Below are 72,089 nucleotides of genomic sequence, written 5' to 3' on the forward strand. Positions count from 1 at the left end.
TATGACAATGGTGTGCTAGGGAGTGTGCTAATCTTGACTCCCCACAACTTCCCTTGAACTGAAGGCATGGTATGTGGGTTCATACAGGAAGCTTTGAGGCTCACTCTTTTTGTTGAAGCTTTTCTAAAGTATTGCTTTAACTCTAGCAAATATATATATATATATGTATATGTATATATATATATGTATATGCATGTGAGACTTTATATATGTAAATCTGATCATTGCTCTGTGTGATCAAATGGATACAAGATTTGCTGCCACTGCACATATTCAATTTTATTGATTTAGCCTTCAAAACCCTTAAGAGACTTCATTTCCTAATCTAGGAGAGGGTTGTTGTTGGGTATTACAGTATCATTGATACAAGGGAGTGAAGAGATGGAGCTTGCATGTCAGCACTGTAAGAGAGAGCTGTCTTGAGCATGGACACCTGGGATAATTTCACTAAATCCTAAGGTATTACTGTTACCATCACTGTATTTTCCCTGACCTCTAATCTCAGGCTTTTGATCCATACTACAAATGCCTTTATACCTACCTTCCTAGCCTTTGGTTTTGTTCACTCCTTAAACCCTCAATTTCCTCTCAGACCACAACTTTGACCTCTTAAATCATGACTAGGAACATACACTCTCCCAGTGTTCCCGCCCCCCTTCCGTTAATTGCCTCCTCACCATCCCTGATGTGGCAGCCAGCTCCATGAAGGCACATAGGTAATATGTCTAAATCTTTTTTTTGTATCTTCCGTGGTTGGGGTATTTGCAGTGTTAAGGGAAGATTAGCACTTCCGGTGTGAGGGCTTCCCAAGTCCTTTTCAGGGCTGCTCATCCAACTTTGGTATCTACCTTTCACCCACCTCTCACTTGTGGCTCCAAGAAGCCATAGCATATGCCAGAAGAGTTAGGGTAACTGATAGGCCTCAAACCTGTTGGCGAATTAGGGGTATGTCTACCCTAAGCATGTGAAGACTTCCCTCAGTGAAATGGGCAGATAGAACAATTTATTCCATTGTCCAAGAAAGCAACTGAAGCAGTGCTCTGAAGCTGAAGTGCTCTGTGGAGCACTTAGAGCTTGGCCAGACATCAAAGATGCCAAAAACATCCACTGTATCCTGGGCCATCACTAATCATCCTGACTTTTGTCTTGCCACTGGATTTTGATGACTCTGGAAGAGAAAGGAAGGCTGATGACTTTATGAAACTGTCTCACTTAAATCACAAGCAAGTTAAGATATCACCTCATGATGTCATTGGTCCTCTTTGAAAATGAAGGACAAACAACAATCTCCCATGATTACACATAGTATGTGCTCAATAAATTTGTTGAATGAATGAATGAATGTGTGCCACTAGGTTATAGGAAGATCAGTTAAGTGAATTGGAGATGTTTAACCTTGAGAAGACAGAGGCACCTGATTGCACTTCAAGTATACAAAGAACTATCATGTGAAAGTGGGATTACCATGGCTCCAGAGGGTGGAATTAGGACCAATTAGTTTAGGTTTAATTACCTTTTAAAAGAAACATCTAAATAGCACCAATAAATGCTGATAAGCAGCTGACAGATGCTAACAAAGCCTCTTATCTCCATAGATTGAAATACAGAAGTTAATTACTGGCCTAGTCTAGAATAGATTCCTCAAGCTTTCTTAAACAACCCAACAAATTTTCAGTACCCCCCCAAATGAGGAATTATTCTTTGATCATACAAGATTTATTGAAGGTCTCCATATCCTATAAGGATAATTTCCTATTTCTAAGAGGGGTAGAAATTCCCAGAGATCTAGCTATGAAAAAGAAAAGAGCCAGGTATTCCTCTTTACCTTTTGGTACATTATGCAACGACATGGTCAATGGAGAGCTGGCCTCAAAGTCAATAAGTCTTGGATTCAAGTCTTGCCTCTGATATATACTGGCTTTGACCCTGGGCAAGTCACCTCTCTGTGCTGAGTCCAAGTTCTACAGAACAAATTCTTTTATTAAGGGGATTTGTTCTGTGAGGTTTGAATTCAGTCAAAAGGCTGCACTTGATGACCTAGAGGGCCACATGTGGCCTCGAGGCCATAGGTTCCCTACCCCTGGAGTCCCTCTCTCTATCTTTATAGCAAAAATATAAAGCAAAATGATTGCTTCTACCCAAAAACAAAAACTTCCCTCATTCTTTTAGAGTTATACCTCATATCTATATCATGGGATCATAGGTTTAGAATAAAGGTATTTTGAAGAGCTGTTCCATATCTATTCCATATCCCTGTGGCATAATCTAGTTAGACTGCACCCCTTCTCAAAATGGGAGACAGAGACAGAAATAGCTAGAATAACTGATGGATCCATGGATGGATGCCCTTAGCCCCAGAAGAATTCTATTAACTCCTATAACTAACTTTATCTGACCAATCTGTGATTGGCATATTTAAAGTTGCTTACATCTCCTCATCCTAGATTGCTACATTTGTTAAAGGTGCTATCCTTCCTTGGTCTATCTCAGTTATAAAAACCTGTCTACCTCACTCTGGCCACTCCATCCAGCCTCTAGTTCTGGGCAGGGCTGGTCTCTCTTGGAAATGTGCTGAAATCCCTGCCAAGACCAGCGTCAAACAACTGGGCCCCAGAATGCAGGAAATGAGCTGAGCTAATGATTCCTTGTCTACCACATTAATTTGTGTACTACCAACAAACCTCATAGTTAGAACAGCTGGATGTGAGGCTGTTTCTTGAGATCTCGGAGCACAATGGCACACCATTTTACAAATGAGGAAAGAGTCATTAAGTGATTTGCCAATTTCACACAGGTAATAAGCACAAGCACCGGGATTTGAACTGAGGTCTACTGAGACCAAATCCAATACCCTTCCCACTATATCATATTTCCAGATTTGGTCCTGCTCCGCACATAGATCTTTCTCTTCCCTTTTTCTAGAACTTTAGGGATTAACTCAGGAATCAGACAAATCTGGTTCATAAGCACTAAATAAATAACAATTCAAAGAAGTAGACATTTATCTACAGCTTTTAAATTTATGACTCCAGGCTGCCAAAAGATGGCTGAATTTGCAGCAACTGGAATGGGAAACTTGGGATGTGGGTTGGTAATAACATGCAGAAATAAAATTTTCATCAGTTTCCAGGGAGACCAGCCATGTAGATACGATAAACTAGAGTTATCAGTTGTCTCGCATAAACGCCATGTGCAGAATTTTACTGTGATGACATTTATCAATAAAGGTAGCCCTCATTTTATGTGAAGGCATATCTCCTTTTATGGCCTGTGTGTACTATATGGGATCATAATCTATAGCTGGAATGGGACCTCAGAGGTCCTCTAGTCCAATTGCCTCATTTTACAGATGATAAACTGATGCTCATAGAAGTTGTTCGACATCACACAGGTATTCTAAATGGCAGAGGTTTGATTCAAACCTAGGTCTTTGTATTCCAAATTCAAGGCTCTTTTCACTGTACCACAAGCTATTTTAAGGCAAGATATGAGCCCAGATCCTCTGATTCCAAAGCCATTACTGTATGTTCCACATACCATGATATTTCTGTACATTATATATAAGACATATAAATTCTCTACTAAGGAATCTATAAAGTCTTGGAGCCAGAGGAACAAATGTCAGATCTAACACATTTTTAATATGTACCCAAAAGAGTAACATGGCATAGTGAATACAGGATTGGACTTCTAGTCAATAAAAGATAAATTAAAATGTTGCTTCTGATATATATCGGATATGTGACCAAAGGAAAATCACTTAAAGAGTTGTAGATCTACAGTGCTGCAGGGAGTTTCCACACCAGGATATCCCAACCCTGATGAAATTACAGATGTGAACAATAAAAACTCCCACCATCAAAATTATTTTTTATGCACACCTTCCACATTTGTTGCTGTTCAGTGGTTTCAATTGTATCTAACTCTTATTGACCCCATTTAGGGTTTTCTTGGCAAAGATACTAGAGTGATCTGCCATTTCCTTCTCCACTTCATGTTACAAAGGAGGAACTAAGGCAAGCAGGGTTAAGTGACTTGCCCAGGGTGACCCAGCCAGTATGTGTCTAAGGCCGAATTTGAACTCGGGAAGATGAGTCTTCTTGACTACAGGTCTTTCCACTGTGCCAGAATGAAGTGAGGCTGGTGACTTTGCACAGCCCTCCCTCACTTAAATCCAATTCATTTGCATGTCATGGCATTACTTCCATGATGTCAAGGTCTTCCTCAAGAAGGAAGGACAAACAACCACCCTATCCACTGCAAAACCTAGCTGCCACATTCTATATTAGTAGATGTTTATTGGATTATAAATTCATCAAGCTTGGATAATTTTATCCATTTCTACCAAGTAGGTCTTTAATAATTTCCAACCTATTACTGAATTTTTCTTAGAAAAGCTCTCTGACCTAAATCTTTTGTCAGCTTCCCCTGAAAAAAGTTTAACAGACACATTTACTTTTCCCTGAATGTTTTCTACTGATGTAAAATTTGGTAACTGACTTTGTCAAAATAGGGTCTTATGTGCTCTGTTAATGAAAATACTAATTTATTGGAACTGAAGATAAAATGATGATCACAACAAATCCTCATCTTCTCTGTTGAACCAGCTCCTCCTTCAACTTTTCATTCTCTAGTCTCCCAATGGAATAACTCCCCCCAATCACCACGGCTCAACCTTGAAGTTATGGTTTACTCCCCTTCTCCTTCCTTCACCTGCTTCAGTCATTAAGTCTTGTTAATTATCCCTTCAACACATGTCTTGTATTCATCTCTTTCTGTTTTATTGCCCCCAACTTAAACCAAGGCCTTCCTCACATCATGCCTGTATAACTGTCACTTCCCTGATGTCAATTTTTCTCACACCAACCTAAAAACCCAGACTAGTCTTCCTAAAGCACTTGTTTCATCACAATCTTCATTCCCCTTCTGTCTATGCTTCTGACTCTCCAGACTTCACCATAATGCCTCAACTACCTTCCCACCCTGAAACTTTTCACACTAAAACTGCTCCAGCCTTCTTGTCCCATTGGTTAGCTCATTCTGTGACTTTTCATCCTTCGTTCCTCTCAACACTGTGCCTCTGTCCCAATAGATTTTACTATTGTGATCCTGTGTGAACATTTTCCTCTCCCACCCACCCCAAACTTTCAACTCTCTTGATGTATTGTCTTCCTCCATTAGAACATAGGCATCTTGAGGGCAGGGAGCTGCCTTTTTGCTGTATGTAACACAAAGTGAATGCTTGCTCTCTGCTTTTACCTATTTATGATACTCTCCCATTCTTGAATATATGATGGTGCCATACTCCCTACCATAATTCCAAACTCTTGGGCCTGACTTTCAATCTAGTGCTATCTACCCATGCTGGTTTTCTTGCTGTCACAAAAACATTTCATGATCACCAACTCTCCCCCTAAATCACCTCTTCTCTAATGCTCCCTGACAGAATACTGGACCTCGAGTCAGGAAGACTTGAGTTCAAATACAGTTTCAGACCTTACTATCAGTGTGACCTTGAGCAAGTCACCTGATCCATCTGCTTCAGATTCCTTATTTGTAAAATGAGGATAATAATAGCACCTAGTTCACAGGGTTGTTGTGAGGATAAAATGAAATATTCTTAAGTGTTTTGCAAACCTTTAAAGTACTAAATGCAAGCTGTTATCATTATCAGCTTAAGTCCTATCCTACTTCCCCATGAATCAATCCTTAACTCTTCTATTTCTATCTCAACCTCACCTCCTCCATCTCTCACCTCAATGTCTTTGCATTTGTTGTCCCCAGTTCCTGGAATGCTCTCCCTCCTCACTTTGAGCCTGGCTTCCTTCAGCTTTCAGTTCACCCTTCTGAAGGAAGCCTTTCCTGTTCCCCCCCCTCCTCACTTACTAGTGACATCTCCTCTGAGCTTACTTTCCACCTATTCTGTATTTATTTTGCACGTACCTAGTTATTTTTGCTAGTCTCTTTCATTAGAACGTGAGCTCCTTAAGGGTCAGAGCTGGTTTTGCCTTTCTTTGTGTTTCTGGTGCTTAGCACAGTGCCTGGAACATGGTAAATGCTGAATAAATGCTTGTTGACTGGCTCACTAGATGAAACCACATGATTTAGAGATAAGAAGCCAAAGGTGAATGCAATTAACAACCACAAGAAAAAAATTGCTAAGAAAAATAGAAGTTAAAATCCTCTCAGGTTCTACCTCACATCTAAAGGACTGGCAAAAATGATAATACAAGAAAATAGCAATTGTTGGAGATGTGGAAGGACAGATACATTACTGCACTGTTGGTGAAACTGTGAAATGGTTCAACCACTCTGGAAAACAATTTGAAACTATACCCAAAAAAGTCACTAAACTCCACTTACTCTTTGACCCACTGATATTTTTATTAGGCATTTTCTCCATGGAGGTCAAGGATAGAGGGAAAAGAATAATTTGTATAATAATTTTATAGCAGGACTATTTAGCATAGCAAAGAACTGGAAACAAAATAGGTATTCTGCATTGGGGGAAGAAATGAACAAACTATTATCTATGAATGCAATGAAATGTTACTGCACTATTAGAAACGAGGAAAGGAATATGACAGATTCAGAGAAATTTGGAGAAGCTTGTATTGAACTGATGCATAGTGAAGTAAAAAGAACCAGGAGAATGTACTCGATGACCATAACAATATGACAGAAAATAATTCTGATAGATCTCTGAATGCTGACCAAAGCAACAACCAATCATGACTTCAAAAAACTGAGGATGAAAAATAACTTGCACCCCATGGCAGACAGGTGATGGATTAGAGGTACAAAAACAGATGTGCATTCTTAGACATGACCAATCTGATTTGTTTTGTTTGACAATGTGTGTGTGTAGATACATGCATATATATACACATACACATATGTAATATACACGCACACACATACAAATATACTTGGTATTTACTTCTGGAGGAAGAAGGAACAAGGAAAAGTAGGTAGTAACAGACATGGCAAAAAGGAAGACAATTTTTATTTTATTAATGGAAATTGACTAACTGTAAATGATTATAAAACAGGTTTTTATTGTGATTGTATTGATGTTCAATAATTTTTTCAAGATAGCATTTAAGAAATATAATTACTCACATTTATATAGTACCTTGTGCTTTTATAAATTGCTTTTCTGGAATCAATTCCTGTAGGGTTGTAAGTATTATTATCCCCATTTTACAGTTGTGGAATGTAAGGCTCCCAGAAGTTGTGAATTCCCCACACCCACGTAGCTATATGATTGACTTTAAAGAGGTGGCAGCTACTGTTTGCCGTTCAGTCTTTTCAGTTGTATCCAACTCTTCACGTCCCCATCTGAGGTTTTCTTGACAAAGATACTGGAGTGGTTTGCCACTTCCTTTTCCAGCTCATTTTATAGATGAGGAAACTGAGGTAAACAGGGTTAAGTTACTTGTCCAAGGTCACATAGCTAATAAGTGTCTAAAGCCAGAATTGAATTCAGAAAGATGAGTCTACCTAACTCTAGACCCAACACTGTGTCACCTAGCTGGCCCTGGCAGATACAAGTTGAGGTAAAGAAGACTTACTCACAACTTCCTGTAGTTGTGGATTACTATCCCCTACCGCCACCTTCATTATGTTCTCACATGTGAGAACATCAGGATATCCCTTCCCTTCATCCCACCCCCATGCTGGTAATGGGCTTGTGTAGTTAGTGTGGAATGTGAAGTAGCATGTGAAGAGAACAGTGTTAATAAAGTTGTTGTTGATACTAGTGTCGGGCTTTGAGTGATTCATGATGTGAGTTAGGGAAGAATAGTTAGTTAACACTAATGTTTAGTTAGTTGAGGGAGCTAGGTGGTGTGGGGGATAAGATGCTGGGCCTAGAGTCACTTAACTTCTCTTTGCCTCAGCTCTCTCAACTCTAAAGTGGGGATAACAATAGAACCTACCTCTTGGGGTTGTTGTAAGGATCAGATGAGATAATATTCATAAGGTATTTAGTAAATGCTTATTTCCTCCCTTTCCCTAATTTAAGTGGAAACTGAGTGCTCAGGAAAGAGTAAATTTGTGAGTAAAGTCACAGTGAGGCCAGAATGAAAGCCAGCAGCTTGGCCTGAATTTGTGGGAGTACGGGAAGGAGAGAGGCCCTGAGGCAGAGAGTGTGAGGCTGTACCTTCTTGTGCTTCTTTCCATGGAACAGTATCACTGTTTTGGGAACTATGACAGAAAGCCAGAGCTGATATAGAAAAGGGAATATCTGTTAGGAGCCGTGGGTAAGACAGAGCAAAGGCCAACACAGGACTTAGAACCTGGGAGTAACTGAACTTGAGAATTTGTGTGAATGGATCTGTATCAGGATGGCTCAAATCCAGGTTTTTTGACTCAGTCTGATATTTTTTCCATTGCAATATGTTGGCTCTTATATAAATATTTTAGATTGTTTTCTAACAGTTTGATTATTCTTTTCTCTCTAGCTAAATTCCAAGATCCATAAGGACAGGGACTTGACTTTATACTTTCGCATCCTAATAATAAACAAATAGTAAGTCAAAAAATACTCGATGGAATCATCCACTGGTCAACAGAAATTTCAGTTGGAAGGAACCTCACTAATAAGGTCAAGCCATACTAGACAAGTAAATACCTCAAGTGAAGAACTAATTTTTTTCTATGGCAGGCCACTTCACTTTTTGATAACTTTGATAATAACTGTAATAGTATTAATAATAACGATAGCTAGCACACATGTAATGACTTAAGGTTTACAAAGTGCTTTATAAATATTATCTCCTTTTATCCTCAAAATAATCCTAGAACTTAAATGCTATTATTATCCTTGTTTTACAGAAAGAAAATTGAGGCAGTCAGTAGTTAAATAGCTTGCCCAGCGTTACACATCCAGGCCTGCTTGTCTCTTTCCAACTTCCACCTATTACTCCCAAGACCAAGAAGTGTAAGTCTAAGCTTTCTTCTATTTGATCAGCCATTCAAATACTTGAAAACATTTATCAAGTTTGCCCTCAGTCTTCTCTCCAAAGTGAACACGCTTAGCTCTTCCAATTGATTCTTGTATGGCATTCACCACTGTAAGTCTTTCACCATTCTTGGCTGCCCTCTTCTGTATGCTCCATCCCCTTTCTGAAATTTGGCACCCAAAAGTGAATACAATATTCTGGCTGTTATCTGGCCAACTGACATCAATCCATTAAAAATTTAAAACCTATGGTTTAAGAGTATTTTTTCTTTGACCTTACCTTAGAGTAAATTACACCATGAAATGCACAAATACATTTAAACATAAAGAAGGCAACTCTAAAGTGATGCAAATGGCTTTATTACATAATAACTGTAGATTTTGGTCATCAAATTAGGTAAATCACTATAATTTGTTGTCTTCACATGATGGCAATAATCATCAGATTCACTTTAAGAATGGGTTTCTAAAACAAAACACCCCCTCCCACCAAAAAAACCCCAAAATACCACACACAAACACACACACAAATTTCATTTCCTACATTTTCAAAATGTATTCCTGAGAAAAATCATAGTTTTTTTCAATATTGTAATGCAATACACTAACATGTTCTAAGGAGTACAAAAACGACTGTCTTCCAAAATACAAGTCTTTTGATTACAAAGTTATAGAAAAATACATTAAACACTTTGATATTTTTTCTTTCAATTCAGAATCCTATTTGTAGTTTACCAAAAACAAAAACAACAATGCCCAAATGATACACAAATTACATCAATTTTGAAGCAATATAATCTCAACGTCATCATGGACACCTTGTAAGAGCAGTTCTCCTTCGTAAGTTACAATCTTCCGACGCTTTGCTGCCTTGAGGGTCCCCACCAGGGCTTCAAAGAGGTTGGCACATCTGTCATCCTGGAAAAGCACCCCAAACTTCACACTTAGCTTTCCATCAGCACCTAATCCGTATAAGATAAAGTTATTAGGGAGTTTCTTGACTCCATCTATGATGAATTGATATAATCTTTAACAAGCATCTTCTAATAAGTTTGTCCATGAAATAATATAAAAGTTAATGCAATCCCCTAAGTTTAATTAATTTCCAAATGAGCTTCAAGGAGAATGAATATATACACTCTCCCCTCATCCTCCCCCCAAAACCAAACAAACAAAAACTTCATACTTGCCATATACCAACCAGGACAAGCACTACATAATGTCTTCCAAGAAGGTATTTAAGAAACACAGTGCTTCATACACAGCAAGCACTTAATAAATGATTGTTACTTTGTTATCTTATTTTTATTATTCTTTCACAAAAGTCCTCCTGTGATGCCTCCACCTGGGTGGCAGCGACTCAGGGTCCTCAAAGTCTATGCCAATGGAGCACCAGCAGGTCCTCCTGAGCTGGAAAGTCATAAAGTCAAGCGCCCCACTATCATCCAAGTATTAGTCTCGTTAACTCAGAGTAACTCATATGTCCAGAGGGGCTGGCCACCAGGTGATAATTATTTTTTTGGCCATAATAGTTGATTAAACTAACCAAGAAAAAAAAAAGAGGGGAGTTTCAATGTAGCAGAAGTAACACATTGAAGTAATAAAGTAAAAAGTTATTATCTATAATCATATAATTTGTTTTCATGCCATCTGACTCAAGAATAGAACAAAACATTTAGACACAATTTGACACATTATTAAAAAGTCAAGCCTACAAAGTCGATAAATGTTTTATTAAGTGCCTACTATGTGCCAGACACTGTGCTAAGTACCAGGGTTACAAAGAAAGGCAAAAATAGTTACTGTTCTCAGGGGCTCACAATCTAATGAGGAAGGCAACAGCAAAAAAAACCAAAACAAAACATGCAAACAAGGCATAGACAAAACACACTGGAGATGAAGACACTAATATTAAAGCGATCTGGGAAAGGTTTCTTGCAAAGGGTGTGATTTTGGCTGAAACTTGAGGGAAGATGGATAGAGGTGAGAAAAGAGATAATTCCAGGCATGGCTGATAGCCAGTGAAAAGGCCCATAATGAGTTGATGGGAATATCTCGTATGACAAACAGCAATGAGGCCGAAGTCATTGGATCATAGAGTACGTGGAAGATAGCAAGGTGTAAGAAGGCTGGAGAGAGACGAAAAGGGCCAGATTATGAAGAAGGGCTTTAGAAGTCAGAGGATTTTACATTTTATCCTGGAGTCAATGGGAAGCCACTGGAGTTTATTAAATAAGGTAGTGACATGGTCAGACCCGCATTTTAGGATGATCAGTTTGATAGCCAAGTGGAGGAAGGACTGGAGTGGGGAGATACTTGAGGCAGGGAGGCCAACCAGAATGCTGTTGCAATAGTCCAAACCCAACTACCTAGTTAAGTTAGTTCTGAATCTCATTTCTTCACAAAAACAAAAACCAATTCTCAATTACTCTTCTGTGTGGCACAGAAATGCCAATGATCTTCTAACAAGTATTAGTATAAAGCCTGTGATGAAGACAATACTTGACAGATGTTGTCAAATGCCAGGCTGATGTCGACTGTGCCAAAAACCAGTGAGACACCTTTATATCTTAAAACGTAAGCTCAGCTATGAAATGATGATGTCCATAGTGAAATAAAATATCTTCGGTAAAGTTTTGCCAATAAAACAGACTTTTACCTTTGAGATTTCAGTTAAGATCCTTTGACATAGTTCAGATATCATCTTTATTGGAATGTTCATCTGTTCAAATTACCCTGTGTTCTAACACCGATGGACTACTGCCTTCTCCTCTGCAATGCTCCCTGCAATGCTTCGTTGGTTTACTTGAAAGATGGTCTGAGTTCAAATCCTGCTTTAGACACTAACTAGCTATGTAACTCTGGACAAGTCACTTAACTTCTCAGCCTGTTTCTTCATCTGTATATCACAGGGTTATGGTGAGAATCTAATGAGAAAACATGTACATAGAGCTCTATATAAATTCTAACTATATTGTTAGCTATAGCAGGCAATCTGGTTAAACTTGGCCCATCATTTGCCTGAAGGACTTTTGCCTTAAGTTTATTCCCTCTCCTCAAGCCCCAGAACATCTCCAGTGATGTCAGCTCTCCTGCCATCATCTTCAAATGACCTAGCTTTGTTAAGCACAGCATGGATTTTAAGAAATGCTCCAATTTAAATTGTAACCAATAACAGGTCAGTAGCTTTTCAGTAGCAGAAAAATATTTCATGCTTTAAACATTTTGAGGGCTATTTCAAACTATTCTTACAACTAGGCCAAGGGATAACAAAAATAAAAAAGTGTGCATGCCCAGTTTTCCCATGTAGTACAAAAGCAGTACACTATGACATAAATGTAAAGTCAGATTTTTCAACACAAGTGAATGGAGCCAAGAAACATTACCAAGGGCGCCTGTAGACCTTTATCATGAGAAGAAGCTATATCATGGATCATAGTACTTACAGCTGGAAGGAACCTTAGGGATAGCCTAGTCCAACCCTCTCATTTTACAGATAAGAAAACTGAGGCATAAATTTCCCAAATCACCCAAATAATTATCACCAAAAGGAATACTTAAAACCCGAATCTCCAGACTTCTTTTTCCTCTGATCTTTCCACTTCTATACCATTCTGTCTCCCACCTCAGAGTCCCCCCCAAAAAAACCCACAAAACAAAAAAGTACTACCTAAAAAAGTAGGTAGATATATATACTTGCTTCTCTTTTACTGTGAGGGTAATGTGTCCTGACAGAACCTGGGGAAAATGGGGATGTGGGAGGGGACCAAAAGTGAGACTGAAAATAAGACTCTAAAATACCAAATAGGTTGGTTGATTTTTTTTTCAATAAAACTCTTAGTTTGGGGACAAAAAAAGTTCTTTACCATCTTTTAATTGTGTCCCTTTCTCCATACTTGACTCATTATCGAATATTGACTCATGCTATTTGGCTCACATAACAGGCCTTCCTGTCTCCAAACCTTACCCATAATTTAAGACCCAGCTGAAGTCCCATCTGCTTCATAAAATTTCCCTAACTTCTCTAGTTTCCATTAATATTCTCCCTTCTCAGAATTCCCATTGCATACAGTTTCTCCCTTGATTATTCTCTTGATTGTTTCATGTTGTTGTCTCCCCAATTAGACTACGAGTGTATTCTGTATAGCACCTAACATACTTCTGAGCACATCGTAGGCAGTCAATGTTTACTTTTTGATTTGTTGAATGAGAGATCATTTTCACCTGGTTGGTCACATTTTTACAAACTAGTCAAAAAATGTGTCTATTTTTTTAAAAGGGTTATCTCAATGAGGGTGAGAGGAGGGTTGATCTGTGAATTAAGGGCGAAGTAAATCAACAAGGAGAATAGTGATCAGAGAAGACATAATAAGGGACAATGAATTTCTAATCCAAACAAAGACATTTAATTCTAATCCACTCCAACAAACATTTGTTAAATGCCTAATATGGATAAGGGACAAAGATAAGCAAAAAAAAGCTCTGGACCTCAAGGAATCTACATTGCTTACATTCATGCAGGTGAGGGAGGCGGGGAGCAGATATAGCAGTGGGAGTGGTAGGGAGGTATAGCAGTGGAGGTAGTAATAACAACATGAAAATACGTAAGTATATACATGATAATTTGAAACGGAAGGAGCAAGCACTAACAACTAAAGGGATCGGGAAAGGTTTCCAGTACAATGATCTAAGCCTTGAAGTAAGCTAGAAATCTAAAAGGGAGAAAAAAGGAAGAACTGCAATCCAGGCATGGAAGCTAGCCTATGCCAAAACACAGAGGCAGGAGATGGAGGGCCAAGTTCTCAGGAAAAGCACGTAGGCCTGGATGCCTGGAATATAGAGCATGCAAAGGAAAGTCATGTGCAGTAAGCCTGGAAAGAAAGGCTGGAGCCAGATTGCAAAGGCCTTTAAATGCCAAACAAAGTTTGTATTTTATTTTAGGAAGCCACTGAAGTTTCCTGAGCAGGAGTTTCACAGGGAGATATGCTTTAGAAAGATTATTTTGGCAGTTGGGTGAAATATTGATTGGAGAGAGGAGAGAACGTAAACTGGAGGTTATTGGCAAAAGTTTGGTTAAGAGGTGACGAGGACCTGAAGTAATGGGTTAATATGACTGCTAATGTGAGTAGTGCATAGAGGGAAGTGGATAGGTGTAAGAAATTGTGGAGGCAGAAATGGCAAAAACTAGCTACTGATGATGAGTTTTAGCATTTTGGCATTTCAAAAGATTCTTATTCTTAAGCAAAGCAAATGGTAATAAGAAGAGATAAAGCTACAAAAACAAAAACAACTTTCCCAAGATGCTAATGTATGCTATTTGTGGGTTTATCTCATTTTTTTAAACTTTGGGTTGCATTATCCTAGTTGCTAAGTATTTATATTGCTGTTAGAGTTTTCAAAATGCTTTCCAGTTTCTTGTATAGCTAATCTGAACCAACTGAATACCTGAATTTTCACATATAATGGTAGCTTTCATTGTCACTAAAGAAAAAAGTCCTAATGCTACCAATTTTACATGTCATTATCTTCTGATGAGTGTGTAGCTGAAGGAAATGCAGATTAAAAAAAAATAAACCACAAGAATATGAGGGGAAAATAGCTTATTTTGATTCTATGTATATGAATATGCAGTTATGTAAAACTCAAGAATTCTGAGAAAATGAAGACAATTTAGTATAATTTCAATTTAGGTCTCTCATCATTTAAAATATGTAAAACAACAGCTCAGTTTAGGATAAGAAAGAAATTCAAACACTAGAGCTGACTAAGATTTGGGCCTGACTAGAATTTTCTTGATTTAAGTCAAGCCAGGATGAGGTACATTCATGGTTTTGCTCTCCTGAGAGGATAAAATATATTTTGACCACTCTCATCAGAAAGAGGGCACAGGAATAACATGGCCTCCAGAGAACATTCTGAGGGATAAACGCAGGATGAAGGGACAAGCTGGCTACAGAACCACTAGCTTGGTCTCCTCCAGTTCCTGGATGCCTGCTAGTGCCCTTTCTTCAACTGGAGTTCTAGCCTGCTGTGGAGGATAATAAGAAAGAAATATAACTTTATACCTCTTGTACCCAGGCGCTGCATTTCTTCAACCAAGAGGTTAATTTCATGTTCCACATTCATTGTGGCCTTAAAAGAGAAGGGAGAAAGAAAGGTTGTTAACATTATTAATTTCTATCTTATATAAAATGTGTCTTACCAAACCAAAAAGTAGTTTCCCTCTATAACACTTGGCAATTTTTACTTCCCCTTTCAAAACTTTTGCTTACCTTGGGTTACATGAGTGGTCCTGAGGAAGGTTATGTGTGAACTGACACGAACAATTGAGAAATATGTTATATTCCCAGGGGGTAGTTATCCTTCAGACAAGATAGAGTTTCTCCTGAGACTTCTCAAATTTGACAACACCAACCTACAACTGGAAGGGCACAGGTGGCATTTTCATCATGGCTGCCAACCAAAGGGAAGCATTTCAGGAAACAAAGGTGAATATGGGAGATGACTGGCTTAGTCATGAAAACAGCCTTCAGCAACAGGATCTGGATTTCTGGACCAAGGATTAATACATAGCAATGACAGACTCTTTGCCATTGATAAAGTGAATTTAAAGAATAATATTTCAAAAAAAATTTTTGAAGAAAAGGTTTATTACCCTGAAGTTTTATGGATCTGGTCGAAAGGGATGTAAGCTGAAAATAACAGCTAGCATTAACATAGAACTTTAAGGTTTGCAAAATGATTTACAAATATTATCTTACTTTATCTTCACAATTCTAGAAGGCAGGTACTATTATTATCTTTATTTTGCAGAAGAGAAAACTGACACTGATAGAGATTAAATGATCTGTCAAGCTAGTAAGGGCCTGAAGCTGTATTTCAACTTGGGTTTTCCTTTCTTCGGGTCCAGTGTTCTATCCACTGTACCATCTTGCTGCTTAGGTGAAGGAGAGAATGACCAGCATGTATCTCCCAAGCCAGTAACCAAAGTCAATAACAACTGTGACAAAAGAATATCATCACTAGAGGGGCCTGGTAATCTACTGAAGGCAATGTCCAAGAAAAATCACAATGACAATGACTCATAGTCTCAGATGTTTATACACAATTGCTGAGTATGGACTATATAACAAAGTGAATCCGAGTTCTTAATGCAAGGAAGTAAATTTGACCTGACAGGTATTGCTAAGACCTGCTCAGATGTGTGATATATCTGGAATGTGAGGATGAAAGACTGTGTCTTATTCAAAGGAAACAAAACAGATAAAAGGGCTAAGAGAGTAGTGTTGTGTATCAAGAAGTTATACTCAAATGATAAAATGAACAGCAGGGGAAAACGTGGTAAAAAGAATATCCTGAATTCTACACTTCAAATCACTTTCACATCATCCTCTCTCCTCCTTTGATCCAGTCTCAGAGGAAGAGTTGGCCCTTCTCTTTGCTAATGCCACCTCTTGTACTACTAACTTTGATCCAGTCTCTTTCCTTCACTCCTAGGAACTTGTCCCTTCAATCATCCCATTCCTTGTTCTAATTTTCAGTCTCTACTTATCCAGTGATTACTTCCCTTCTGCTAACAAGTATGCCCAGATCTTCCCCATCATTTAAAACTCTTTTCTTGATCCTACCATCCACTTAAGCTATCAGCCTATATCTCTCCTCCACTTTGCAGCAAAATTGTGTATACTCACTTCCTCTAGTCTAATTTTCTACTAATTTCTCTCAACCCTTTGCAAACCTACTTCAGAACTCAATGAAACTGTTCTCTCCAAGGTTATCAGTGATGCCTCTGTAGCATTTGGTAATGCTGACCATCTTAGATATTTCTTCCTGAGTTTTCATTACACTCCCCTTTCCTAGTTCTCCTCCTACCTGTCATGTTCCTCCTCCTCATACTCCTTGGCATAGATAGCTTTGTAGGACTTTGTCCTGGGTCCTCTTATTTTTCTCTCTTATCTTTCTATTGATGACCTCATCAACTCCCAGAGGTTCAAATATCCTCTCTATGCAGAAGTCTTTCAGATCTATATTTATCTAAATGACCATTCCTACTCTCTTTCCTGATTTCCAGTTCTGAATCATCAACATCTCCAACTGGCAGCTCAAACTCATCATATCCCAAACAGTATTCATGACCTTTCCTCCAAAATTCTCTCTTCTTCCTAAATTTACCATTTCTGTTGGAGGTACAATTCTTAAAGTCACTGAGGCTCACAACATCAGAGTCATCCTTATCACTTTTACTCAACCTGCAAATCAGGTTGCTAATTCGTGTTGATTCTTTCTTCAAAACATCTTTTGTGTCTGTCTTGTCCTCCCCCTTAATTAGCTATCACACCAGTTCAGGCTCCCATCACTTCTTTACCAGATTCCTGTATAGTCTTCTAATTGGTCTCTCTCCTGCCAGTCTCTTCTCTCTCCAATCAATCTTCTGTACACTTGCCAAACTGATATTCCTCAAACACACTTCTGACAATGCCACCTCCCTCCTCAAGAAGCTCAGGTGGCTTCCTCTTGCCTCTGGGATAAAATACAAACTTTTTGTTGTTGTTCAGTCATTTCTGACTCTTCATGACCCCATTTGGGGTTTTCCTGGTAATGATATTGGCATGGTTTGCCATCTCCTTCTCCAGCTCCTTTTACAGATAAGGGAAATGAGCCAAACGGGGTTAAGCGATTTGCTCAGGGTCACACAGCTAGTGTCCGAGGCCAGATTTGAACTCAGAAAGATGAGTTTTCCTGACTTCAGGCCCAGTACTCTATCCATAGCACCACTTAGCTGCCCTAAAAATGACCATTTCCTTCTCCAGTGGATCAAGTCAAACAAAGGTTAAGTAACTTGCCTAAAGGCACAGAGCTATTAAATGTCTAAGGCTGGATTTGAATTCAGTTCTTCCTGACTCCAGGTCTTGAATTCTATCCACTGAGCCACCTAGCTGCTACTCTAACTTTTAAAGCCCTTCATAGTCAGACTCCAGCCCAATTGTCCTATACATCAGTCCCTTTGCACATTATATTCTAGCTAAATTGGCCTACTTGCTACTCCCCATACATCTCTGTGCGTTTACACAGGCTGTTGCACATGCCTGGAATGTACTCCTTTCTCACCTGTCTCAAAGAATCTCTAGCTTCCTTTAAAGCTACCTCCTACAAGAAGCTTATCCTTACCGGTCCTGTTTCCTGATGACTTCCTTTAAAAATTACAATGTGATTGTACTCTCCCATCCCCAGCTCTGACTCTGAAACCAACTGATATTAGATGTTTGAGGCAGCATTTTCACTGGTTATCCCTCATGCCTGGAATTCTCTCCCTCCTCCTCTCTACTGGCTTCCCCAGCTTCCTTCAGGTCCTAGACAAATCCCATCATTCACAAGAAGGCTTTACTAATCCCCACTAACACTGGTGCTTTCCCTCAGAGATGACCTCCAGCTTAATCTGTCTCTGTCTTATTTGTACACAGTTGCCTTTAGTCTGTGAGCTTCTTAAAAGCAGAGACTTTTTTTTTACCTTTCTTTGTATCCCTGGCACAATGCTCGCGAGGCACATAGTAACTGCTTAATAAGTGTTTGCTCATTTGTATGTGTACTTTGTGTACAATATATATACTATGTGTACAATAATTTGTATGTGTACTTGTTTAGATAAGTAGCATGTCACAGGAGTTAGAGAACTGGGACCAGGACTTGGGGCCAGAAACACCTTGGTTCAATTTGATACATACTGACCATGTGACCCTGGGCAAGTCCCTTAACCTCTCAGTACTTTAGGCAACTCTGTAAGACTCTAAATATCAGAGAAAGTACCAGGATGTATTGATAGAGGATGAAGTGAAATTACAGGCCCCATATCTAACTCAATAACCTAAATTGTCTACCTGTTGTACTTACTTTTTAGTGGAAATGTTGTTTTCTGAGTGAAGAATAAGCTTCTTGAGGGTATTAGTATCCTCTAAGTCACCACAGTTTGCAAGATTAGCATCAAAATAAATTCTTCATTCTTACGCCTAATTGTCAAATCTCACATCTCCCTTAACAATTGTCTCCCTTAACAATTCTCCTACATATCCCCTTTTCTCCACTCAGAGATATCAAAATGGTTCAAGCTGAATCATTAGTTATGGTCGTAGTAAAAATCATGGAGAAGAGGTATTATATATGTGGAAAAACGCAAATGTGCCAATTTAAAAAAAAAAAAGTAAAGAAGGTATATTCTTCACACTATAGCCCAGTGAGTTTGACTTGGTTTCCTAAAAAATTCTAGAATGTGCTACTAAAATGATTATTTCAAACATTTTGGAAGGGAAATAGATTATAAGATCTAGAAATGGAAAGGGGATTTGGGTGTTATCTAGCCTAACCTCCACGTTTTAGACATAAAAAACTGAGGCCCAGATAAGGCCCAAGGTTATACAGGTGGTAAATAATGCAGGACCAACATTCAAATACAGGTGTTCTAAAAGAATATATTGAACTCATTTCCTTTTTTGATGGGGCAACCAGACTTATCTATTAGTGGGATAACGCAGATAAAATTTAACCATATTTCAGCAAAGCATTTGAGAAAAGCTCTCATGATATCCAATGAGGGAGAAAAAAAGATAAGATGTAAACAGATACAACAAAGATATAAACAAGTACAAACAAAAAATAAACAGGAAAAATTGGAGATCATCTCAGAGGGAAGGCACTAGCATTGAGGGGAATTGGGAAGTTTCCCTGTAGAAGGTGGCATTTTAACAGGGACCTGAAGGAAGCCAGGAGGCAGAGATGAGGAAGAAGAGCACTCCGGCCATGAGAGACAGCACAGAGTTGGGAGATGTCTTGCTCAAGGAATAGCAAGGAGGCCATTGTCAATTGATTGCAGAGTATAATGTGAGTGGGGGCTAAGGAGAAGGTAAGGTTTAAGAAGACTGGAAAGGAGGGGGCACATTATGAAGCATTTTGAATGTCAAACTGAAGATGTCTTCAACTTTACAATGGATGGAAAGGACTAGCTGTTCTTTCCAGTCTTACTCATATCCGTGGATATCTCTTAGCCTCAGCAAAAAACATGAGTCAGTCAATCAACAAGCATCTATTAAGTGTTTACTACGTGCCAGGAACTGTTCTAAGTGTTAGTGACACAAAATAAAAGCAAAATCAATCCCTGCCCTTAAGAAGCTCACATTCTTAATTTTTTATTTTATTTTTATTTTCAGTTTCAAATTCTCTCCCTCCCCTAACTCCCTCTCCTCCCTCTCCCGAGCACTGAGAAGGCAAGAAATGTGATCCTCATTATATATATGAAGTCATACAAAATATATTTAAGCATTAGCCATGTTTCAGGGGGGAAGGAAAATTAAGAAAGGGGAAGAAAATTTGCTACAATCTGCATTCTGAGACCATCAGTTCCCTGGCTGGAAGTAGATAGCATTTTACATCATTAGTCTTTTGGAGTTGTATATTATTGTATCGATCAGAATTACTGAATTTTCATAGCTGATTATCTTTACAATAATACTGTTATGGTATAGATTGTCCTGGTTCTACTCACTTAATTTATATGAGTTCATGTAAGTCTTCCCAGGTTTTCCTGAAACCATCCCCTTCTCATTTCTTACAAGAACACTAGTATTCTATCACATTCATATGCCATAATTTGTTCAGCCATTCCCCAGTAGATAGCTATCTCCCTCAATTTTCCAGCTCTTTACCATCACAAAAAAGCTGCTATATTTTTGTACATATGGGTACTTTTCTTTTTTTCTTTGATAGCTTACATTCTAATGAGGAAGACAAAATGCATCTTACATAAATAGGTATGTGCAAGAAACATAAAGACTAGATGGAAAGTATGTGAATACCAACAGTGGTTTTGTGGTTTTTCTCGAAATGTCCTTAAATCTATTCTCAGACTGAGGATTTTTTTCCCTACAGGTATCCTTTGTCAAAATACTAAGCTCTAAAAATAAAACAATGAAAATAATCTAAATAAGGGATGTGTACTAGAGGTGCATGAAATGGAACAGTCGGATAATTTATCCTGGAAGGATGGATTTGGAGTCAAAAAATTCAGATTCTGGGAAGACTTAATGAACTCATGCAAATGAAAGTGAGCAGAACCAGGAGAACATTGTACATAGTAACAGCAACATGAAGGATGATCAACTGCGAAAGACATAGCTATTCTGATCAAGATAATGATGCAAGACCATTCCAAAAGACTCATGATGAAAAATGCTGTTCACCTCCAGAGAGAGAACTGATGAACTCTGAATGCAGACTGAAGCATAGTCTTTTTAGCTTTCTTTATTTTTCTCCTTTTATTGTCTGTTTTCTTTTGCAACATGGTTGATATGGAAGTGTTTTACATGACTTGACATGTATAAATGATATTAAATTACTTCCCTTCTCAAGGAGGGGTGGAGAGCGGGAGAGTATTTGGTACTCAAAATTTTTAAAAATGAATGTGAAAAATATTTTTGCATGTAATTGAGAAATAGGTAATGAAAGAAACAAAATACATATATTGAAAAAAACCAGGATCAAATTCTGACTGCCATGCCTTTCCCTGTGTCTGGAATGCATTTCTTCCTCAAAGTCTCTGGTTTTCTTCAAGGCTTGGCTCAAGCACTTTATCTTAAACAAAGCCTTTCCTGATTCCTCTGGTTAGCAGTGCTGTCTACCACTTTCTTTAATTATCTATCATGTATGTGCTTTATCTGTTTGTATTATGCATCCCCTTGGTCAAATGTAAGCTCTCTAAGGGCAAAGATTTTACATTTTATCTTTAGGTACACAGCACAATGCCTGGTATAGGCATAAATGCTTGTTGGATTGGACTGGATTGTAAGTCAATTAAACTTTTACAAGCCCAGTTTTCCTCACATTTAAAATAAGGGGATTGGGAGAGCAAATACATTCTTCCTTCCTCTAGGTAAAAATGCACTATTACATATGCCATCAGGGACATGTCTGTCAGTTTTGTTTAACTGTTTTTCTTTGTTACAAGGGAGGGGGATCTCTGGTGGGGGTGGGGTATTTTGGGGAAGTGATATTGATATAAAAGATGCCCATATCATTTTTAAAGGAAAATAAAATGAGGGAGTTGAACAAGATGCTCTCTAATGCACCTTCCAGCTCTAAATCCTATGATTCTAATATCATAACATGTTTTATCCTTTAATTCAAAGGATAAAAAGGCTTATCACATACAAGTCAGCTTCATTATTTCGAGTCACACCTCCTATTTCCTGTCTCAATACTGGATTTCAACTGTGAAAATAAAGTAAGGCAGCAAGCTGATTGTGTACAATGCCCTCCAACTCCTAACTCTAATCTAAGGTGGCACCCTTTCAGAGTACTTAAAAATTCTGGTTCTCTCCCTCTCCTGCCTCTGCCTCAGACTGCATGAGTCAGCTGACCAACTGATCTAAGGACTTACTTGCCTTGACAGCTCTCGGTAAGCAGCACCAGAACTATTCACTGTCATGGAGAGGCTGAAACAGTAATGGGTACCTTAGTAATATGTATAAATAGGTATATCACAAATATACAGGTTTAAAATACATAAGAAAAAGAGTATAACATTTGAATCATAGAGAGACGGGAGAGGGTGGGGGGTATGTGGGAGGAAAAATCCAAGCACTTTCTTTGTGCTCTGTTCTACTAGCTTAGCACAGTGCCTACCTAGCACATAGTAGGAACTTAATAAATGTTGATTGATTGATACTATGCAGCCAAGGTTCTTCAAATTTTTAGCATCCTAATATTACTGCCACTCTGAGTGTGATATGACTAGCATTTAAGTCACTATGTTTGAATTAAGGCTTTCTTTTTCCACAAGGCCACTGTTAGAATGCAGATGTTACCTGGGAAAGGTTAATATATTATTAATCAATACCATCTTGAGAAATTAATTTACCAGATTAGCTAACCAATTACTTAGCAGCAACCAGAGAAGATGACAGAAGACAGTTAAGTTTTGATAGGACAGAAGGGAGGGGGAAAGATCATAAGCATGATGCTACTGGTTTGGGTGGGTCCAGATGGGCCATCATGAGATGAGGGTGACCTAGAGGCAGCATAAGGGCCCACGACACCACGGCAGAGAGATCTGACCTTTCTTCTGAGTTCCAGACATGAATTTCCAACTGTACTCAGGTCCCCTCTACCTTTCTGTCTCACAGGCACCTCAAGCTTATGTTAGGTGATGCAATGGTTAGAGCTCTAAACCTGGAGTCAGGAAGACCTGAGTTCATATCTAGATTCAGACACTTAATGACTGTGACCCTAGGCAAGTCATTCAACCCTCGTCTCTGTTTCCTCATCTGTAAAATACAGGTTATAATAACACCTACTTCCCAAAGTTATGAGGATAAAATGAGACATTATTTGAAAAATGCTTGGCAAACCTTGAAGCACTATATAAATACTAGCTGTTACCACTGCTGTTGTTATCATGTTCCCAAATGAGCTCTTTACCTTCACTGTAAACCTGTTTCTCCTTCTGACTTCACTACTTCAGTCAGTGGCAACCCCATTCCCTTCAGTCTCCCACATTCAAAAACCTATTGCCTTTCACTCTTCCTTCTCCCTCACCTCTCAGAGTCTATTATTTACCAAGTCTTGTAGAGTCTATCTCCACAATACCTTTTACATTCACTCCCTCCTATTTATATTGCTATTTTGTTATTGTTTAGTTGATTAGTCATGTCTGACTCTTTGTGACCTCATTCGGGGTTTTCTTGACAAAGACACTGGGGCGGTTTGCCATTTTCTTCTCCAACTCATTCTACAGATGAGAAGACCGAGGCAAACATGGTTAAGTGACTTGTCCAGGGTCACACAGCCAGTAAATGTCGGGAGGCCAGGCCACATTTGAACTCAGGTCTCTTGACTCCTGGATCCACACTCTATCCATCCAGCCACCTAGCTGCCCTATTTCCACTGTCACCACCACAATGTAAATCCACAAATCTCCAAACAGACCTTCTCATCTTTATTGTCTCCCTACCCCTCCTAATCCATTCTTCAGACTGCTGCCACATTTATTTTCCCTTGATTTTATCAAGACTTCGCTCAAAAATCTTTAATGTCTACAGAATAAAATGTAAACTCCTTTCTTTGCCTGGCCCCCAAGGCCCTTCACAATCGGATTTCTGCCCTGCTATTCTAGCATTATTTCATGCTACTCCCCTCTAGGCATTCTGAACTCTAGCTTGAATGGAGTATTCTTGGTCCCCTGACCATGCTTTGCACTTACCTATGTTTAATGTCTTTGCACATACAATTCGCTATGTTTGAAATGTCCTCTCTCCCCATCTTTACCTGATGGAGTCCTACCTACCCTTGAAAGCCCAACTCAAAAGCAACCTTCGCCTCTATTAGTGAAAAACTTTTCCTCCTTAGATCATTATAGAGTACTTTGTTTTGCATGCACTGACCACATTGTGTATTAAAATGTTCTCTGTAAACAGGAAGGAAGGAGGGAATAAGCATTTATACAGTGCCTATTATGTGCAAGGCACTGTGCCAAGCACTTTTACAAATATTTCATTTGATCCTCACAACAACCATGAAAGGTAGGTGCTATTATCATCCCCATTTTTACAGGTGAGGATATTGAGGCAATAAGAAATTAATTGACTTCCCCAGGGTCACATAGCCACAAACGTCTAAGGTTGAATTTGAATTCCTGATACCAAACCCAGCACTCTAACCAAGGTACCACCAGTTGCTTCAATGTGTATGTTTTTTATGCTTCTACTAGACTGTAATCTTTATGAGACTGAGGACTTAGCTAAACTTTGCATGTCCCAGGACCTACCACAGTGCTCTGTATACAACAGGCAACAGGGTTTCTTTTTTTAAATCTCATTATTATCAATACTTTTTTTCCTTAATAGTATTTTAATTTTTTTCCAATTACATGTAAAGACAGTTTTCAACATTCAGTTTTGTAAAATTTTGAGTTCCAAATTCTTCTCCCTCCCTCCCTTCCTTCCCCCCTCCCCAAGACAGCAAGCAATCTGATATAGGTTATATACATGCACAATCACGTTAAACATATTTCCACATTAATCATGTTGTGAAAGACGATTCAGAACAAAAGGCGAAAACCACGAGAAAGAAAAGAACAAAAAAAGTGAAAATAGTATCCTCTGATCTGCATTTAGATTCCATAGTTCTTTCTCTGGATGTGGTTAGCATTTTCTATCAGGAGAAGAGCTAAGTCTGTCTTAGTTAATCATCACACAACGTAGCTGTTACTGTGTACAATGTTCTCCTGGTTCTGCTCACTCCACTCAGCATCAATTCATATAAGTCTTTCCAGGTTTTTCAGAAATCTACCACAACAGGCAATTGTTAATGAATGTTTATTATGTGCAACCATCTTTTTAAAAATTCTACCATGTTGTGGAAATGCTTGTTTCATTTCATAAATTAAAATTTTTTTAATTAAATTTAAAAATAAAACAAAAAACCCCAAAATGTTTATTGAATGGAATTCTTTAAAAAGGTAATAAAAAGGAAACAATTTTATAAAGGGCTAGGAATCTTGTACAGATATATAGTCTGGAAGGCCCGTGCTCTATCCCTCCTCATTTTGTGAATTCTTTTAGATCATGGGTTCTTAAACTGGAGTTCCTAAACTTTTTTAAAAACTGGTTTAACTATATTACATTATAGTTTGTTTCCTTTTTAATTTCATATATTTTATCATTATGCATTTAAAAACATTATTCTGAGAAGAAGTATACAGGCTTCACCAGACTGCTGTAGGGGTCTACAACACAAAGGTCGGGTCCATTTCCAACTAAACTCTTAAATAGGAGATAGAGCAAAACTCCACTACAAAGTATTTTAGTACACAAAAAAATGACTTATGCAAAAAAAAAACTGAAAGAAGCACCTCATTATTGCATAGACTGAGAACTAGCCTTGGAGTTAGGAAAATCTGGGTTTTGGGGACCATGGACCTCTTAGAGCCCATGTATGATGGGAATAACCAGGTAACTGGACCAAAAACTTGAACCAACTCAGAGTTTATTTGAGTTTGCCAGTAAGGGTGGCTCTCATGTGTGGGTAGAATTATACCTTTTTGGAAGGGGGCAGTGCTTATATAGGGTTTGGGGTGATGAAGGTGGCTTTTCAGCACATTGTATAAAGGAGCAGGCAAGCAGTGAGTCATCTTCCAGGGTGAGACTAGACTACACAAAGTAAGCCTAACCAGAGGCATGTGAAGGGGTTTGCCAAACAAGAGTTCATTTGGTGAAATACCTGTATGTACCTTGATGTGCAAGGTTGTGAATTTGCATTAGGACAATGGAGAGAGCAGTCGCCCAGGACAGTCCAGTCAGTTCACAGACTTAACTGAAAGAATTTCAATCCAGACCATCTCCAACCCAAGCAAAGGCATTTATTGAGGATTATGCTCTCCCGGTGGGCTAGGCTCTTTAGAGAAGCTAGCAACTAGCAAACCAAGGTAGGGATTTTATAGAGCAAAAGATACAATTACATAACAGAATATATGAATATGCATTAGAGAATATATGAATATTAAGATATAGGAGGGGCTTGATAATATGAGGAAGGGTCCTCACCATGGTGGAGCTGTACATGAGGTTACCCAGAATATATATGGAAAGGCCCATGGGCAGGGGGGGGCGGGCGGTGGCATATTAATGTATAGTGGTGATTTTATGTCAAAAGTTCACCTAAAGGACAGCCTTTGCTATTATTGTGCAGGTACCTACTTAGGGAAAGCCCCTTCTGTGATTTATTGGTTAATGCTTGGCATCCTGTTGGAACAGGTTTCTGATTGGCTGGCTATTATGGTCCTGTCTGAGACTAGATGGATGGGCTGGCTATTGTTGTTGAGATCATGGGCACACCTGCTGTTCTAGCAAGGCATATGAGGAAGTTGGGAGATTGGGGTAGTGGCTAGACTCCATCAATTCTTTTTTCACACTTCTCTGAGGATTTTGGGTGGTATGAGAAGTGGATATTTTGCCTTATGCCTGGTCCCTTTGTTATTAAGGTGATGACCTACACCCCTGTCAGAGTCAATAATGTGGGAGGTTCTAAACCTGGATACTAACTCAGTGAGCAGAGACCTTTTTTTTTCATTTGTTTGGTTCTGGTTTTGTTTTGTTGTGGTGGCATCAGCCTTTCTACAAGAGAAAGCTTCTGTCCTGCCTGAAAAAGAATCCACTATCACAAGAATGTATTCAAAACCTTCTTTAATTGAGAGCTCTATAAAGTCCATCTGAATGTTCATGAAAGGACCTCATGGCAGCTGTTTTATTCCGTTTTGTCTTGACCTGTTTTCCAGGATTACGCTGCATACATCTTTGGCATTGCTGACGTATTGCATGTGCTATTTGGTTTACACCAGGGCCTTCCCAATCTCTGAGTATTTCTGCTACCACCCCCACCCTCACCCCACCCCTGTTTTGTTCATGTGGACAACAGAGTGCACCACATAAAGCTATGCAGGCAGAAAAGCCCAGGGTATCACAGGATACCCAGACTTAGAAGCCCAAAGTCTACTACAGTCAGGGATAATCCTTGAGGTTTTCCAAGAGGCTTCTTTGGTGCACAGAATAGTGTCCAGGAAGGATACTAAGGATTGAGAGTTATGGGCAGGGAGCAGTATGAGTGGAAAGTGGAAAAATGGAAAGGAAAAAGTCTGAGTACCTAGGGCTGTGACCTTTGCTGCAGCATCTATGTGAGCATCCCAGGACAAAGAATGAAGAACATATATCAATTATAGTAAACCAAGTAGATAAAAGGGATACCATGGAAATGATGGAAATGGGATTCAGGACCACTGGGTATAACAAAGTTGCTGATCAAATGGAAGTAATGGACAAACCAATAGATCTGTTTCCCTTCAGGTGTGAATTTCCCAACCTTTGGTAGGGGCTGGATGGGGGGACTGCATGGAGATTGGGTGAGAACAAGGCCCTCTAACTTTACAAAGTCACTGATGAGGGGCTAGATGCTTTCATCAGCTTCCTGGGACAGGGGATACTGTTTTGAAGACAGAAAGACTGACCTTATTCCAAGAATGAGAACAGGGTCCCCCAGGACTCATCTCACATCCATTCCCCCACTCATCTACTGGTCAGGAGGGACAGGGTCAATCCAAGAGAGGTCAGGCATTGTTTCAGGTAGGGCAGGTGTACTAAGAGAGGGAACACTGGCACTGCGAAGTCAGGGATGTGGAACTGAAGACCCTTACCTAAGCACTGAATAATACAACTCCACCGGCAAAGCAAGTCCCAACCCAAGATGCTAATGAGAGAAAGAGAACTCACGAAGAAGGGTGACTGCCTTGAAGGTCTTAGAGTCAAACTGGGAGAAGTTGGGTGACTATAGTCTAAAGTGCAACTCTGAATTCCAACAGCCATGACATTTTGATCAATGAGGGGAACGGGAGGGATGGCTTTATCACTAAGGACAAAATAGGTGGTGATAGTGTCTACCAGGCAAGGGACATCTGTGACTGGACACTTTCAAAGTAATGAAGAGATCCCAGTGGGGGAAGGGAAAGGGAAAGACAAATGAAAGTTGGGCTGTTTCACTGGGGGTCCCTGGAATACCTTGTAGCATAGGTAATCTTTTATGGGAGTTGGGGACATTCATTTTTTCCAAAGTCTATGCTGACAGCAGCAGGTACATGTGCTGAGGGAGGGGCTCTTAACTTGCTGTAGGCAAAGGAGGGTTGGAAAGATCTGCCTGAGAGGACGCTGTTCCTCCTACCCTCCAGGGACTGAATCTGTAACATGACTAACTTCTGCTCTTTTCTTGTTTTTAGACTTCTTTCAAAGTGGCTTCAGTGAGGCTACGCTAATATTTCTGGCAGCTGGAACACAAGGGCTTCCTAAGACCATTTACAAAAATGGGTCTTTAAACTCTTTTGCCTCCTCTGGATTTTGGAGCCCCTAACGTTGTTAAAACAGCATTGTTAACAGGGCAAAATAGTTTCTAGGATGCTCATCCTTTTGCTGGACACAACTAATTTTACCCCAATCTAGCTAATTAAAAAATATTTCCTTCAATTCTTATAGGACCTTCTTGTGTGCCCACCCCGGGTCCCGAAGGGGGTTCTTTAGGCCAGGCTTAATTTTCTTGGACCTCATTGCCAATCAGGACCACCATTAACTGTTTAGTATCTGTCCAGGTTAGTCTGCAGGCCTCAATTAAAACTTTCAATTTCTCAGTATATTCCTTTGGCTTTTCTTGCAATTTGGGGAAATTAGATTGCCAAGTGTAAACCTCAGTGAGGGACCAGGGGGTGTGGACAAGTTGGGAAGGGCCATTAGATTGGGGAAATTCCTGGAGGATCATGAGAGTCTCAAGAGCTTCTCCCTCAGTTTTAGCCTCTTTCTAGTGCTTCCTGTTGATTTTTGTGCACCTATGCTCAGCAACCTCCCAGCAAAGGGAAAGTGGGTCTGTGATGGGGCCTGGGGTAGGGGCATTTTTTTCTGGGAGCAGATGGGCAGACAGAGGGGGTGGAGAGGGCAGCCACAAATCCAAGAAGTCCTCAGGGATTGGAAGGAGCAGTTCCTTTGATAACTGAGGGATTGGTGGATACAAGGGACATGGAAGGTCAGGGTTCTTATTTTTAAGGGCCTTAATGTGCTCCTATAATTTCTTTTCATTCTCATCCTGGGAGCTAACAATGGAATCAATGTTCTTTTTAGTAAGCTCTCACCATAAAAAATGGGAGTCCACCTGACGTGGGTGTTTAGTTTCAATAGCCCCACAGAGGGTAGCTAATTTGGCCAGGTCGAATGGGCCTTCCAAAAGAAACTGCAATATCAAATCATCCCATGTATAAAAAATACAATTTACATAGGTATTTGGTGGCTCTGAGGCCATAAAGTTTAAACATTTTATCTGCAGGCATAACCCAAGTGGGTTTTGAAGTACTGAAGCCCATTATAATGACAAACAACAAAAACAACCATAAACAGGTCTGCTATGTTAGTACACCTGTGGTTGGAACACAGGAGGAGGGATACAACAGACCTCCCAGGCTTGGTTGGCCACTCATAAACTATGGGAGAAATCTGCCCAAGAAAATTCCTCCTGACAGCTCATGGCACATAGAACATGTGGCCCTTGCTTTTTTTCAGTGCTACTTTCATAGTTCCAGCCTCAATGGAGTCCCAGTGTGGCTGCCACAAGTCTTAGTGCCAGAGTCAGGTCCTCAATTCATGGATCTAATCCATCACCAAAGAAGCCTGTCAGCAGACACAAGGGCTCAGGAGGGCTACTTAGTGGCCACAGATATCTCTGTCCAGGGAAATGACTTGTGATTCCAAAATACCAATACAGGCCACAAACATACATGAAATAAGCATAAGTGCTCAATGACAAAGCTGTTACAACTATCTCTGGGGTTGGCTCGGTTACTATTAAGGAAACCAGTCTCCAGGATATGCAAAATAGGCCTTTGGTCAACCTACCCATCACTGAAGGAAAGAAACTACTCACCAAATTCCTACTGCAGGAGAGATTCTGAGTAGGCAGAGCATGTGAGATTTCTGGGTCCCCACTTCCAAATTTAGGATAATGGGAATAACCAGGTAACCAGACCAAAAATTTGAATCAATGTCGGTTTTATTGAGTTCACCAGCAAGGCTAGCTCTCCTGCTCTGGTAGAGTCATACCTTCTTGGGAGAGAGCAGTGCTTATATAGGGTTTGGGTGATGGAAAGAAGCAGGGATGGCGTGTCTAGTGCTGACTGGTAATAGCAATGTTCCCAGGGCTCTGGGACAGATCTTAAAGTATACTTGTTTGTCCACTGAACCCAGGTTACTGGGGTTAAACTAATTCTCAGATTTGGGGTACAAAACAGGACATGTCAACATCTTGTTTTGTGTTGTTTGTTATTATAGGTGGGGAGCCAGCAGGGAGTATAACGAGAGGAGGGCATTGACGTGTGACAGGATGGTGGGGTCAAGTCCTACAGGCCCCAGGCAATTCAATCTGTATCAGTGGAGGGAATTTTCACATGAGGAATAACCTATGCTGATAAAATCATAGGTACAGATAAGACCAAATCAAGACCCATCAAATCATGGCCTCCAGGTACACATCAATATTTAGTGCATCTCTCTCACTATGCCAGGGAAAGCCTACTAAGTGGGTGTTATCTTCTCTCCATCTGAAACACCATAATTCTAACAGGATTCTACTGCATTAGAGTAGTGTCTAATGATAGCTCCATGGGCCCTGCCATCTGCATGACCGCTAATATAAGGTGGGATGCCTAACATGTATAGAATACTTTTTCAACTTTCAAAACGCTTTCGCATGGAAGAGATCCTTTCATGGTGGACATATGGTATATGTACTGACTTACAAGTATAAGAACAGCTGCAGCTGTTTGATTATACACACTTTCAAAGAGAGGAGTTTTTGTCATGCAAATGACTTCTTCATTAGAATCTATTCCTTGCATTGCACAAAGGTCAAAGTCATCCTTTAGAATCTGAACAAGAAGTAACAGTATTTTTTAGCTCCCCAAGACAGTCCAGATGTGCATGGTCATCATTTTTGGAAGCCTTAAAATTCAAGAAATTTATAATTATTTTTTGGACAGCATCTTATATACAAATCATTAAGGGCAAAATCAGACTTTGATGCTAGCAGCTAACAAAAAGAGTGAAGAAGAAAAAGAAACTAATAATTTCTATGGCCTACTATCTGTCTATTCATTCATTCCTTCAATCAATTAACATTTATTAAGGGCCTATGGCATGTAATGCGCTGTACAAGGTATTGGGGAAAATAGTAAAATAAATAATATACAGGCTCTGTGGCCATATCTTATATCTATGAATGTCATCATATGAACACTGCTGGAAAGCAAGGGGTGATGGAGTGAACTGAGTCATCCACACTCTGTTGTTAATTTCCCTTCAGAATCAATAACACCAGTATTGGGATGGTTGCTAGGACATTATGGCCATGGAACAAATCAAACCTAACAAAGCCACATGGAGCTCAAACCCTTAACTGTGGCTTCATTCACTTATTCGATATTCAACAAGCATTTGTTAAGCTTCTAGTACAGTACAAGCACTATGATAGGAACTAAGCAAACCCAAAGATAAATAGGTAGAGCCCTCATTTCCAGGTGCTTATAATATAGTCAAGGAGTTAAAATATATGCACAAATAAATATGATGTAGGAGAATATAGCAAGTGTATAAAAAAGTATAAAGAAAGCCAATCAGTCAACAATCATCTACTAAAGTACTTACTATATGCCAGGTACTATACTGTGAATTAAAGCAACTAGGGAGGAAAAGAGTCAACTGGGAAAAAAAATTTAAATAAAAAATCTCTAAGGGCCTGATAAAGAGACAACAAACATAGAAATACCTAAGATCAAGAGCCATTCCTCAATGGATAAGTAGTCAAAGAATATTAACAAAGAGTTTTCAAAAGAAGAATTTTAAATTATTAACAATCATAGAAAAGGCCGCTCCAAATTACTACTACTAAGGGAAATACAAATCAAAACAACTCTGAAGTTTCACTTTGAACTCTGTTAACTGGCAAAGATGACAAAAGAAGGAAAGAACCAACCTTAGAAGTACTGCACAAAGACATCAAGGCACACTAATACACAATTGGTGGAGCTGTGAGTTGTTCCAGTTGTTCTAGAAAGCACCCTGGAATTACACTTTTAAAAAGAGAATATTCATATCCCAGCGCTATGTAAGAGGTCAAAAATAGAACAGTTTTATATACATCAAAATATTCACAGCAATTTTTTTTTCTGTAGCAGCAAAGAACTGGAAACAAAAAGATGCTAATCAGTTGGTGAATGGCTAAACAGATTGCGGTACATGAATGTAATGTAATATTACAATACCATAAGAAATAATGAACATAAGGATTTCAGTGAACCATGGAAAGATTTATTTGGACTGATGCAAAGTGAAGAAAGCGGAACCAATAAAACAATATATACAATGATTACAATAATGTAAATGTTAAGAATAAAAATCAAAGTTGAATGCTATGCAATTATAAAGACCAAACTTGGTCACAGACAAGAGATGGGAAAATGTACCTCCCTCCTTTCTTTGCAAAGGTAAGTACTTTGGATATGGAACATAACATTTCCTATCAGACTTGGTTAATGTCTTGGTTAGTTTGACAGTACTACTTTTTTCCCTCTTTGTTTTTTAATTCTTTCATGTATTGATGTAAATTGCATTATAATTATTAAATACTACAGGAATTTAAGGAAAGGAGATCTAAACGTGTACTGCAGTAACTGGGGGAGGCTTCATGGAGTAAGAAGGACTTGAGCTGGGCCTTAAGTGACACAGAAGACTTGGACAGTGAAAAAGAAACAGGAAAACCAGGGTAATTAATGGTCATATAAACAAAAGGAAAGAATTAGCCAGTTGTTTATTGTGTCAAATTAATCAAGGAGAAGTACCTAGACCTACAGGCTCTTCTGAGTAGGCTTCAACTACCAATCAGCTTTTATAATATAAATTGAAAGGAAATAATGAAATGGAAATAGACTGGTTTATTTCTGTTATTGCTGTTTTGATTAAGAATGCTTCTTGTTTTTCCTTTTTACAATTTAAAGAAGACAAGTTTCTTCAGGCAGAGCAAAACTAGTTCTTTGATTTTTAAAAATAAGCATACCTTTCCTTTTATTAATAGGCTAGTAAGATAAGAAAACTAGTAGATAAGGAAAATATTGAACAAATTCAACTTAAGATACATGAATTAAAGACCTACAGAGTGTATAGCCCCCTGCTAGGTTCTGAGAGTGATCAATACAAAGTATAGATAAGACCTGTTCCCTGATCTCATGGATGTTTATAATCCCATAGGTTCTGATTCTTAAACAAATGGGACCTGGAAGATCTAGAAAAAAGGAGTTATAGTAATCAAAAATGAAGTGATTGAGGCACAAAATTTTTATCAAAGGAGTTTAACTGGTGATAATTAAGCATAAATAGCACTTAAACCTGTCTTACTCAACAGAATAATCTCATATGTAGCATGACTTACCTATCAACTAGTGATAAATGACCATTAGTACTCAGATCTGTATTACTCAAAAATAGAACAATCATTTATGTAGCATGACTTACCATGAAAACCCACCTTCCATAAACAATTGTTTTATTCCCATATCACGTGCTCTAAGACTGCAATCTCTTCACATGGCATGGAATGGTGACAATTGAGTTACTTTAGCACTTTTGGCCTCAGTTTCTTCATCCATAAAATGAGGAGGTTAGACTAGATCTGGACCTCTGAGGTCCCTTTTATGTCTAAACGTACTTCCTATGACCATATTTTATATAAAATGATGAACAGAATAATTACCATCTCCCATAATACCTATGTGAAAACTGTCACTTTAGAGTTTTACATTCAATACAATGCAAAACTTTAACAGCATCTATTAAAAACCCAATTAATCTATGAAAAAGGACTTACTTGAAATATCAACTCAGATTTATACACTACACTATTACATTTGCAGTTCTCTTCACAACAATCCTATGAAGTAGCTAGTGTATATATTATTCCCATTTTACAGATGAGAAAACAGCCTTGAAAAAATGAAATGACTTGCCCACAGTAAACATAGCTACTATCAGGGTTAATTCAGCTAATTAAAAATCACGGCTCTCATAGTTAATAATTATCACAAATAGGATTTAAACTCAGGTATTCTAACTTCAAGTCCTGTCTCTGATACATATTAACAAAGGCAAGTCATTTAATCTCTCAGAGAGGCACAGCAAGATTATAAATTACAGATAAATTGCTGATTTTCCTAACGAAGGGAGTTTCCAAATCAGAAGTTCCCTACACTGACAAAAATCACAGGCCAAGCCCAAAACCCCCTCAAACAATTTTTTTAAAATGTCATAGTAAAAACCAACCATTACTTGTATTCTTTAAAAATTAGAGATCTATTTTTTTTTTTACTAAAGTCATCCTTTTGCGTATATATATATATATGTTGCAACAATTCAGCTAGCAGCTGCTGTGGGGGTGAAAAACCAACACAAGCCCGACAACAAGAATGCTACAAGCCCAGGTTCTTTTGATCTGCTTTACTAAGGAAAGCAATGTTAAGGCGTTAACAATCTCACTTTAATCAAACATGCAAATATCATTCACTTAGTTCAGGGGGAAAAGCCAGCAGCCTGAACTTCAGAGCAAATACAAACATCAACAGACAGATCTTGTCTGATTCAAATCTCAATACATAGTTACCAGAGTTTAACAAAGTCTGAACATCCCGGTTTACAAGCTGGAGGGCTCTTAACTACAGCTGCCAGAGTCTCCACATCAGCACACCACAAAGAGAGAGAGCCCTAAGCAAATAGCTCTGTTCTCTCTTTTTATGCACTCTTTAGCTGTCATCAAACCATCATCTGAGCGACCAGAACTTAAGCTCTTACTATTGGCTCTGGTATTAGCAACTCCCCTTAGTACACTGGGGGCTTCACGCCCACATGAGCTTAGCACCTAGTAGCTAGGGGTTTTGAACCTACTTGGGAGTGAAGATATAATCAGACATCCCTTCATTGGCCCCACCTTAGTTACCAATACACTATATAGCACCTCAATATAGTTATATTTTAACAGAATTGACTGACTAGAACAGTGATTTCCAAACCATTTTGATGGCATAAAAACTTCCAAGCATATTCTCTGTACATGTATATATGTTTAGAAATATATATACATATATGTATTAGTGTTCTAAAATATTATATAATGAAATGCATAAAAAGAAATTTTAAAAGGACAAGATAAAGATGAAGTAAACATTTTCAATCTGATTACCAATACCAAACTCCTTCTGTTCTCACAAAAATATCATTAACTTTTTAGTGAAAGCAAAGTGATTGAATATGTCTTCTTGTTTTTAAATTTTTCATTCAATGCTTTTTAATAAAGCAGTTCTATGGTCTGGCTCCAAGTTCCAATTTATTTCAACATTTGATTTTAAGGATTCTCATAACTGAAAGATACCTCACAAAGATACATACATTAAAATGGAAGACATATGTGCATCACTGACTATGCTAACTAAATCATGATACTCATTTTTCAATTTCATCCACCAAAATGAAAATGTGTTTGTTCAGCTAGTGAATTCCATCTTTCTTGATGTCAATCATTTGTTCTTACCAACTAACCAGAAGGTGATGCATTTTAATATTTCTAACAAGTGGTTTCAGATCTACTGGAAGTCTTTATTTGGAAGATTCTTAAAGAGGTTAGAAAATTCTGGCTCCGAGGTTTTTAAGTGTGTAGGTCTGAGAATTTTTATGGGTAACATTTAGATCATTTCTTGGCAACAAAAGCTTTGTTGGTTTGCTAATATCTCAAGGTACTACATACACTTAGGGTGAGGTTTATTCTAGCCAATAGTGAATATAAATCTGTATTTCAAATAATATTCTTGGTAATTTCTAAATTGTATTCTTGAACTTGCCAGATCTGATTAGACTGTCATTGTTTTCACCTTGTAAGATGGCTGACAAAAAGCTCATACTAGAAGAAGCATCAGCTCAGTCATTTTCTTATGTTCACATTATTACTATTATCTTGTGCTTACTAGCACAGTGCCTGACATTTAGTAAGTGCTTAATAAATGTTTATTGATTGATGGATCTTCAATCTTTTCTTTTCAGGAACCTTTAAAAGTTACTTGTCCACTTTGTAAAGGATAATCTAATTAAAACTAAAGAGCACAACATGACTAATATGAAAATAAGTTTAATATGAATGTATATGTAGAGCCTATATCAAATTGCACACTGTCTTGGGGAGGGGGGTGAGAAGAGAGGGGGAGAAAATTTAAAACTCAAAAGCTTATGGAAATTAATGTTGAAAACTAAAAATTAATTAATTTTTTAAAAAACTAAATAACACAATTTGTAAATCCATTTAACTGGTACACATAAACTACAATATGGTGAAATGCATTAAAATTAGATAAATGAGTAAGGGTGCAACTGTCAATACCTATGTGTTGTGGAAGTCACACACACCCATCAGATGTGCTCTATGTGACACATGACCAACTGACCTATAGACCAATTAACATATTAAATATTAGTAAAGCCTAATTATTTTTTGCAAAAAAATATATTGAAATATCTTCTTCCTTTAACCCAATGGATCATCTTGAGCAGCTCCTGCAGTATATGAATCCCACTTTGGAAACCACTGCATTATGGAATGGATGCTATACAGTAAGTAGAAAGAGCAACTGATACCTGTGGAATCTGAAGTCCTTAGTTCAATACAACCTGTATGATCTTGGGCAGGTCTTGGCCTCAGTGTATTCAACTATAAAAATAAGGGTTGTAACTGATGGTCTCTAAGGTCCTTACCAGCTCTAGAGCTGTGATCTTGGAATATGACCTCCATTCACAGAATACAATGGCATCTTAAAGCAACACTGTCTAATGGGTTCTCTAAGTATAAGCTATAGCATCATCCCACCAACTCCACATATGTGTGCAAGCACCTCTGTGTCATGGGCTGGTATCAACATTAGATAGTGGTATTAAGGCAATACTCCTGAAAAGAAAGAAATCTTTAAATTCTGCACTTCCTGGGGCTTCGTTCTCCTCCAAGGTATTTCACTTCTAAAAAGAAGCTGAAGTTGGATCTAGTAGACTCCATCCTTTCATTCCTGCACCTCTCTCACACCTATAGTTGTCTGTTCCTCTTCTTATCCCCACCTCTCCCAGTACCTAGTGCCCTAATGCTTCTGGCTACCCAGAGCCCTCACTCTATTCTACCCCTCTCCTGTACACACACACACACACACACACACACACACACACACACACACTTAAGGACTAAAGGGTTCCCCTTCAAGTTTGACCTCAGAAGCTAGAAATGCTCCAAAATTCAATGTAATCTAAATTTATTGAATACCTCCTAAGCTAGGTAATGGGAAGACACAAAATAAAAAATGATAATTTTTACAGGGGGGGGATGTGACATTTACAAACGAATATTACATTTAGAAAAAACTGTGATGAGAAACTAAGTGTTCTTTATTTCCTCAGATACTCTTAGAATATTTTGGGTTTCTCCTTATCACATTTTCTTTTGTGTCATATTAATTTCAGCTTGGGGAATCAGGGAAAATTTCATAGAGAAGGTGACATCTGAGTCAGGACTTAAAAAAAAAAAGAAGAGTTCAGGAATTGGAGGTATAGTGGAAGGACTGTGACCTGTGTTCAAATCTGGCCTCAGATACTGACTAGTTGTGTGAACCTGAGCAAGTCACTTGGCCTCTCCCGGAGGCTCTCTCTGCCTCATCTGTAAGATAGGGAGTAACAATAGCACCTACATCACAGGGTTTTTGTAAGGATCAAATGAGGTAACACATAAGGTGCTTTGCACATCTTAAAGTGCTATCTTTTATAAAGGATTATTACTATTATTATTGTTGTTGTTGTTATGGCCTGTGTGAATCGAGAAGAAGTAGTGTGAAATAAGGCTAGGAAGGTAGTTGGAGCCAGAATATGGAGCACAATAAATCTGAATCCCTCCACTTCCAAACATAACCAGTTACATCTCCTCAATATGGATATCTCAGCTAATAATAAGGAAAATGCTTGGCACACAGTAGGCATTTAATAAATGCTAGCTTAGATGACTTACTGACCAACTGATTAAATCAATTCAAAAGTATAAATTACCATTCCGTAGGTCATTAACATTTTTAAATAGGCCACAACAACCCCTCAAAACAAATCTCAAATAGTAGTATTTTGGGCAACATGATAGGACAATGAAGGCTAGATCTTTGAACAGTAAAGCTTTCCTCCTACCCTTCAAAATCACTCTACCTGCCTACTATAACTACGTGTAAGACCAAATTTGACCCAACACAGGGATATGTCACTTCTACCATACTACTTTTGACACTCAAACAAAAAAGTTAATTATTATTTTATCATCATTATCATTGAATCATCATTACCATGCTGCGAAAGATGAGCCATAGAGTAGTTTTTATTTGATGACAGAGGCAACAAGGAGTCATTAGAATGTATTGAGAAGGGCGATATCATAGTCAGAGCAAACTTTTGGAAAATCACTTTAGCAGATGTATAGAGCTTAGACTGAAGTGAGAAGAGATCTGAGGCTGTAAGACCAACTAGAAGCCCACTGCACTACTCCAGGAGAGCTAAAGAAAGTTTGAACTAGGGTGGTGGCTGTGTGAATAAAAAGGAAGGGACATATGCAAGAGATGCTGTTAAGGTACAAACAAGTTTTGGCAATTAATTTCAGGATATGAGTAGAGTGAGGATTCAAGTAAATTGAGGAGTCAAGAAAAACACCAACACTGAAGAGCTGGGAAAGATGGTGGTGCCCTTGACAGATCCAGGGAAATTTGGAAGAGGGATGAGTCTGGAGGGAAAAATATGTTCTAAGACCCTGGGCTTTGCTTGATGAGCTTTCACCTTATTTTACCTGGTACTGGTCCTACCAAACCACTTCCCAGCTGTGTCCAAGCCATGGTACCATGCTCCAACCTCCCTTTCCCCTACTCTCCAACTCTTGCTTCCTTACAGGTATTATCTTCTTCCATTAGACTGTAAATTCTTTGAAGGCAGGAACTATCTTGCTTATTTGTATCCTTGATGCTTAGCACAGTTCCTAGAATAGAGTAAGTGCTTAATAAATGCTTTTTCATTCATTCAGTATTGTTTTGGAGATAATCAACTGGAGATAAGAATAGACACTAAGGCTGAAATACAGATTTTGAAAGACATTTGCATAGAGCCTATTAATAAACCCCTGGGAACTGATAAGGTCACTTAGTGAGAAAAAGTATAGAAGAGAAGAAGTCTCAGAGCATAGCGTTTTTTTGGGGGGGGGGGAACTTACTCTTATCTGGGTTGAAGAGGAAAAAAAGTATATATCTGAAGAGGTTTAGAAGTTTTCTGAATTTCCAGAAAGGTGAGAAAACTGGGTGATAAGGTTGGGGAAGGACTTTTAAAAGGATGTATAGAATAAGATTAGGAGAGTGGCAGGGAGAAGATGAGGGAAAGAATTTTAGAGAGGTGGGTAAAATAAAGCATAAGAGGATAAGATGAAAAGATAAGGTAACATGGATAGGGTAAAAAGAGAGGCTGGGAAGGAAAATGAATAAAAATAAGATGGAGGGATATTCACAAATAGTAATTATAACTTTGAATGTGAATGGGATGAACTCACCCATAAAATGGAAATGGATAACAGAATGGATTAAAAATAAGAATCTAACAATATGTTGTTTACAAGAAACACATTTAAGAATCAAAGATACACACAGAGTTAAAATAGAGGGTTGGAGTAGAATTTATTATGTGTCAGCTGATACAAAAAAGGCAGGGGTAGCAATTATGATCTCAGACAAAGTTATGGCTAAAAGAGATTAAATTAAAAGAGCTAAACACAGTAACTACATTTTGATAAAAGGGTTAGACAGTGAAGCAATATTAATATTTCAATTACACTAAATTAAAATATAACAAATGTAACCAAGATCAGAAGGAAAGCAGAAAATCAGGAAAAAAAATTTAATCGACACTTTCTTAGATAAAGAGCTCATATCTAAAATACATAAACAACTTTATCAAATCTATAAGAATGAGAGTCATTCCCCAATTTTAAAATGGCCAAAGGATATGAAGAGGCATTTTTTTCCAATGAAGAAATCAAAACAATTTATAGTCATATGAAAAAATGCTCTAAATCATTATTGATTAGAGAAATGCAAATTAAAACCACCCTTAGATATCATTTTACACCTGCTAGATTGGGTAAAATGATAGAATGGAGACTGACAAATTTTGGATGAGATGTAGAAAAATTGGGACACTAATTCATTGTTGGTAGATATGAACTGATCCAACCATTTTGGAGAGCCATCTGGATTTATGCCTAAAGAGTTATTAAACTACCTAGACCCTTTGACTTTGCAATACTACTACTTAGTGTATTTCTGAAGATCATTAGGGAAAAAGGAAAAGAACCTATATGTTCTAAAATGTTTATAGCAACTCTCTTTGTGTTGGCAAAGAACTGAAAATGGCAGGATGCTCATCAGTTGGGGAATGGCTGAACAGATTGTGGTATATGATTGTGATGGAATACTACTGTGCTATAAGAAATAATGAGCTTGATGATTTTTGAAAAAAATGAAAAGACTTGCACAAAATAATGAAGAGCAAAATGAGCAGAACTAAGAGAACACTGTATATAGTAACAGCAATATTGTTTTAAGAATGACTTTGAGTGAATAAGTTATTTTGACTATTATAAATACTCAAATTAACTATAAAGAACATATGGAGAAAGATGCTATCTATATCCAGAGAAAGAACTGATAAATAGAAGTGTATATAGAATAATTTTATATATATGTACCTATTTGTGTCTGATGGCAGCCATCTCTAAGTTGGGGCGGGGGGAGAAAATAAAAAGAAATTTACACAATAATTTTGTTATATATTTGAAAGGAGTAGCAAGTTGTGCATAGTAGATTTGCAGTTTCATGTGCAATCATCTTTTTATTGTACTATGTTATGGAAATGCATGTTTTATTCAATAAATTAAAAAAGAAGATTCACCCACAGGAGACTTGATGAACCAGCAAGAAAGACTGAGTTGGACATTTAGGAGAACCAAGAGAAAGTAGCGTCAAAAATCCAGAGAGGAGAAAGTATACAAGGGCAGAAATTGGCCAAGAAAATTAAATGCTACAGAGAGGTCAAGAAAGATAAAGATTGTGAAAAGGACATCAAATTTGGATAATAGTTAACATTTAATAATTTGTAAGTACTTTTGTAAGCACTTTACATAAAATATCTCATTTGTATCTCAAAAAAAAAAACCCTTTGAGATTCATGATGGAAAATGTTATCCACATGTAGAAAAAGAATTATGGAGTCTGAATGCAGATTGAAGCATACTATTTGCTCTCTCTTTTTTTGTTTCTTCTTTCTCATGGTTCCTCCCATTGGTTATAATTCTTCCTTACAACATAACTAACACGAAAATATGTTTGATATGAATGTATATGTAGAGCCTATATCAGACTGCACACCATCTTGGGAAGGGGGAGAGAACGGAGGGGGAGAAAATTTAGAACTCAAAATCTTATGGAAGTGAATGTTGAAAACTAAAAATTAATTAATTTAAAAAACCCTATGAATTAGATGCTATTTTTATCTCCATTTCATAGATAAGGAAACTAAGACACAGAAAGGTTAAAACTCAGTTTTTCCTAACTCCAAGTCCCAAGCTCTATCATGCCACCTAGCTGCCATTAATACCATACAAAATAGAATACTATACAGAATCCTCACTCCTATAAATCATAACATTTTCTTTGAGAATCATTCCTGAATTAGAATGTCTATGTAGGAAAAGCCAAGATGGAAGAGTAGTTGGGGAAGTATAGTTGAGCTCTCCCCTACAACTTCTCCACCAAGACCTAGAAAACACACCAGACTAAGTTTGAATTGGAAAATATAAGAAAACCTCACAGTGAGTCACTTTTCCAGCCCTGGTCAGCATAGGGAAACTCACAGAAAGAAATGTGAATGTTAAGACAGGGTCTATCCAGGAAGGGCAATGAGGGTTCTAGCTCAGGGACTGAAAGAGAGTCAAGATAATGAACCAAGGTAAGAGGAGGTCCCAGATCCATTACAGAGAGGTTTGACCTTGTGTAGGATGGAGAAACAGGTGCTAGCAAGAAGATCTGTCATTCACAGATTTGGGGCAGACTGAGGAAGAGATCTCACTTAGGGCTGGCATTTGGGGTAAGGAGCCCTAGGTTGTGTACAGAGCAAGGACAAAGTTGAGAAGCAAGCAGTAACTATATGGCTCTGATCCTGGGAGCAAAGCTTAGTGGGGATCTTAGTTGTAACATCCAGGCCAGTTTGAAGCCTGCAGTGGAATAAACAGAACAGAAAATCTAGAATAAAGGAGAGTCTGCTGTTCTATCACTCTGAACCAGCAAAGCTTTCTAGCTAACTAATAGTAGCTGAACCCGGCAACAATCTATTGCATTTCCAGTGATAGACAAATTCACAAGAGTGTTGCCCAGACACCAACTCAGGTCAGGAACTTGTAGAGCTCAGGCCAGGAGGACTGTGATCAGAGTTTGCCCTGGATCATACTACTCTGGAAGCATTGAAAGCTTGCGAGTCCCAGATTGTGATGTCCCCAAGAAACTGGAATAACATGACATTCAATTACCACCACCACCACCACCCCTCTGCAAGAAAGCATTGGTAGGACCCAAAAGGACACAAATCCAGCCCAGACATTCCCTCCAGTACTGCACTGAGCCCACCCCAAATACAAGTCCAAAGTCAGGAAGAAGGCTGAAAGAATAAGCAAACGAGAAAATAAGCCTGCCATAAACATTTATGGTGACACAAACCCAGAAAAGAATGACTCCAAAACATCATCAAGCAAAACCTCAAAGAACAATATAGCTCAGGCCTAAGTTCAATTAGAATTCCTAAAAGAGATGAAGTGAGACTTTTTAAAAAGTGTTTCTTACAAATGAAGAAAAAGTGCTAGAGGAAAAAAATTAGAAAAGAAGTGAGAGCTATGGAAGAAAATACTGGAAATAAAATTATCAGCTTTTTATAAGAGGTACAATACCTTGCTCAAATAACAAAATCTTGGAAAAAATTGAATTCACCAAATAGAAGCCAATGTCTTCATGAGTCAATAAGAAATATTAAAATAAAGTCAAAAGATTGGAAAAATTGAAGAAAATTTAAGGTATCTCACAGAAACACAAATGACCTAGAAAAAATATTGGGGAGAGATAATTTGAGAATCACTGAACTACATGAAAGCTATGTTCAAAAAAGAGCCTAGACATCATATTTCAAGAAAGAAAACCCAGATCTCTTAGAACAAGAAGGTAACATGAAAATAGAGGGGAAAAAAAAATCCACCAGTCACCTCCTGAAACCACAAAATGAAAATTCCAAGGTACTCTATGGCCAAAATCCAGAGCTTCTATGTCAAAGAAGAAAAAAAAATATACTGCAAGAAGCCAGGCTGATATAACATGTAAGAGCAAGAAAAGGTGTAAAGTGACAACTGGTATTGTTGCTTTGAGATCAGTATTGAACCTGTGATTTCATTGATGGAATTCCCAAATGAGGAAACACCTTCTGCCAATTCAGGTCAGCATCTTCTCTGAATCTTACAAAGAATTAGAACACTGAAAGATTAAGTGACTTCCCCAATCACAAGACAATGTGACAAACCTGAATTCAGATCTTTATGATCCAAAAGCCAGCTCTGTGTTCACCACTCCATGACATGCTTTCATTTTATCTGTCCCCACTAGCTAGCATCTTATATCTCTCCTCACTTTTGGCGCTTTTCATATTATAAGGAATGTTTTTTAGCATAATATAAATTTGAGTTGGCTTATTTGTGATTTCTTACCCAAGAAACATAAAAAATGAAGAAAACAGCACCATTTTCACAATAACTCACAAGCTGCAATCCTTCAGGTACCCACTTCCAGAAGCAAACTTCAGGTCTTTTTCAAGATGAAGTATCTTATTTATTGTACAGTAGGAGCTATGGGTAGAGGGGAAGTGCTTGTAAACCTCTTCCCCTATCCCTTATACCTTCTGTCAGGGTCTCTAGCCTTGGGGCTTGGAGCTGTGGCTTGTCCAACTCACAGGAGCCTTTGCTAGCCTACTCCTGTGAGAACCCAGGTCAGCCATGGGCTGCTGACAGCTGAGGCTTCTATTTATGTATTTCTTAACCATCTAATGACTATACAACTACACTAACTTTTTTTTAGGTTCCTATCTTTTTTTAAAGTGTCAGTAATAAAGTTTTTGAGGGTTGTGCCCCAACCTCATTTCCCCCACAAGTCCTGTGGTTTTTATTGCTCAATTTTGCATAGCACAGTACTTTTAGGGGAAGCATATATCGAATTAGAGCATAACTGACTGTATCACAGTCCCAAATGTACTTCTAGAGGAAGTAGAAGTGGCACAAAATTGAACAAAGAATCCAAAAGGAACTGGATTAGATAGTATACATGGAGTTAGATCCATGTTAGAGGAGACACAATTGTGAGGGTGGTAAGGTATCAATTTATAAGCAGGAAAAGGAAAACAGAGAGAAATATCAACAACCACCCAACTATATGAATACTTTCCCATTTACATAAAATTTTCATGAGAATCATATACCTATGAATCCAGGGCATTCTTGAGAAGATAATTAATAGCAAACAGGTAGATTTTCACAACTGGTATTCCATAATGGAGAAGGAAATGACAAACTAGTATTTTTGCCAAGAAAACCCCAAAAGGGGTCACAAAGAGTTGGACATAACTGAAAAATGACTGAACAAGAAAAATTCCATAGTAGATTGACATTTTAGCTGAAAGATGAAAAGAATACATGGTATCACTGAACTTTTTGCTTGTTGACTATAAAAAAATTCTTAATTTGAATAAATTGCTGTTCTAAAGGTTACCTTTCAACAAGGTGTCTCACAAGTATATATCAAAACTGTGCAAGATTCCTTGAAAGATACAAGAGATAATTTTGTTTGACGACACTATGATCAGCATATGTATCAAGAGACACATATGCATACTCTCCAAGAGGAAGAAATATAGAGCAGAGTCCAGACTGAAAAGGGATACCTTGGGATAATAAGTTTTCCAGATACTCCTGTTTGTGGATAATGTGCTGGATGCATTAAGTCCTAGAACACTGTAGAGCCTTCTGGATGAAGTCCATAACCAATCAAGAGAACTTGTCCTAAGCATCCATATAAGAAAATCCAAGTAGATGAAAAATAGATTTCATGTAGAATGTGACAACATACAGTTCAACAAACTCTCATACGTACATATTCATATAACCTGTGATTTCACTGGTATGGAGAATTGTCAAGGTGAAGAACCCCTCTGCAACTTATAGTCTTAGTTACCTAAGAAAGCAAGAAGATTTAAAATGACAGATTCCTGGTTGCCTGCTGCTTCTCATCTAACATACTTTCTTACTTACAATCTGAATAACTTCATTTTCGGAGGAACTGAAAGTTAAGAGACATTCATTAAAATCTGGTTGTAGGTTGCATTCTTAATATGGAGGTATTTAAGCAGATGCTTTCTGCCACTATCGCCTCCTTTAACCCAGGCTCACAAGAAGAGATAGTCCTCCTTGCCAAGAGTAAGCCCTCTACCTGCACAAGTGATCCCATTCTATCCTGTCACCTCCAACAGAATGTCTCACTCTCACTTATCTTCAATCTCTCCTTTTCTACTGGCTTCTTCCCTAGGGCCGACCACTCTGTCCTTAAAAAAACCTTCATTTGATCTGTCCCCACTGGCTATCATTCTATATCTCTCCCCACTTTTCAGGCTAAACTCCTTCAGAAGGCCATCTGAAATGAGTGCTTCCTCTTCCTTTCCTCTCACTGTCTTCTTAACTCTTTGTAGTCTAGCTTGCAACTTCATCATTCAACCAAAACTGCTTTCTCCAAAGTTACTGATGATCTCTTCATTGCCAAATATAATAGCTTTTTTCTCAGTCCTCATCTTTCTTAACTTCTCTATATACTTCTAAACTATCAATTATTCTATTCTCTTTGATCCTATCTTCATCCTAGATTTTCATGACATTGCTCACCTGGTTCTCTTCCTATCTGATTGTTCCCAGTCTCCTTTGCTGGATCTTCACCCATGTTATGTTAACCAAATATGGGACATCTTTCACAGATGTCCTGGGCTCTCTTCTCATTTACGTCTATAATGTTTCACTTGGCAATATCATCAGCTCCCACGGATTCAATTACCATCTCTATGCAAATAATACCTAAAGTGACTTGTCTAGCCCTAACCTCTCTGCTGATTTCCAGTCTCACATCTCCAACTGCCTTTTAAGACATCTCAACCTCAATGCCTATAGACACCTTAAACTCAACAAGTCAAAAATTGAACTCATTATCTTTCCCCCGCCCCCAAACTCTTCTTTTCTTCCTAACTTTCCTCTTACTGTTGAGGGTACCACCATCCTCCCATTCACCCAGGTTTGAAATCTAGGTGTCATCTTCAACACGTTACTCTCCCAATCTTCCCCTGCCCTTCCTATTGAATCAGTGATCAAGTCTTGTCATTTCTTTATTTGTAACATCTTTTGTATACACACTCTTCTCTCTTCTGATAACTGCCACTTCTCTAGTGTAGGCCTTCATCACTTCATGCCTAGACTATTGCAATATCTTTCTGGATGGTTTCCCTGCCATAAGTCTCTTCCCCTCCAGTCCATCCTCCACTCAGCTAACAAAGTGATCTTCCTAAAACCATATCACCTCCCATTCAATAAACTCCAGTGACTCTCTATCACCTCCAGAATCAAATAGAAAATCCTGTATGGTGTATGAAGTCCTTTATAACCCACCTACCCTCCACCTTTCTACTGCGATAGCTAATAATAATAATAATAATGGCATTTATGCTAAATGTTTTGAAGTTTCAAAAGTACTGCACATTTGTTGGCATCTAGGTGGTGCAGTAGATGGAGAGCTGGGCTTGGAATCAGGAAGACTCATCTTCATGAGTTCAAATCTGTCCTCAGAGACTTATTAGCTATGTGACCCTGGGCAAGTCACTTATACCTGTTTGCCTCAGTTTCTCATCTGTAAAATGAGCTGAAGAAGGGAATGGCAAACTACTGAAGTATCTTTGCCAAGAAAACCCCAAATGGGATCCCAAAGGGTTGGACACAACTGACAGTACAATTGTTATTTCATTTGATCATCACAACAACTCTGTAATATCAATTGTTATTCCCATTTTGTAGAAGAAACAAGCTGAAAGACATTATGTAACTTTCCCAGGATCGCACAGCTTGCAAATATGAGGTGGGATTTGAACTTCAGGCTTCCTGACTCCAACTCCAGAAATCAATCACTGTGACACACAGTGATTGTTACACAGGTAGAGGTAACAGCACAGAGAATGGTTCCCATTGGGTAAAGTACCTAATGGCATTTAGAAATGACTGTGTGAAAGCTTCATAGGGCAGAGTGTTTTTCTACTTTGCTTTTCAGCAGGAGAAAAAGACAGTTGTTTTTAAAAACACACTTCTTGGCCAAATTGCTAGAATTACCAGAAAAGGAAGACTAAAGAGAAGGCTGGGACCAGACTAGGCAAGGTGAAAACTGAATGAGGAGAATGGCATGGGCAGAATGGAGCACAAAAGGAACCAAAAGGTTAAAAGACATTTAGTACAGGGCTGAACTACCAAAAAAAAAAAAAGAAGCAAATACAAGAATTCGTTAAAAGACATGCTAATTAGAACCATAAATTTGGACAAGTATTAATTAGGGGCTTCAATAATTAGGAAACCCAAGAGAAGAGTTGAATTCTTGGTGCTGCTGGAAACATGCTGAGATTGCTGACCAAGAGAAAAATAACATCAAGGGCTGTATCTGAAGAACCAACATCTGTTATTTAATAAAGGGGGAAAAAGTTTTCCCATTAACTGTCTCTCGGAGTGTATTAAAGATACCCCAAGGCATTAAGATGTGCTAAATTTGGGAGTAATTCAAAGGCCAAGAATTATAAACCCTTTGCGTTTTAACAAAGTGCTACTTAAGAAAAACCATTTCAAGTGATCTCAGCAGTCAGTGAATGGCAGTACAAGAATGCTCAGGCTCCTAACTTCTTTCCAGATTTGCGCTTCTGCCCACCTTATTTGATTACCCTGGGCTCTGAGTGGGCAGAGTGGACTGCAGGAGGTCCCTCATTCACCTGCAACCAGGACAGTAATAACATGGGGCGGGGGGTACTCTGGGAGAGCCTCTCCTCTCTCCCTCACCGCACTCCTCAATTCCTAACACTCTTCTTGGATTCAGTCACCCAGATCTCTCGGAATAAAGGGCGCTTGAGCACAAAAGCCATTGTCTCAGAAATCCGCAGGCAGGCCGACGCGAGCAGCCCACGCGCAGCAGCTGGCGAGGAGGCGCAGGGGAGTGCAGCGTGAAAAATGAACTGGGGGCCCCGACTGGAACGGAAACAGGGCCGGGGTGAAGATGGGCAGCCGTAGCCCCTCAAATCCCCAGCTTCTCTACTCCCAACCCCATCCCAACCTCTGTCTAAAGCGGCCACAGCCGCACCCCAAGATTATCATTCCGAGATTCGATTCACTTCCCTGTGGCTGCCACTTATGAAATTCCTGGGAGTAGCCTCCCAGGGTAAGGTTTACTTATCACCTTCTCCTCAATGGGGTGGGTGGGGGTGGGGGTGTCGCATTGCTTCCCTATACGCACCCCACCCACCCCAACTTACGCCCCGACCCGGTTCGGTCCAGTGTCACGTGGGCCCCGGCGCGGAAGTGCCACTGGTAAAGTCGGGGCAATTAGAAATTTCCCTCCCCCCTCCTTTTTAGGGGGGAATCCCACGCGCCCCCCCTCCAGACCCCGGAGCCTCAGACGCTCCCCCTCCAAACTCCGGGCTCATTCCGCTGTCCCTGGGCACCCCACTCCCCATCACGGCTCCCCACGCACACCCTCTCTTTCTCCTCCCTAGGACTTTACCCGGCAAACCTTGTTTCCTTCGGGTTTTAGCCCTTGCACTCAGCCAGGCTGGCGGGATCTTCCCGCGGCGCTCACTCACCTCCCAATCTTCAGCCACTCGTTTGGGTGGGGTGTTTTCTTTCTTTCTTTTTTTTTCCTTCAATGAAAAAGGATTTCGGTGCACAGAGCCGGTTATCTTCTGCCAGACGCCGGGCAGGAAGAGCGGCAAGGAAGGAAGCTTATAAAACAGAGAGAAAGGCGTCTGAGGGGGAAGAGGGTGGGGAAAAAGTATGAGTTAAAGTGCCTAGGAAAGGGGCCGCCCACACTCCCATCCTATAAGGAGGGGTTCTAGGGGAGGAGAGGAAAAAGGGGAGGGCCAGTCCCTAGTCTGGGAGAGGGGGACCAACGCTTGGATGAAAGCTAGTAATAACCGTGAGTGCGCGCTTTAACTTCTGCAACTTCCTTCGATAGAGCAATTAATTTTTGTCTTCTCTGCATAAGTTACTGAAGTGTTAATGCCCGCCAGGCAGCATTCAAGGTCAGTAATACTCAACGGCTATCTCCTCTGGGAAAAACTTATTATCTAAGAGCACGAAGAGGAGTAAAGTGACAACTCGGATTGACTCTCTGGGATCTGGATTGAACCTATAATTTCATTAGATGGAATTCCCAAATGAGGAAACCCTTTCTGCCAGTGCAAGTCAGCGTCTTCTCTGAATCTTACAGAGAATTAGCCCGATCACAAGACCGTGTAACAGAGGAACTTGAATTCAGATCGTTATGACCCAAAGGCCGACTCTGTGTTCGCTACTCCATGACATACAGTCTGAAGCTCAGGGGGAAAAAACCAACTGAAGAATGTCTGTCAGAATTCAAACCCAGGTCTTCTGGTTCCAAATACAGTATGCTTTTTCCACTTAGTCACTACTTTTAAAAAAAAATCTAGTCTATTAACCCACACATCTACTTTTCTGTTTCTAAAAAAAAAAGTTTAAAAACAGACATTTGATGGTAGAGGTAGGAAGCGTTGCAGTCTTACAATTTATTCAATCATCTTGAATCTTCAGCAGTTTTTGACATTGTCGATCAATCTCTTTTCTCCTCAATATCCTCTTCTCCAAAGTTTTTCATGACACTAGCCTCTCCTGGTTCTCCTGCAATCTGTCACTAACCATTCCTTCTCTGTCTCCTTGCCACATTTTTACCCAGGTCTCTCCTACCAAACCAAGGGGTCCCCCAAAACTCTGTCCTGGGCCCTCATTTTTCTATACTATTTCACTTGGTGTTTTCATGAGCTCCCATGGTTTCAATTTTCATCTCTATGCACGTGACACTCAGATTTACTTGTCCAGCCCTAACCTCTCTCCTAAACCTCAAGTTTTGCATCTCCAGCTGCCTGACAGCCAACTCAAACCGGATGTCTCATAAATATCTTAAACTAACATGTCCAAAACTGAACTCATCATCTCTGCTTCTCCAAGTCCTCCCTGCTTCCAAATTTCTTTATTATTATTTAGGGTACAGTTATCCTCCCAGGCATTCAGGCTCAGAACCTAGGTGTCATTTTCCACTCCTCACTTTCACACACACACACACACACACACACACACACACACACACACCCCATATTCAATTAGTGGTCAAATCCTATCATATCTAATTTCATAACACCTCTCATATGCCTCCTCTCCTCAAACACTTACTACCCTAATGTAGATATGCCCTTATCATCTCAGCTAAATGAGACAATTGTATGAAGTCATCAGCCTCACTCTCTCTTCCAGAGTCATCAAAAGTCCAGTGGCAGGACAAAAGTCAAAATGCCTGCTGATCCACTGGGATTCAGTGGATGACCTTGGCATTTTCAATGTCCGATTAAACTCTGAGCACTCCACAGTGCCTGTTTCAACCACCTTCATGGCAGTTGGAACAAATTGTTCTCATCTGCCCATTCTACCAGGAAAAGTCTTCACATGCTTGAGGTAGACATCCCCTAATTCACTGACGGGTTTGAGGCCTGTCAGTTACCCTCAACCAGGGTGCGGCCACTGCCTATGCTACTGCTTCTTGGAGCCAAAGGTGAGAGTTGGGTGATAGGTAGACACCGAATGTAGATGAACAGCCCTGAAAAGGGCTCAGCAAGCCCTCACACCAAAGGTGCTAGTCCTCCCTGAACACCCTCCTCCTACCCCAGAACTAGAAGAGAAACAGAGTAAAGACAACAGAAAGGAAAGGTATGTAAAGAATTAATAAGAGAACTAGTCTTTTTCTTTTTACATGGGAATGTCAACTGGACCGGAACCATACTCTAACCTAGGAATGACTGGCACCAAACAGAGCAGGCCAGAGGCAGGTGTGTCAGGGATTAAACAGTTTAATTAATTTCACAGTGAGGAAAACACTCGTAGCCCCGTCCTGAGAAGGAGGGCTTAACATGCTGGGGCAAAGACAGGTCTTATATACATTAAAAAAAAAAAGCGCAAGTAGGCTGGACCACAACACAGTCATTCTTAGTGCTTCCTATTGCAGGCTCACATGTGGATAATGCAGGTGTTCCTGGGTCCTGTGGGAGCAGTTCTTAAGTTGATAATATCTTAAGTCTTAAAGGTCATTGAGCTTTGTGATTATTCAGTGGGGTACAGAACCAGAGTTAGCATATCGGAAAGAGGAGTACAGTACCTGGTTCTGTTCACTTGACTGTTATAAGAAACAGGCATTGTGAGGATGTCAAAAGATGTGATGTTTGGCTTTAGGCACATTGGCTCTGAGGTCTCTGAAAAATAGGAGAAGCTCTAACAAATCTAAACAGTTATTGATTAAAATGAAAATCATAAATGTCTCGGTGAACACCTGGTACTGGTCAAAGCAATACACTTTGCCAGAGGGTGATATCATCCAGAGCACAAAGGATTGTTGTTATGCCAAGCTTAGGGCACAGCCTACTTGCTGGGCCTTACATCTGGAAAACAGGATGTTTCCAAATATCTCTACAAGAACAGCTTTCTAGGCCTTTCTGTAGATCATACTTAATTGTAAGCATCACATTCTGTTACCAACTTTAAAATGTCTGCAGGATAAGAAAATTAAAAAGTAAGTATATCTTGGGAAGTAATCCTATATCCACTTTATAATTAATTATAATCAGTTTTTATGATGAAGAAGAAATGTGACACATGTATAATTGGGTGGGAGAGGGGCTAGAGGGAAGGAGAGGATTTGGAACTCAAAATTTTTAAAAAGTGAATGTTAAATAAAGTATAATTATAAAAAATAAAAATACAAACAAGGAAGAAATACTACAATATTCAGTTGGGAAAACATTTGCTTCTGGCTATAGGCACTTCAAAGTATTAGTTTTTATAGCAGTTAACATTGTAGAAATAATCGTTTTTCACAGAGCTTGATGTAGAATACAGAATATCTGGCACAATGAATAGAGTGCTGGGCCTAGAGTTAGGAAGACTTGAATTCAAATCCAACCTCAAGATAATTACTAGCTGTGTGACCCTGGGCAAGTCATTTAACCTCTGTCTTCCTCAGTTTCCTCAACTATGAAATAAGGATAATAGTAGCAACTACCTTCCAGACTTGTTGTGAAGATCACAAGATAGTATTTGTAAAGCTCTTAGCACAGCACCCGGCATAAGTAAGTACTTAATAAATGCTTGTTCCTGTGAGACTACAATGAGCAAAAGCACAGAGGTGGGAAAGTATAAATGAATACTGGGGATGGCAAGTGGCCTAATTTGACTGGAAAATAGGATACATGAGTAGAAGTAATATTGAAATAATTCTGGAAAGGCATATTGGGACCATGGCATTGAGTGCCTTAAGTACCACACTGAGGAATTTGCATTTAATTCAGAATGAAATAAGAAACCATTAACCAGAAGGAAATCTAACCAGAACTATTTTTTAAAATAGTATTTTTTCCAATCATATGCAAAGACAATTTTAACTTTTATTTTTACAAAATGAGTTTCAAATTTTTCTCCCTCTCTCTGTCCCCTTCCCTCCTCCTAAAATGGTAAGCAATTTGATATAGATTATATGGTGCAATCATGCAAAATGAAAAAATATAAAATGACTTAAGTCATTCATAGTTGATTATCACACAATGTTGCTATTACTATGTACAATGGTTTATTGGTTCTGCTCATTTCACTTTGCATCAGTTCGTACAAGTCTTTCCAGGTTTTTCTGAAATCTACCTGCTCGTCATTTCTTATAGCACAATAGTGTTCCATTACATTCATATGCCACAGCTTGTTCAGCCATTCCTCAACTATTGGACATCCCCTCAACTTCCAATTCTTTGCTACCCCAAAAAGAGCTGCTATAAATATTTTTGTACATGTAGGTCCTTTTTCCTTTTTTATGATGTCTTTGGGATACGGACCTACTAGTGGTATTGCTGGATCAAATGGTAAGCATAGTTTGATTGCCCTTTGGGCATAAGAACTATGTTTTTTGAAATAGTAGTCTAGCAACAGTGTATAGCATGAATTGAAGGGAAGAGAAATTGGTGATGAGGAAGCCAAGGAGAAAGCTAATGCCAGAATCCAGGTAAGAGGTAATAAGGACCTGTCTTGGGGTAGCAATAGAAATGATAAGGAGGGAACAATTGCTAAAGATATTGCAAAAATAGACTCAACAGAACTAAGTGGTTGACTAGATATATGGGATAAAGAGTAGGAAAGAATGAAATAATTCCAAGATTAAGATCTTGGAATAGGTAACTGAGGTCCATTTAACAATGGTTTCACTAATAGAGAGAGGGAAAACAGAAAAAAGAGAAGATTTAGCAGCAGGGGTTGTTATCTTGACCTTTCTGTGTGTGTCTTAGACCCCTATGGCAGTCTAGTGAAGCCTATGGACTCCTTCTCAGAATAATGTTTTTAAACACACAAAACACATGGGATTACAAAGGAAACCAGTTATATTGAAATATAGTTATAAAATATTCTTTAAAGTTCATGGATACCAGGTTAATAACCCCTGGTTCAGGGGGTAAGATGATAAGCTTGTTTCAGACATGGTAAGCTTGAACTGATAGGGAGACATCTGGATAGAGTTGTGGGAAGCTGGAACTGTTAGTTGGTTAGTCAACTAGAAATGTAACTTTAGGAGTCATCAGTAGAGAAGTAGTAGTTAATTTCAAAAAATAAATAATTTAAAAATAATCACTGATATCATACTTGCCTTCTCAGTGGGTAGGGAAGAGGATGGGAGGGAAGGAGAGAATTTGAAGCTAAAAATACAAAAAAGGAAAGAATTTTAAAAATGAATGATTAGAAGTGATAGTTTAAGTCATGGGAGTAGATAAGATAATCAAGAGAAGAAGTGTAGACAGAGAAAAGAAGAGAACTAAGGACAAAACCTTGAGTAAAGTCTGTGTAAGGGTTTAAGAGGATGAAGAAGAGCCAGCAAAGGAGATAGAGAAGGAATGGTTTGAGACAGGAGAATCATTGGAAGCAAAAGGAGTAGAGAGTGTCAAGAAGGAGGCATTCAGCAGTGTCAAATAGTTCTGTGAGGTCAAGAACAAGGTCTGAGAAAATCTCATTGGATTTGGTGATTAGGAGGTGACAGACCTTTCAGGGAACAGTTTTAGCCCAATTTTAATGCTGGAGGTCAAATTCCAGGGGGATAAGAATGAGTGGGTGGAGAGAAAATGGAGGCTACAAGACTATACTACTTGTTCAAGTGATTTTGCAATGAAATTCAATTCTACACACATTTACTCATGCTCTATTACGTACTAGACACTAGAGATAAAAACAAGAAAGGAAAGAAAAATTATCTTTCCCCTAAAGGAGCCTACTTAATAAAATGCAAGATAATTTAATGGGGGAGGGGAGGGAAAACTATTAGATTTGACAAAGGCTTTCCATAGGAGGTGGCACATATGCTGAGACTTGAAAAGATGTACAAGGTTCTAACTGGCTAGAGATGGGATAATAGCTAGAGAGGATACTAACATTGAGCACAAAATTGTTGTTGTTTGAAGCTGGGATAATCTGAATATGCTTTTTTTTTGGAGGGGGGAAGGCAGGGCAATTGGGGTTAAGTGACTTGCCCAAGGAGACACAGTAAGTGTGCCAAGTGTCTGAGGTCAAATTTGAACTCAGGTCCTCCTAACTCCAGGGTGGGTGCTCTGCTCAATACACCACCAAGCTGCACCTTGATCTGAATATGCTTGAAAGAAACCACTATAGAGGGAAAGAGTACAGACATAGAGGAGAAGGAATGATTGATGGAGTAAGGTCATGGAGGATATGGAAATAGGAACAAAAAGGGAAGAATGAAATAACAGATGTTTAGGGTACCCAGGATTAGCTATTATCAGCACAGAAGCAGCAAAAAATCAAGAGTGGATGGATTCTAGGGTGGTTAGTTTGAACTTCATTAATATGAATGACTATGGAATACGCTGTAGGTAGTGAGGTAGGAGAAGCCAGAGAAGCGTTAGTAGACACTACAAGAATATGGAGGAGTTGGTTGAGAGATTGAAAGCCACAATGAGTAGAAAACAACATATTCAAGAAGAATGGGAAGTGGGAGTAATAGAAGAATAGAAAATTGTGATTTGACAGTATTCACAAAGTTCTTGACCTTGGCATCATTTCTTGTGGTTTCAGAGGAGCTGGTATCAGAGAAAAAATATGGCAAATAAGCCTAAAAAGCACAATAAATCAACCAACAAGTATTTATGGATACTTACTACATTCCTCCTAGCTAGTTTGAGATGTGTAATAGACTTTTGATAGTATGAAACTGGAACTCAGAACACAGGCTAGGGCTGGATATACCCACCAGATTAGCTATACAGAGATGGTAATAGAACTCATGGGAACTGATGAGATCACTAAGCAAGGTAGTAGAGACAAGAGATTTTTAATCTGTGAGCTTTATAAAAAGAAATATTTTATAACAAACAGCATTTATTAACTTCTTTTCTAACTGTATATATTTCATTTTATGCATTTCAAAACAGTTTTCTGAGAAGAGACATATAGACATTACCAGATTGTCAGAGGGATCCATGACACAATAAAGTTGATGAACTCCTGAATAGAAAGAGAAGAAAAGAAGTCTTAGGACAGACATTTGGGAGACACCCATGATCGGTGGGATTGACCTAGATGAAGGTCCAGCAAAGGAGAATGAAGACTGATAACCAGACTTGTTTCATCAGGACTGGAGCTAATTAGCAGGTGTGACCTTTGGCCTCTAGGGATTGACTGACCTGGCATCCCTGGGATAAAGATTTTTGGGAAGAGGAGCAGAAGTAGGAGTAAGGTGTGAGCTGAATAATAAAAACAAAATAATGATGGTGATTTAGAGAGCTTTGGACCTGCGAACAAGACCAGAAAGTGAATCACAGGAGGAGAAAGTTGGAGAAATTTTTTAGAGAATTCGAGAAAAAGTTGAAGAGAATTCAAGGATCTAGAGGAGGAAAAGGATCAAGGAGAATAGATATGAAAAGAAGGGCTGAGGGAGAAGAGAAGGACAAATAAACTGATAGTAAACTGTAAGTTTAAAAAAACAAACAGCTTCCGGGGCGGAGCCAAGATGGCATCTGGAAAGCAGGGACTAGCGTGAGCTCCCTGCCGAGTCCCTCCAAAAACCTAGGAAAAATGGCTCTGAACCAATTCTAGAACTGCAGAACCCACAAAACAGCAGAGGGAAGCAGGGCTCCGGCCCAAGACAGCCTGGATGGTCTCTGGGTGAGGTCTATCCCACATGGAGCTGGGAGCTGGGAGCGGAGCAGAGCAGAGCCCAGCAAGCCCAGTGTGAGCGGCTCTGACCAACCAGACCAGGAGCGAGGCGGAGCGGGCCCTAGCGCCCTGAATCAGTGAGCTGTGGCAGTTACCAGACTTCTCAACCTACAAACACCAAAGACAGCAGAGAAGGTTAGTGGGAAAAGCTGCGGGAGTGGAAAGAGTTCGGGGTTTGGCCACCACCCCCGGGGCAGCGGAGGTGGGGCAGCTACAGAACTACAGCTGCAGTTGCTTCCGGGCCCCAGGCCCACCTGGTGGGAGGAATTAAGTGGTGGATTAGAGCAGGAGTGAAGAGCCTCCTGAAGATCTAAGCCCAGTCTGGGTTGGGGGTTCTTGGGGAAGGAGGAGTGCTGGTGTGGCAGAGCTGGCTCATCCCCCCCAAACGTGGAACATAGACCTCTTTAGTCTACAAGCAGTCATACTCCGCTGAAAAACTCAAGGGTCAAGTTAGTTGGTTGGGAATATGGCCAAGCATTGAAAACACACCCAGATTCAGTCTCAGACTTTGGATTCTTTCTTTGGTGACAAAGAAGACCAAAACATATAGCCTAAAGAAGTAAACAAAATGCAAGAGCCTACACCAAAAGCCTCCAAGAAAAACATGAACTGGTCCCAGGCCATGGAAGAGCTCAAAAAGGATTTGGAAAAGCAAGTTAGAGAAGTAGAGGAAAAATTGGGAAGAGAAATGAGAAGGATGCAAGAAAACCATGAAAAACAAGCCAATGACTTGCTAAAGGAGACCCAAAAATATACTGAAAAATACTCTGAAGAAAACAACAACTTAAAAAATAGATTAACTCAAATGGCAAAAGAGCTCCAAAAAGCCAATGAGGAGAAGAATGCCTTGAAAGGCAGAATTAGCCAAATGGAAAAGGAGGTCCAACGGACCACTGAAGAAAATACTACCTTAAAAATTAGATTGGAGCAAGTGGAAGCTAGTGACTTTATGAGAAATCAAGATATTATAAAACAGAACCAAAGGAATGAAAAAATGGAAGACAATGTGAAATATCTCATTGGAAAAACCACTGACCTGGAAAATAGATCCAGGAGAGAGAATTTAAAAATTATTGGACTACCTGAAAGCCATGATCAAAAAAAGGGCCTAGACATCATCTTTTGAGAAATTATCAAGGAGAACTGCCCTGATATTCTAGAGCCACAGGGCAAAATAGAAATTGAAAGAATCCATCGATCGCCTCCTCAAATAGATCCCAAAAAGAAATCTCCTAGGAATATTGTTGCCAAATTCTAGAGCTCCCAGATAAAGGAGAAAATATTGCAAGCAGCCAGAAAGAAAAAATTTGAGTATTGTAGAAACATAATCAGAATAATCCAAGATCTGGCAGCTTCTACATTAAGAGATCGAAGGGCTTGGAATACGATATTCCAGAGGTCAATGGAGCTAGGATTAAAACCTAGAATCACCTACCCAGCAAAACCGAGTATCATGCTCCAAGGCAAAATATGGATTTTCAATAAAATAGAGGACTTTCAAGCTTTCTCAGTGAAAAGACCAGAACTGAATAGAAAATTTGACTTTCAAACACAAGAATCAAGAGAAGCATGAAAAGGTAAACAAGAAAGAGAAATCATAAGGGACTTACTAAAGTTGAACTGTTTTGTTTACATTCCTACATAGAAAGATGATGTGTATGATTCATGAGACCTCAATATCATAGTAGCTGAAAGGAATATGCATATATATATATGTTTATGTATATATATATGTGAATGTGCATGTATGTATATATGTATGTATTTTTATATATATATGTATATATATATCTAGAGAGAGAGAGAGAGCGGACACAAGGTGAGTTGAAGATGAAGGGAAGATATCTAAAAGAAATAAAATCAAATTAAGGGATGAGAGAGGAATATATTGAGAGAGGGAGATAGGGAGAGATAGAATGGGGTGGATTGTCTCGCATAAAGGTGACAAGAGGAAGCAGTTCTGTGGGAGGAGGGGAGAGGGCAGGTGAGGGGGGAAGAGTGAATCTTGCTCTCATCAAATTTGGCCTGAGGAGGGAATACCATACATACTCAATTGGGTCTCTTATCACACAGGAAAGAAGAGGGAAGAAGATTAAAAAAAGGGGGGGATGATGGGGGTGGAGGTAATCAAAAACAAACACTTTGGAAAGGGGACAGGGTCAAGGGAGAAAATTCAATAAAGGGGGATGGGTTGGGAAGGAGCAAGATATAGTTACTCTTTCACAACATGAGTATTGTGGAAGGGTTATACATAATGATACACATGTGGCCTATGTTGAATTGCTTGACTTCTTAGGGAGGGTGGGTGGGAAGGGAAGAGGGGAGAGAATTTGGAACTCAAAGTTTTAAAAACAGATGTTCAAAAACAAAAAAAAAAAAGTTTTTGCATGCAACTAGAAAATAAGATACACAGGCAATGGGGCGTAGAAATTTATCTTGCCCTACAAGAAAGGAAGGGAAAAGGGGATGGGAGGGGAGTGGGGTGACAGAAGGGAGGGCTGACTGGCGAACAGGGCAACCAGAATATACGTCATCTTGGAGTGGGGGGGAGGACAGAAATGGGGAGAAAATTTGTAATTCAAACTCTTGTGAAAATCAATGCTGAAAACTAAATATGTCAAATAAATACATTTTTAAAAAGGATTAAAAAAAACAAACAAGGTTAGCTAGAGAAGAGAAAGAAAGTGGGGTATGATTTTAGTAGTTAAGAGGCTTTCAAGATCTTACTCTGGTGGTTAAGAGGTGAGGTATAAATACCCACTGATTGTTAGGATGAGGACCTAACTCAGCGTAGGAAGCAGGATTAGATACAAACTTGAATTTAATGTGGGATGTTACTAGCTATATTCCAAGTACAATCTGGTCTCCCACCTAAAAGAGAAGGTCTTCACCTTCTCCCTGCACATTCTGGGTTATAAAGTTCAAGTAGGCATTCCTTTAAAAAAACAAAACAAAAACTAGAATTCAGTTATGGGGTGGGGGGATGTTTTTTTTAAGTATCTGAAGTGACAGAGGGAAATCTCCACTTCCACTTGGATAGTGGGAAAGTGTCACAAAGATGAGTAAGGGATAAAGAACTACTGAATACTTTTAACCTGGGGCAGCTAGGCAGAACATCGGCTGGAGCTCCTGGCCTGGAGTTGGGAAGACTCATGTTCCTGAGTTCAAATCTGGCCTCATCCACTTACTAGCTGTGTGACCCTGGACAAATCACTTTATCATGTTTGCCTCAGTTTTATCATCTGTAAAATGAGTTGGAGAAGGAAATGGCAAAACCACTCCAGTGTCTTTGCCAAGAAAACCCCGAATGGAGTCATGAAGAGTTGGACGTAGCTGAAACAACTGAACAACAATATACTTGGAGCCTAAAAACAAATTGGGCCTCTTCTTGAAGAAGGGGGAGCTGTATGTTCTAAAGAAGAAGCAACTGCTTATCCTTTAAGGTATGTAGTCCACTAAAACCACCAGATTTTTTTTCAGACAAATAGCTATCTAGTTCTGCTTACCTGATCTCACTTATGAGACTGATTTTTTTTTAACTCAGGTGTAAGATTTTACATGTTTCCAGCCATCTCTTGTCAACCTGGACAACTGCCTTGCCATCCAGACCAGAAACTATTCCCTAAAAATTTTATCTCCAGAAATTACACCCTGGGGCCCCACTGATCAGATTGGTAACTACAGTGGCTCATTGTATCAGGCCCCACCTATGCTTCACTCCCTAAATCTCAATAGCTCAACCAGTGTCCTTGACACCCAGACCAGAGACTGTTTGCCTTGGAGATTATGGCTCTTTCATCCCCAGAATTTCCATTTTGGGGCCCTGCTGTCTATTGGTGAGTGCCTAACTTGACCCACTAATTACTGGCCCCACGTTTCACTGCACTCCCTATTCTGTGCCACTGGGTGGCGCAGTGGATAGAGTGCTGGACAAGGAGTCAGGAAAACCTAAGTTCAAATGTGTTCTCAGCCCCTAGCTGCAAATCATTTAATATCTGTTTGCCTTGGTTTCCTCACCTGTAAACGGGGACATTGAAAGCACCTACCTCTCAGGGTTGTTGTAAGGATAAAATGAGACAATATTGGTAAAGTGCTTTGCATGTCTTAAAGGGCTATATAAATGCTAGCTATCATCATCATCATCATCATCATCATCATTACGATTATTATTGCTGTCTGAACATCTTGAATGAATGAATGCAGGAAGAGGCATTTATTGATTGCTTACTATGTCCGAGAAGACATACACCTCCAGGGCCTTCACGGTCCCTTCTGGCTCTAAATCTATGATTCTACAGCAGCGCTCAGACAGTCCCCCATTGTCCCTGCTTGAGAAGTCCATCTTGTTTTATGATTATACATTTCCCAGATGAAATTCCTTTCACCACTTCTTGCACACACATTAGAAATATATTTCAATTTACTTTTGCCCATTTTAACCCCACATTTTTATTTTTCTGAGATCCAGAATTCTCTAACTCCTATTCAAGTCTTGGCCCAGCACATTATCTGTCTGAAGTGCCTGTCCTAGATATGTATTCTAACAGATGGATTAACTCAATGGGCAGTCACATCCAAGAGCATGGCAGAGTTTTGATAATAGATAATTTTCTTTTTTTTTTATTCTGAGCTTACATACCACAAAAAATAGCATTTCTATGTACCTAGCAGAACACAGAAATAAGATTGTAGACAAAACAGTAAATCACCATCTTAAATCACTTGCTTTGGAAAAAAAAGATAAATAATAATCTTACATATTACTTTCAAAACTACCCTGCTAAAATTCCTTCTATTCCTTTCTAGGCATTTAAAAAATGTTTCAATTGTCTTTTTTTGTTTTTGGCATCTTATCAGCTAACTTCCTTCCCTAAGTTTTCTCCTAAGCCAACTAAACAACAAAGGAGGGGAAAAAAGAGTGAAAATAATCAAGCAAAATGAATCCATACAATGGCCATGTCCAAAAATGTATGCCTCTTTCTGCACTTTGATTCTATCACTTCCTGTCAAGAGAAAGGTAATATGCTTAATCATAGGTTCTCTGGAGACATGGTTTGTCATTGCATTGATCAGAGTTCAAAAGTCTTTCAAAGTTGTGTTTCTTTACAATGTTGTTAAATTAGTATCCTGATTATGTTCACTTCATTTGGCATCAGTTTATACTACCCAGGATTCTCTGAAATGGCTTATTTTATAATTTCTTACTGCTCAAAAAAATACATTTATATATCATAATTTGTTCAACCATTCCCCGATATCACAAGAATCTCCCTTAGATTCTAGTTCTTTGCTTTTCTTTTTCTCTTTTAATCCCCCTCTTCAGGATCAGGAAGCTTTTCTTGCTTTCTGCCTTTCCTTCTACCTCTTACAACTCTGGGTGTGTTCAGCTTTGCTTTGTCCATTTCAGATGAGGACAAAGTTCATTTGTTGGGCACTCCTCCCCCCAGCCCCACTCCTTCCTCCATCCACTGTAGACTCTTCTCATACACTGTAGGGATGTAAAATAGAAAGTTTCCCTCTCTTCTTCTTACACTAGTATATTCCTCTTTTTGTTCTCTCTTCTTTTTCTCCTCTTCAAACCCTCCGGATAGAACTAATCCACCCCAGAACCTCTGTTTTCATTATTTTGCTACCTCAATGCCCTTTGATGACATTAAGATCTGAAAAGATGCTTGTTTTTCTCTACCTAATAGAATGTTAGCACCTGCGTCATCATATAGTTCCTTCTGATTGTTTCTGGCTTGTTTGCATGTGTTGACTGGCACTGGCTTTGTTGGTGGGCCCCTTTCCTATTGCCTGTGGGGTAGTGGCAGACTTTTCGTGCAGTTCAGGGGTAAACAAAGTCACTGTAGTTTCTCATTGGATATCTTGATCATTATTCAGTCTGGTATGAAATTCAGGTTTTTGATGGAGTAGGTACATGGGAACTGGATGGTCTACCTCATTCAGGTAGCCATCTTGTCCAGAAGTCAATAATAGACATTTTTATTCTTTTTTTCTGTGTGAGTTATTAGGCTGAACTCTTTTGAAGTGACAAACAATGGGACTGATACAACTTTCAAAAGGACAATTTATAGCAGCATATGTGTGAAACAGCCATTATATTCAAATTTATTAGAAAAGGAGGCTTCATGGGTGCTGTATATTGATGTTTGATGATGATGATGTATTAATAATTTGGTCTAAATATCACAGAAAAATAACTTCAATGTATCACTACAATTAAGTCATAAATGATACAAGAAAACAATAAACAAAATCCCTTTATGCTGCATAAATAAACCACCATCACAGTCTCATAGAATATAAAGTTGGATGGAATTTTAGTGATTATTTAGTCCATTGGTTCTCAAATCTTTTGATCTCAAGACCTTTCTATACGCTTAAAAATTATCAAGGACTCCCTGCAAGAGCTTTTGTTTATGCGGGTTACATCTGTCAATCTTTGCCATATTGGAAATTAGAAACAGTATTATTGTGAAAATAGTTTTGACCTCACAGTCATGCTTGAAAGGATCTTGAGACCCTCCAGCTTTCTCCAGAGCACACTTTGAGAATTGCTGACCTCATCCAGCTCCTTTATTTTATAGATGAGAAAAGCAAGACCAGGAGAGGTTAAGTGACTTACCCAAAATCACACAATGGCAGAACCATGATTCAAAGCCAAGTTCTCTGACACTAGGCCCCTATGTGACTTTTCTACTGCTGCATTCTGCTTTCCTAATCAGCTAACCCATTGATGGCATGTTACCGATGATGAAATTAAGGTCCAGAGGTTTGAAATGATGAGCCTATGGGCACACAACTTATAAATGGCAGAGTCAAGATCTCATGCCTGCTTTTCTGACTTGAAATTCAGCATTCATGCCACCATACTCTGTTTCAGGCTTTGTTCTCTCTTTTAAAAAAAATCACCAATATTGAATAATTACTCTCTACATGACACAAATGGTAATTTACCAGACGGTGTTATGTAAATGTGTGAAAAATCCTAACAAGATTGCACAGTTTCTTCCTTGCAATCCATCTGCCCCCACCTCTGTTTCCAGTCTCCTATTCTTCTGACAGAAGGACTTCCTGTCCCAAATATATTTGGCAAGAAGGCAAAAGCTGGGACTGTCTCATTCAATCTAGGACAAGTGGTTACTTGACCCTTCCCTCACCCAAATCCTTTGTGGTTTATTTATTTTGGTTTCTAGTTTTGTTTTCCTAATTCTAAGGTTTTGTTCCAAATTCAGATAAGAATGAGGTTACACTGTCATCTTATCACCGCCTGGGCCAGGCTTCTGCCACTGGTGTCAGGCAGTGGGTTACACAGTTTCAAGGTCACTAATGTGGAACATAGTAATAATATGTAGCTAAGTGATACAATGAATGGAGTGTTAGAGCCAAATGGAACCCAGAAGGCCTAATTTGGGGTCAGGCAAATCACAACGGCTCAGAGCTTCAGTCTTCTCTTCTGTAGTAATGGCACCCACTTTACTGGATTGTTTTGAGGATCGAATGAGGTAAAATATGTAAAGGACTTTGCAAAGTTTAAAGTGACTGTATAAATGCTATGTAATAATTATTATCATAGTTATAATTATTCTTATACAATAAAAATAGTAGCTTGCTTTCAGGTTGTGCCTTCACACAATAGGTGTCTAAAGCTGTTTTCTCCCATAGCCAACAAGGTAGTAGTGCCCAGAAGGGTTAAACAGTATGAGGGAAAACCCCAGGAATGCAGAGATTGGTAATCACAGTGCTAGAAGTTATCACAACATTGTCCCTCGCAGAGAGCCTCATTTCAATGTATTTTTGTATACAAGAAAGTCTCTGAAGTATATCGTTTAAGGCTGAGTTATAACTGGTCAGTCCTCATTTACTAACTCCTCCTCTGATTCCACAGCCATCCCCTTTGGTGGGCATAATTTCTGTTTGGGTTGGGGGAGGGGAGCAGGGGAAGATGCCCTACCCTTTAGGGAAGCTTATATTCATCATCTATTGTTCTTGGCTACCATCTAGATTCTAGGCCCAGTGGGCCCACTAGTTGTGAGGGTATTGACAGGTAACATGATGTGCTGGAAATCATAAGACTCTTAGTGGCTCTGTGACTAAAAGCAGGTCAGTTTACCTCTATGAACCTCAGCTTTTTCATCTGTAAAGAGGGGACAATAAGCCTTGCACTACCCACCTAAAAGGGCTGTTGTGAAGAAAGTATTTCCTAATCTTTAAAGTATGGCAAAAATGTGAAATAGTATCACCATTCTTCTATTTTCCAATAGCTCCCCCTACTGCTACACATTGATGGGGCCTCAGCATAACTCTTCTATTTCAATCTATCCAAATTATTTTGAGGCTAATTCTCATCAGCGGGTAGCTTGACCAACTTTACATCTACTTACAGCGTTTTCCTTCCCATTCTTCCCCTTTCCCTCCTGTCTACCAGGTTACACATACAGAGATCTGTGAATCCTGCCAAAGACATCAATCAATCAATAAACATTAATTAGGCACCTAATATATGCTAGGCACTATGCTAAGCACATGAATAGTAAAAACCATCTCTCACTCAACCCCTTGCCCCCAGAATGCTGTTTCAGAGAAGGAAGGGGCCAGCCACTAGTTGTGTGACCCTGGGTAAGTCTCTTAACCTTGTTTGTCTCAGTTTCTTCATCTGTAAAATGAGCTAGAGAAGAATATAGCAAACCACTCCAACATCTCTGCTAAGAAAACCCCAAATGGAGGCATGAAGAGGCAGACGGAACTGAAACAACTGAATATCAGGTCAGTCACCAGATACTAAAGGGGCAGGGTTCCTTAGCAGAACAGATCCAACATGAACTTCCTGGTACATTCTCACGTAAAGACAGCACTGTACAAATAATCCCTTATTGGAGATAGAAACTAGAGGTCAGACAACCACAATCACAGAATTTCAGAGTTTAATAGGACTGCAATCTAAATCATACAAGAAAAAGAGTCCTTACTACAACATACACAGCAAATGGTCATCTAGCCTTTGCTAGAAGACCTGAACTGAGGGGAAAAGAAGGAAGGATGCTAGTATTCATTGAGTGCTTACTATGTGCCAGGCACTCTGCTAAGTGCTTGGGGTTGCAAATACAAGCCAAAAAGAATGATAGCACCTGCTTTCAAGGACCTAGATTCTACAGGGGGAAAACAACAAATTAAAAAGGGCTGACAAGCAGAGGTTGGAGCAGGAATTAAGATACCTGGCACAGGAGCATGATTTTGCTGGCAGGCCAGCCTGCACCCCTCCCATAGTAATAATAATACTGATAGCTAGGATTTACATAGTGCTTTAAGGTTTGCAAAACTCTATGAATATTATTTCATGTTATCCTCACAACAACCCTGGGAGGTAGGTTCTATTATTATCCCTATTTTACATATGAGGAAACTGAGACAGAGGTTAAGTGACTTGCCCAGGGTCACACAACTAAGGCAGTGCCTGAAGCTGGATTTGAACTCAGGTCTTACTGATTCTAGATCCAACACCGCACCATTGTACCACCTAGCTGTCAATTATACTAGCAACCCATTATGCTTTTGGATAGTTCTAATTGCTGGAAAGTTTTTCTTTATATCAAGCCTAAATTTACTTCTTTTCAACTTCTACCTATTGTTCCCAGTTCTGTTTTCTAGGGCCAAAAAGAATATATCTAACCCCCCTTTCAGGGAGCCTTTCAAATACTTGAAGACAGCCAACATGTGCCTCCCCCCTTCCCTCCCCCTACACCCTCATCCTTCTGCTCTCCAGAATAGAAAGCTCCGACTGCTTTAATCAATTTTCTTTTGGTATAGACTAAAGTCCCTGCTTCACCTTTCTGGTTGCTCTACTCTGGATACTACATTATTTATCAATATTCTTCCTAAAATGTGGAGCCTCAGACTGAACAGATTACTCCAGATATCTCACCAGGACAGTGTACAGCAGGACTGTCACTGAAAAGAGAGAAATGTCATGAATTGAACTGAAATCCAGAGGATTCCCATGGCTCTTTCTTACTTCTAGGATCAAATGCAAACTTTCTCTCTATGGAATTTAAAGCCTCACATAACTGGGCTCCAATCTTCCATCCCACTTAAGGGTATAGCAAAAATAGTCTTTTTACTATTTCTAATGCAAAATTTCATTTCCTGTCTCTGGGTTTTTGCATGGGTTGTCCTTCATGCCTGGAAGACACTTCTTCACCTCTGCCTTTTACAGTCTCTAGTTGCCTTTAAAGTTCAGCTGAAACATCCATCTGCCACAGCAGATCTTTCTTGATGTCCCACCCCAGCTGCTAATGACTCACCCCAATCCTTAGTATTTTGTGTGTGTGTGTGTGTATATATATATGTATATATGTATGTTGACTTCTCCAACAAAATGTAAACTCCCTGAGGGCAGGATCTATTCTTTTTTCTTTGTATTGCCTAGGACAGTTCCTGGCATATGGTAGGTATTCAGTAAATGCTTGTTGATTGATTATTTGCTTGTTTGATTGATTGATTGATTGGGTTCAAGTCTTAGCTAGGCCACTTACTATGTGACCTTAGAGTAACCACTTACACACACACTTGGAGACTTACTTTTCTCATCTTTAAAATGAGAAGGTTAAACTAGTTGTCTTCCAGGTCCCTTCCAACTCTAAATCCGTGATCTCATGACCCCTTTACTGCTAGGAGCTATGTCTCTCATTGCTGCCCAAGATCATATTAGCTTTTTGGTTGCTATGAAGCACTATTGACTTGTACTATGTTTACAATCCACTAAAACTCCCAGTTCTTTTCCAGATAATCTGCTATCTAACACTGTCTATTCCATCTTGTAATTATAAAGTTGATTTCTTGAACTATATTATAAGACTTAACATTTATTCCTCTTATATGTCACAGAAGTGAATTTAGCCAAATCTTTTAGCCTGTCAAAACCTTTTGGATAAAGTCTTTGTTTATTAGCCATCCTACAAAATTTGTGTCTTCTGTAAGGAAGTTTTCTCTGTTGGGCTTTATAACTACTTCAGTCCAGCCTCTTCTGCATAGAAGAAATGGCCTTCCTGTTGCTTGAGCAAAATTATTTGGAGTGTGAATGATTTTTCATTAGCTTCATGGATGTACCCCAACATGTATAAATCTCTTCTGTTGAGGAGTAGAAGCTGACAGTAGATGTGACAGCTTCAAATCATTATCACTAGAAGCCATGTGGCCTCAATGGTAGGTGCCATCATTCCTGGATCCTGTTTCTTTTATGTCAGTCATGTCCAATAAAACTCTGCCTTTTAAAGTTTGTGTCCCTGTTGGCTCAACCATAATATTCCTGTTTCCTGTATAAATTGGAGTCTTTGGGCATTAGGTCATTTGCACAGTAGGGATGATCACTATGCTCTGAGGCTAATGAGTAACTACATTATTCTCAGCTTGGCTTCCAGCTCTACTCACTCACTCTTAGGGAAGTGACTTTCTAGAAAACTATCACTACAAGTTTACAATAGAAAAATGCCTCTACATGTTATAACAATAACATTTTATTTTATCTACTGTAAGAGAAAGTTCATTCTATTAGAGACATTTAACTCTTTAAGACTTAAAAACTTACTATAAGACTGACCATACACTCCATGGACTGTGTTTATCACTGGGCAGCCAAGTAGTATGGTAAATAAATGGAGGCAGTCCTTAGACCCAAAGTCTTGGTAGTGCCTGAGAAATCTATAGAATAATGCCAGAAGGATTAATGGGTTAATGCAGAAGAGCTCTCTGTAGCTAATGTTGTTATGCCAGCCAGAGGAGGTCCATGATAATAGTTGTTCCAGCAGTTATCCGAAGGTTTCTGTTGCCGTTTTAGAAAGAGCAACTCAGGACTACCACTTTAACTGTGCCCTGCCTAATCTGCCTGACTGACTTTAAAGTGCACTCATTAGTCTCTGATTAGGTGCCTTCACTTGTAATATCCTTTGGAAGTAGCACCATCTCTTGCCAGGATGGAAAATCCAGAAAGGGATCAGAATATAATGGGAACTTAGAATACAGTTCTTCCTTCTTCTCTATCATTCTCTAAATCTAGGCAAAGGCCCTTATTGGGAGGACCTGGATATCATTCTCCCCTGCCTGGGTCTCCCTGCAAGGGTGTGCAAGGTCCAGCTCTCTCAGAATTCTGGCGATATAAATCCGGGACCTGCTTATTGCCACGTTTCTTGGACAAATAATTCTCCTAGTCAATCAGGCAATGGAGCTGGTGGTGTTATATTCAAGAGTCTCAGATTTCTTAGATTTTGACACCTGTGTGATTAGCTATGGCTCAGGTGGTTATACAGTTTTTGTTTAGTTTCATAGTGCTGTAGTTCTGTAGAAGGGAGTAATGGAATACACTGTATGTTCCAAGAATCTAGGAAGGCTAGACAGAATCCTATAGGGTTGATCACATAGATGTTAGTGAAAAGACCCAAAAATGTCCTGCTAATTTTTTTTTGTCAATAGCCCTTCTTGAACACAGTAGAAAGACAATCACAGGTGGCCACCTGCCTACAGATACTTCCCTGTCATGTTTGATGCACTAGTGCTTGTTCAGGCTGCTTTAGTCCATTTCAACAGAGTTTGGAGGTCTTTTCAGGTGACCCAAATCTTATCCAGACTGTGTCATTGGCACAAAAAGTCAGTGGAGTCATGGGAAGCAGGTGATGGAATCTATAGCTCTCAAAGAAAGACATGTCTATAGAGATGCTGTAGCAATGGTCCTCTTTCATTCAAAAGCAGATGAGTAGTTCCCACTTGCATGGACGCAGTAACTGTCAGAGGTTCAAAGGTGGGGACAGCCTCAGAAGCCTTGAGACTGGAGCCAGAGGAAGATGGAAGTCTAGCTATTATTCTGTTAAACATCGTCTGATTTTGACTTTGTATTTTACAGCAATTTAAACTTGAGTTTGATTTTACAGGTTATTATATTTTTTGTCTAGGATTTTGAGGGACTAGGAGTGTTTTTGAGAGAGTACACAGCCAATCATCTCCATTGAAGTCCTCTTTCAATGCCTTCTCATGACTTACACTGGATCATGAATTTTTCAAGGCTATGCCAAGAGAGCACAAGCTCTCATAGATCCTAGCAACATTCAAAGGCTTCACATATAAACTCAATACTGGATTATATATTTATCAAGCAAGTACCAACTAAGTGAGGAGAGGTTCTTCACCAAAAAAAAAAAAAAAAAAGAATCCGGTTTATCTGGTGGTGAATTTTTTCTCCACCATAGAAATTCACTAAAATGTTTACAAAGTCATTAAGGTGTTATGATCTGTGTCAGTGAAGGGAAGGCCCACACTAAATAAGTCACAGATCCTTAAAATATTGACTTAAAAAATAAATTGATATGTCTTGGCTGAATCACCCTAGGTTTCCAGCACTCTCTCCCATTCAGAGAGGATTAATGGCCAGCTCCTTTGAAGCCTAAAATTTAAGTCTCAGTATTATATCTAGTGCAATCTAGAAAAATGAGTTGAATACTGGCTTAATGAATATATATTTGTCAGGTAGTAACAATGACAGTGACATTATTAATGTTATAATTTACTTTAAAACATGATATGAATTTTAAATGTCATTAATTATGTCCATAATTCTTTATAAACAGCTGTCTTTTAGCTGTCTGATATTAATAATGATTCTTGACTAGCTGTATTGCTTCTTTTCCTGGGGGACATTCTATTTCAACATAGCAGAACTATGTATTGATGTTTAATCTTAATAAATGCATTTAAAATGCCATTCTTCAGGGAAGTAACTCTCAAATAGCATTAGTGTAGTTGCTCTCTTATGTAATAAAAGGATATAAATAACAAAACTGTGCTAAAAAGTCACCAATAACATCATATCTTTACTCATTGGCATTAAACAAAGACACTGTTCAGGTGTTCTAAATTTAGTAAACCATATGACACCAAACAAATAGTGAGAAGACTTATCTGCATACATATGGTATTCTTTAATGGATACAGAGTTTGCTCTGGGGCAGTGCTCATCACTTCATTGATTCCTCAGTAACTATGAATATGTTTTATTGCTGAAAGAATCTCATTATCTTCTTTTGCAAGGAGCTAATTAGATCCCTTGGTGAATTAAATAGTTCTATTTAAGTTTGTGTTGTGTTGGCCAACAGCAGATCACATCTTCACATCTTTACAGTCACACAGCTGAGTGAAAGGTGTGGAGAATACAAAGTCCCACTGTATTTACTGTTTATTGACTATAAAAAGCATTTGATTCAATAGAGCAAAATGCTACATTGGAGACTCCAACAAGATGTCTCCCATACATATGTCAAAAATCACTCAAGATTCCTTAAGAGAAAGGACAACATAGGTAACTTTGTTCAATCACTTCTCATTACTAATGTGTGAGACATAGAATAGATGTATACTCACCAAAGGCATTTGCCAATGTCAAGGAAGTTGCCCAGTACAGAATTCAAATAAAATAGATATTCCTTATAGGTGGGGAGTCCCTCAGATACTTCTGTTTGTGTATGACATTGTATTAATTACATCAAGTCCTAGAACAGAGACTCTGAAATGATATCCATTTAAAAGTTACAATAAGGATGATGATGATTATAATAGCTTGTATTTACATAGCACTTAGAGATTTTCAAAGCACTTTACAAATATCATCTCGTTTTGTCTTCATTACTCTGAAAGGTAGCTATTTTTATTATCCCCATTTTATAGATGAGGAAACTGAGGAAGACAGAGGTTA

General features: G+C 39.0%; 1 protein-coding gene across 1 annotated transcript; it reads right to left on the bottom strand.

Moving 5' to 3' along the window:
- Nucleotides 1-9,304: 9,304 nt before the first annotated feature.
- ABRACL (ABRA C-terminal like) lies at nucleotides 9,305-49,921 on the bottom strand. The gene is made up of 3 exons (XM_036767897.1): nucleotides 49,675-49,921; nucleotides 15,031-15,097; nucleotides 9,305-9,927 (listed from the first exon to the last, which is right to left on the bottom strand). Exons 2-3 carry the CDS (start codon nucleotides 15,089-15,091, stop codon nucleotides 9,743-9,745), a joined length of 246 nt encoding a protein of 81 aa, XP_036623792.1. The 5' UTR covers nucleotides 15,092-15,097; nucleotides 49,675-49,921; the 3' UTR covers nucleotides 9,305-9,742.
- Nucleotides 49,922-72,089: the final 22,168 nt, after the last annotated feature.

Source organism: Trichosurus vulpecula, chromosome 7 (genome assembly GCF_011100635.1).
Source record: "Trichosurus vulpecula isolate mTriVul1 chromosome 7, mTriVul1.pri, whole genome shotgun sequence".
Classification (NCBI taxonomy): domain Eukaryota; kingdom Metazoa; phylum Chordata; class Mammalia; order Diprotodontia; family Phalangeridae; genus Trichosurus; species Trichosurus vulpecula.

Bases quoted from the DNA above. Each gene is read 5' to 3' on its own strand.
- ABRACL (XM_036767897.1), bottom strand. From the start codon at position 15,091: ATGAATGTGGAACATGAAATTAACCTCTTGGTTGAAGAAATGCAGCGC. The intron at 9,928-15,030 runs GTATAAAGTTAT...TATACGGATTAG, and splicing joins GCAGCGCCTGGGTACAAGAG to GTGCTGATGGAAAGCTAAGT.